The sequence below is a fragment of the Malania oleifera genome, chromosome 10, assembly GCF_029873635.1.
Source record: "Malania oleifera isolate guangnan ecotype guangnan chromosome 10, ASM2987363v1, whole genome shotgun sequence".
NCBI lineage: Eukaryota > Viridiplantae > Streptophyta > Magnoliopsida > Santalales > Ximeniaceae > Malania > Malania oleifera.
Window position 1 is genome coordinate 55,330,516 of NC_080426.1, and position 72,089 is coordinate 55,402,604.

Here is a 72,089-nt window from a genome sequence, read left to right on the forward strand (position 1 = left end):
TCTACAAGTTTCACAATGATCCATCTTGAAAATAGGGCAGAAAAGAAATAAGAATTCCATATCATAACTCCAACACATAATTATACAATTTAAATCCAATATACATCCAAGTTTCCCATATAAGAACCAGTCTCACAATTCAAAAATGAAATCATCTAAGATTTACGATGACTTTTTTGAGGTCGTCGACTGCTTTAGAAAAATTATAAGAAATTGTCGACGTACTTCCGCCTCTAAATTACAAAACAAAATCCTATACTTACCTACACCAAACCTACTTCTCAACGCCTAACCTATTCATCTAGTATCCTTATCCTAACTAATTCCTATACTCTAGTATAAATAATCCCTAAGTTAGCAAAGTCCAAAATTTATTGCTTTGATACCAAAATGTAACGCTCTGGACCCTTAAACCCGGTCTGGTGTGTTATACCTGATTAAATTTTGATAATCCATAAATAAATACCATGAACGCAACGGAAAATATAACTATAATCCTCAATCATAATAATACCAGAGTTTACTATGTCTATCCATAATCTAAAATAACTATTCATCACATGTATTCCCGTATATATACATATCTCCAAAAACAACCAGTATTCACAAACATCCGTATATTCCACAACCTTCCATATTCCAGAAGACTTTAAAACATAAGACATAAAACATAAATATACACATCCCAAAGTATCATCAAAATGTTTATACCCTTTCTCTATCTATAACCCCAAAAATGTTATACCCTACTCGAGCTCTTTAAGCTCGATCTTGTGGTGGTCTTGAAAAAGATAAATTCGTATTCAGGTGAGACACATCTCAGTAAGGGAAGAGACAATATATATTAAAGAACCGTGTGGTCAATAGGAGATTCATAAATAACATATTAATATCATTTGCAACCATTAACATAGATTCTTGGAAACATTTCCTAATCCTATACAAACACATCCAAAGTATTTACCCATGAGATTACCTAAGGATAGGGGTGATTACTCGCACATACAAGTAGCACTCATCTGCTCTGATACATTAGGCAACCCAAAGGTCACAACTGAAGCATACCAAAGCACTCACCTTTCTCAGTAAGCTCTCAAGTAATAAATTAATCCCGTACTCACACAGTTCATACAAAAGTTTACCAGCGAAGGCTCCCGATAATAGAGAAATCTACCCGCCCATATAAGTAGCTTCCCTTTGCCCTAGTACGTTATGCAGCCTACTGCTACATCTGATACTACTAGTACACTCGCCTTTCTCAACAAGTCTTCAAGCGAAGAGTTTGCCCCGCCCTAACGTGACATGTTCTACTAGCATAAATACTGATAATACTCTAGTACATTATTCCGTTTATCGTTATTCAACCATCGATAACTGTTCATATTCATAACTTTAGAATTTCATAACATTTCATTTTACGTAACCTTTCACATTTTATATCGTTCACATTTCACATTGCATATACATTTCATTCACATTTCCATTTCATTTCATTTTCATTTTATTCATACGTACTACAACTCTTTTTAGCTATACATCAGTTAGTCTACATAGATATGCGCTAGAATCTACTAACACAACTCCTTTTAGCTGTCATTGTATACATGGTTGCATTATCAAACATAAAGAACATAGTCTTTATAGCATTTCATTATCAATGCATTTCTTACATAGCCTACATCTCATACATATAACATATGTTTACACTATAAGGACTCGACCCCGAGCTGGTTATTATATATAAATTTTTTCAGCGTACGCAAATAAATCTAAATTATTTTTATTAACAGAGCACTAATTAGCTTTATTACAAATATATGTCTCAACTATTAAAATACAAATTTTTAAAATTCTAAAATACAAAAAAATATTCTAAATTGTATTATACTAAATTTTTATTCTATTCTGCTATTTTTATTCCTACTCATGCACTTGTTACGCCAAATTTCTGGTACACTCTTCAAAATGATTTGAAATGTAAAATAAAGATTGGGGTGAGACGACGCTCAATAAGTAAATAAGATTATTATTAGTGTGTGGTCAAAATGAGCTTTCATAATATTTTTATTTCGTAAAATAATAATTAATACTATAACTTCAAAACTGTTTTAAAAATAAATATAAATTAAAAATTTTTGTATAGAACTTTTACAATCATCTATAACAGTAAAATTTTATAATCATATACTATAACTGTTAAATTGAACTTTTTAACTTTTAAAACTATAACTATAATATTCAATGATGCATATATAAAAATATATTTTTTGTTATTAAATCATTATCTAGGCACAAAAATGTCCCCGTTAACATAAATATATACTTTTCTTTCAATTCATCAATAGTTCTGTATACGTAATTAAATATGTATATACACGTACTATAAAAGTCACCCTTAGGTCTGTTAATCGTAAGTCATGTTTACCCCCATGACTGAGTTGTGTGATCCGAAAACTGAATTTAGTTGACTGGTCGGTCAAACTAAATCAACGTATATCATCATCAAATGAGATTTTCCCTATTAAGTCTTGACCCGGAACCAGGTGTGCACTCAGGAGAAATTCACTACTCTATATAACCACTTTGTAAACAGTGTAAGTGCACTCTGATCCGTTTAAACTTTAAGTTGCGGTACCGAATATTCGTAATTTCTATATCGTCTAAGTTATAAGGGATTTTTAAAACATCTTATTATGTAATTTATACAAATAAAATAATATTATGAAAGTCTCATTTTTATTCATATTTTCGTGAAATATGTAACATAAAAATAAACTCATATCATCTTTACTCATATTTTTATAAAATATGCAACGTAAGAATAAACTCATGTCACACGATTTTCGTATTAAAAATATTTTCTTAAATAGAAATTAATATTGTAAAATACCTGAGAGGTTTAGAACATTTCTTAACTAAAAAATAAGTACAAGTATATTAAAAATAAAATTGGTATAATTAAATATGCGTAAAAATAAACTCAAATGATTTTTTATGAAACTAACTAAAATAATTGAAATTTACTTACAAATAAACTCGGGTATAGATTTTAAATAAAAATTTAATATAATCAAATTTACTTACAAATAAATTTGAGTATGAATTTTAATAAAAGTCTAACATAATCAAATTTACTTACAAATAAATTTGGAAAAAAATTATAAATAAAAATCTAACATAATCGAATTTACTTATCTCTTACTTAATCTTATGCTACAATCACAGCGAATATCTTTGAAAAATGAGATTGGAAAGAATGGGTGAGTGAGAATTTTAATTATAACAAAAATTCTCCCTCCACCACTAATTCTTTCACTCACTAATCATTTTCTTCCTTTGAAAATTTTTTTTGTGAAAAATGAATATTGAAAACTTCCTATTTATAAGAAAATTTTGGGGAAAAAAATTAAATTTATAAAAGTGTGGGGAGAGGAGTGAAATTATAATTTTTAAAAATTAAGGAATGAACATGAATGACTTAGACATGAGTTAGGTATGTGATGGGGATGAGGATCATGTGAGAGAAATGGGAGTGCTTGCCGACACTCCCATTTGATTAATTTTTAATTAATTTACTTAATTATTTATTTATTTTTTGAAATCATTATTATTATTATCATTGTTTTTATTTTTAAACTATGTTTTGATATTTTTTTATGAAAAATAATTAAGTTCAAATTTCAAAAACTTATGTGGACCCCACATGGTCTTGTGGGCCCCACACCATTTCGAGACCTAAGTGAGTCCTACGTAATTTCAATAGTTTTCACACAATTTTATGGGCCCTACACAGTTTCGGGATTCATGTGAACCCCACACGGCCTCGAGACTCATGTGGGCCACATACGGTCTTATGGCCCCACATAGAATACCTATATTATTATTATTATTATTATTATTATAATTTTATCATATATTTCTATAAATTATGTCAATCAAAATATTATTTTATATATATGGACTTCTTTACATATACAAACAGTGTCTATCTTATTTATTTTATGAAATTTCATTTTGACCAAACCAACCTCCAGAGAGCGACTGAGCCGCAATGGTCTCTGAGCACTCGTTAAGATAAAGTCATTCTTAGGCATCAAATATGAAATCAATGATCCTACAAAAAAGTACTTTTGTATTAATATTAACTTAATGACCATTATTATTATTATTATTATTATTATTATTATTATTATTATTATTATTATACTTTAATCGTATCTATATTTTTGGGTAATCACATTCTCCCCTCCTTATAAAATTGAAAGAGTAAATTGATGAACGATTTGACTAAATCTTAGAATAGATTGAGGGTCAATTTGGCTAAATATTTTATTTTGGGAACTGAAGTGTGAATTGTTGGTCTACTAAGGGTTGAAATGGAAAAAAAATTCATAAGATGTGGAAAAGGATAGTTTATATATATATATATATATATATATATATATATATATATATATAGATTATCCATATCCTATAAATTAAAAATATATATATAAACAAAATGAAATGAAATCTGGCTTTTAGAGCCTTAGCTCAACGTCAACATCTATCGAAGTGCTAGCAGTGTCACAGCTAACTGCCTAGGTTCTTTTTTGGCGGAGTTGACCTCTTGTAATGTCGCCGGGTTGGATCGAAAAAAGGGAGAGAATGCCCGTTTGTTTGGTAAGGGAGGAAGAGCTACCCTCTTCCCCTTGTGACCTTTGGTGGGGATGCTCATAACAAACTATCGGTGGCCTGTACATGAGTCTCAATGCGTTTTAGATCTTTTGGCAATGGTGGAGTAAGCCAACATTATCACAAACCATTAGTGTGGTGACTGCGATACTGCCATTGTAAGGGGTATGACTCATTGGTGTGATGTTAATTGTAAGTTTCATAGACGAAATATTGTTGATAAGGATGAGGGTACAAGCCATTGAGAAAATGGCAGGAGCATTGCTTGGGGCGGTAGTAGCGGATGAGGTAAGATGGATAATTGATGGGGCAGTAGTTGAAATAGTGGTTTCTTCAACTAATTCCCGCTTACGCCTATGGTTCTTAAACCAACAACGTACATTTTTCGGCTCGATTGGACCATATCATCGGAGTCATGCTGCAAGCAAGATAGCCTGCTCCACAGAAGAGAGTTCCCCTTGACTATTACGGAATGCCGCCTCTAAAATCTCCAGTTGTGCCTTTTCAGATTTCCATCTTTGGATTGACAATCTAGTACTGCTCTCAACAACTTGGGGAGTTGGGTGATTTGACAACATTTTCAGTTAAATAAAACGAGTAATGAGACAACCAAGAGAAAAGTTAGGAAGAGTTAATCTCTACAAACCGAAATGTGGTTGTTCAAGATGGTAGAAAGTTGTGATGTTTAGGGTTCGAAGAGGTCAGACCCTTTTTATAGGGGAATAACCGCGTGTTGTGGAAATCGAGAGAAAACGACGTGTACTATGAGAATCGAGAGAGAGCAATGTGTATCGCGAATATCAAGCACGTGACGCGTTTTTCCAAAATCAAGGGAGAGCGACGTGTGTCACGAGATTTGAGGAAAGGTGACGCATTTTATAAAAATCGAGGGAGAATGATGTATATCATGAAAATCGAGAGAGAGTGACGCATGCCTCGAGTGACACATTTGGAAAATATCAAGGGAGAGCAATATGTGTTGCGGAAATCGAGAGAGAGTGACGTGTGCTGCAAAAATTAAGCGAGTGATGCGTATTGCAAAATTCGCGGACTCAAGGTTTTGTTTATGTTTCTACATATTTATTAATATTTTAACTATAATTAATCCTATCCTTAAGTCACCACTTGAGTGAGTGGCCTAGTGGTAAGGAACCGGTCATGCATCCATGTGATCGCGGGTTCGAGTCCTCACTATGCCCAAGTGGTCTCATGCCCTGACCTTATTTTGGGGATAAATGAGTTATGATCGATGATTTCCACCTATGAGACTATTTTTATTTATTTTTTAATTCGAGAGTACCCTTTATATATATATATATATATTCCAATATTATTATTATTATTATTATATTAGATCAAATATATGTTGGGTATGTTAGACTGATCAATGGTTTGACATTTGTTAGTTATTTGAAAAAGATTAGTTAATTTTTATATTGCTTTCATTAATGGAAACTTTTTTTTTACTATTTAAAATTTTTTTATATATAATAAAGTAAAATTTAAGTTGTATTAACTTTTATAAATTTATACAAAATAAAAATTAAATATTCGGTCCAAATTTTTACTCCTAAATCAAATTTGGATATTTGATGGGAATTGAATATGAAATGAAATATATATATATATATATATATATATATATATATTCATATTTAACTTGCACATGCTAAGAGATTTTTTTTTGAATTTAAATATAATATAGTAACATTTAAGTTGTATTTAATTTCTTATAAACTAATATAAAATTAAAATTAAAGATTTCGTCAAAATATATATTCCTAATTTAAGCTTGAATGTTTTGATGAGAACTCAATATGCAATGTAAAAATACATATTCATATCCAACTTGCACATGCAAAGAAATTTTGGGTAAGTCCAGATTTCAGAATAAACTGTTTGTTTATATATATTTGTATGTGTAGCACCTCCAAACCCAGTAGGGTCTAATGTACTACTTCTTATATTTTTAGTGAAAATAATAATAGCGAAAATAAATAAATCTCGGATATTATTATATTATTATATTATTATATATTAAAATTTTAAATTATTAATGCATCCGACCTAGTAATTAATTATGAATCATTAATATGGGCATGTGTTTCATAAATAACATATTTAAATTAATTAATGTGTCTTCAATAATACTACAATTTTTTTTACAGAATATAAGATTGTTACCTGTCATTGGGAGTCTTCACGTTAATCTCATTTTCTTCAATGTTACTATCTTTAGGATCCATTCTTAAACAATGATCAAATGTTATTTTAAAATTATAAATCTATTATTAACATATAATAATATAATAAACTAAAAGAAATATTTTAAACTACTCAATCCTACCCAAATCATGTTTTATGCCTAAACTCTAGTAAAATCTATATGTAGTATGCAAAACTTATATTCTATTCTCTGATACCAATTGTAAGAACCCGAACTCAAGTGGATTCTTACACATAAATTTTTCAGTAGATGCAAATACATCTAAATTATTTTTATTAACGGAGCACTAATTAGCATTATTACAAATATATGACTCAACTATTAAAATGCAAAGTTCTAAAATACACAAACATATTCTAAATTGTATTATGTTAAATTTTTATTCTACTTTATTTTTTTTATTCTCGCCCATACACTTGTTATGCCAAATTTCAGGTACACTCTTCAAAGTGATCTAAAATGTAAAATAACGATTGGTGTGAGACAACGCTCAGTAAGTAAATAAGATTATTATTAGTGTGTGGACAAAATGAGCTTTCATAGTATTTTAATTTCGTAAAATAATATTTAATATTATAATTTCAAAACTGTTTTAAAAATAAATGTAAATTTAAAAATTTCTATATAGAACTTTTACTATCATTTATAGCAATAAAATTTTACAATCATATACTATAATTGTTAAACTGAACTTTTTAACTTTTAAAACTATATTAACTATAATACTCAATCATGTATATATATATATATACTTTTCCTTATTAAATCATTATCTAGGCGTAAAAATGTCCCTATTCACATAAACATATAATTTTTCTTCAATTCATCAATAGTTCTGTATATGTAATTAAATATGTATATACACCTACTGTAAAAATCACCTTTGGGTAGGGGTGAGCAAAATTCGGTGAAAACCGAATTAACCAAATTAACCGGCCGAAATTGGTCGGTTCGGTTCAGGTAAAAATCCCGGTTCGGTCGGTTCGGTTATAATTCCACAAAATTTCGGTTAATCGGTTTCGGTTCGGTTAAGGGTAAAAAAATTTCGGTTAACCGAATTAACCGAATTACTAATTAATTAGATTTTAAATATAATTTATGAATATAAATTTTGCTTATGCAAGTGCATGAAGGAGTTTAATTAACATATTTCGATTCTTTGTTTTACGGTAAAATATTATTTTCATTAATAAAATTAATAAAAAAGGTATTTAATTAAGTTAGATTTGGTTTTAAAAAAAATTTATAATTGTATTATATTTCTAACAATTAATTTTAAATGATTTCGGTTAAAATCGGTTAACCGAATTACCCGAATGGGCAATTCGGTCGGGGTCGGTTCGGTTTCCATCGACAATTAGGTCGATTCGGTTAATGGTTTTATTTAACCGAATTTTTCGATTAATTCGGTTAATTACCCGAATTTAACCGAACCGACCGTTTGCTCACCCCTACCTTTAGGTCTGTTAATCATAAGTCATATTTACTCCCATGACTGAATTGTGCGGTCTGAAAACTAAATTTAGTTGGCTGGCCGATCGGCCAAACTAAATCAACGTACATCATCATCAAGTGAGATTTTCTCTATTAAGTTTTGATCCCGAATCAGGTGTGCACTAAGGAGAAATTCACTGCTCTATATAACTGTAAACAGTGTGAGTGTACTTTGATTCATTTAAACTTTAAGTTGCGATACCAAACATTCGTAATTTTTGTATCGTCCAAGTCATAAGGGGTTTTGAAAACATCTTATTATGTAATTTATACAAATAAAATAATATCATAAAAGTCTCATTTTTATTCATATTTTTATGAAATATGCAACGTAAAAATAAATTCATGTCATCTTTACCCATATTTTCATAAAATATATAACGTAAAAATAAATTCATGCCACACGATTTCGTGTTAAAATATTTTCTTAAATAAAAATTAATGCTATAAAATACCTAAGGCCTAAGGGGTTTAAAACATTTCTTAACTCAAAAATAAGTGTAAATATATTAAAGACAAAATTTGTATAATTAAATATGCATAAAAATAAACTTTCGAGAATTTTATGAAACTATATAACATAATCGAAATTTACTTACAAATAAATTCGGATATAAATTTTAAATAAAATCCAATATAATCAAATTTACTTACAAATAAATTCGGGTATGAATTTTAATAAAAATTTAACATAATCAAATTTACTTATAAATACATTTGGGTAAAAATTTTAAATAAAAATATAACATAATCAAATTTACTTACAAATAAATTTGGGTATGAATTTTAATAAAAGTCTAATATAATCAAATTTACTTACAAATAAATTCGGATAAAAATTTTACATAAAAATCTAACATAATCGAATTTACTTACCTCTTATTTAATCTTGTACTACGATCACAACGAATATCTTTAAAAAATGAAATCGAAAAGAGTGAGTGAGTGAGAATTTTAATTATAACAAAAATTCTCCCACCACCACTAATTCTTTCACTCACTAATCCTTTTTTTCCTTTAGAATATTTGTTGTGAAAATGGAATGTTGAGTGCTTCCTATTTATAAGAAAATTTTTAGGAAGAAAATTGAATTTGTAAAAGTATGGGGAGAGAGGTGAAATTATAATTTTTTAAAATTAAAAAATGGGTATGGATGAGTTAGGCATGAGTTAGGTATATGATGGGGATGGGGATCATGTGGGAGAAATGAGAGTGCTTGCCGACACTACCATTTGATTAATTTTTTATTAATTTACTTAATTAATTAATTAATTAATTATTTTTTTTGAAATCATTATTGTTATCATTGTTATTATTTTTAAGTTATGTTTTAGTATTTTTTTTTTTATAAAAACTAATTAAGTTCAAATTTTGAAAACTCATGCGAGTCTCACACCATTCGAGACCTAAGTGGGTCCTACGTAACTCCAATAGTTTTCACACAATTTTATGTGCCCTACACAGTTTTGGGATTCATGTGGACCCCACACGGCCTTGGGACTCATGTGAGCTCCACACAGTCTTGTGGCCTCACATAGAATACCTATATTATTATTATTATTATTATTATTATTATTATTATTATTATTATATATTTTTACAAATTATGTCAGTTAAAATAATATTTTATGTATATGTACTTATTTACGTATATAAATAGTATTTACCTTATTTATCCTATAAAATTTCATTTTGACCAGGCCAATCTCCAGGGAACGACTGAGCCGCAATGGTTTCTGAGCACTCGTTAGGATAAGATCTTTCTTAGACATTAAATATGGAATTAAGGATCTTACAAAAAAGCACTTCTGTTTGATATTAACTTAATGACTATTTTTATTATTTTATTATTATTATTATTATTATTATTATTATTATTATTATTATAATATTTTAATCGTATATATATTTTTGGGTCATCACATACCATGCAGTACTATCTATTCATGCCACACAATTTTGCAGTAAAATTCATACATTGCCTATAAAATAAACCAACCAACATTTAACGTTTATAACTGAAAATATAGCTTCATTTTTTACATAATTATCCTAAAAATATTTTCAACTTTCATCAATTCATTTTCACATATACATAGCTAAATAAGCAGCCCTAAGCTCCGAAAACATAATTTACATGGTTGATATTTTATTACCATGAGAAAACATATATTCATATATATACATATATATATATATATATATATAATATAATATAATATAATCCATTTTCATTTAATTTATGAATACCTGATTTAATATATAATTTTCCCTTACCTGAATCCTTAAACTACACCAATAGGTATCCTAAACTGATGTCTGTGATACTCACCCAGACTCTGGTTCAAAAACTATAATTTAATTAAATAAACCCCAAATAAGCTATTATTTCTGCATTTTCTCAACTTATAAACTTCAAATAAACTTATATAAACCCAAAAATACAAATCTTAATCTTTACCTTAACTTATAAGCTTTTCTCGAAAAACCCAGTTTAGAAAACTGATATGCTAGATGTGTAGAGAATCTTCTCTCGAACACCGTAGCGACCTCCGATCGTCGATTCGGGCAAAATTTGGGACGAATTCTTAGAAAAAAGGGAGAGAGACGAGTTTAGAGAGAAAAAAAATGAAAGAAAAATAATTTCCTTCGCAGAGAAGCTACCTTAGATCTTTATATACTCGTCTTTGACACGTGGACTCGTCAACGAGAAAATAGGACTCGTCGACGAACCATTGAAGAACACTCGTCGACAAGGTCGTGAGCTCGTCAATGGGTTTCAGAACATCTCAAAACCTCTCGATTAATCCTCGTTGACGAGACATGCATACTCGGCGACGAGGCTCACAAGATCTCTTATTGACGAGAAAATCCTGCTCGTCGACGAGCACCTGCTTGTTACACTTTCACAATTTTTTTCCCTTTTTTATATTTTTCCTTTTTCCTTTTTATTATCTTTCTTATTATTTTAAATAGTTAAAATTCTTCGGGTTGTTACACACTTACTTTCTTTTCCTCTATTTCCTCTAAAAGGACAAGTGTAGTGAACATGACCTTTTCTCTCACAGTATAAACAAGTTTTATTTACACGTAAAGGGTTTGGTTTGGGTGCTGTGTTTTTACTTGGTAAAGAACTTTTTTTGCCACAAAGGTTAGCAAAGCCAATAGATTTAAATGAGGATAAACCATAACCTAAACCTTCTTTGTGAATCCCAATTCTTTTAGCTCCTAGTAGTTTGTTAAAGTTTTTTTTTTTTTTTTCCATTAGTGAACTTATAAATGATGTTACATTGATCCTCAATTTTCTTTTTCAAAGAGATATTTTCTTCTAAACTCTTATCAAGTTGATTTCTCATGTTTTCAATTTTCTTTTGAAAGAGTTCATGATCTTCTTGAGAACTTTTAACAAGTTCTTCATTTTTTATTTTAAACGATGCATTTTCTTCCTTTAAAGTGGAACAAAGACATATTTCCTTTTGCTTGCACTTTGAGTGCTGTTGATTTTTTGAGTTTGATATCTGTTTTGATGCTGACGAAACAGAGTGAACTTATGTGTGTATTTAGCATATGCACAGGTCTACAATTGAGATCACACATAAGGCTCAAGGAGCATAGAGGCCAAGATGGATAATGCACATACACCTGGCATACTCTTTTGAGTGAAGAGCATGAAGACCGAAGACATTTTTGTTTTTATTGTAACTATATTTAGTTTTCGGGTCTGTAATAATGGACTATAATGTTTGCATGTCATGCATGATAGGGTATATGCTGTTGACCTTATAGGTCATACCCGATTTTGATTATAACAAATACTCAAGTATTTAATATCTATCAAGTTTGTGTGCAGGTTCATATTTGTAAGATCACTTGATGGCATGAGAGAACTTAAAGTCTAAAGACCTAGAAGATTCATTCTTGTTGTAATTTATTTTATACTCATTCGGGTCTGTAATAGTAATATAGGAAAATGTCTCTAATAATCACTACATATCATGCATGTAGGTGCAATAAGCTCAAAGGCCTTAGAACAACCCTAGGTCCCTGCACATCACTTGAAAATCAAGAGACCTTAGACAAGACTTCGGTCGACCGACGACAGGTTTTTTAGGTTAAGTTAAAATGCCTAAAACCTTAGAAGGACCTTGAGTCCTTGCACTTACACGTAAGATTGTTCCCAATATCACATATATTATCAGGAGAATTGATTGAAGTAAAATAGGACTTAGAGGGATAGATTAGTAAGGCTTCGAGAGATCAAACCATTGACTAGTCAAAGTGTTGACTTAGTTTCGGGCGACTGAACTAAAAGGAATGTATCGTCCTCGATCAACCGAACCACAATTATGACTTTTCCCATCAACTCGATAGCCTGAACTTCAAGTTCAAAAAAGCCTCGGGCTACCAAACACATAAGTTCGTTAAATCAAACTCAGGACTAGGCGACCGAACCTCAGACAGAATGGAAATCGCCTTTGGTTAGCAAACCGAACCATGACTCAGGCACTTAAATTTCAAAAATCAACTTTTTTTGTTGTGTCTGTTCGGGCGACCAAACCATGGGTTACTCACTCAAAACTCTCAAGTTGTTTTAATTTTTACCACAGGTTTAATTTTCTTAAATGATTTTTAAATAAATTCAATAATATCCTACATATCCCCAACGATTATAATTTTAACATTCTCTATATATAGGGGTTCATTTGCTTGGATTAGCAAGCAATTAGCACATTGATTAGGAAAAAAATCCTCTAAAATTTCCTAAGCCTTATTTCTTAATACAAGCCCTATACACTCATATAATACCATTCCTTTGAGAAATCTAGCTTTGTGAGTGTGTTATCCATTGTGTGCTATTGCTAGAAACCTTCATTTGTTCATTACTTTGTTGATTTTTTAATTGAGAGTTGAGCTTTGTTTTCCCTCCATATTTAATCTAATAAATATTTTGAGTGGGAAAACTTATAGCTTGTGAGTCTTTGCACTCATATTGCAAGACACCTTAGCTCATATTTTTAGATGTGAAAAATATTTTTACAAGCCTATTGTTGAATATCTCTTTGTGCTTTGATATTGATAAAATATTTTTGAGATATTCTAATTATTCTTGGTATAAATCTTTGAAACCCTAAACTATGATTGAGATTTTAATCTTTACATAGTTTCAAATAGTAGCTTGTTGATACACTATTGGGCTTGTATTGTGATAGTCATTACTTAGAGTGTTGATTGCACATATACAACATTAAGCTTATTATTCTTACATTATTGGTGTGTTTTGATTATTACTGGTACATATCTGCTTAATTAAAAGCACTTTACTTGTGCGTTAAATTTATATTGATTATTGTATTCCAGGCATGGGCCTGAAGAGGGAGACTAACCTTGCTGAATAGTCCCGGATTGACTTAGACCCGTTTAGGAAAGTTAGGTGCACCATCCTAGTAAGGTGTAGTTGTAGGTTGAGGTCAGCCCCGTTAATTGACCTAGTTGTAATCGGTGTCGCTCCACCCATTAAGTGAGCCGTAGTAGAATCCTTGTGCTTGTGAGTTAAGGTGGAGACATAGGCAGTATTGGCCAAACCCCGATATCATATCTGGTGTCAGCTTTATTTATTTGCAATTTTGTTTTAGCACCTGTATGATATTTTACATTACTCTAATTATACTGTTTATATATTGATTTGGTATATGCTTAAAAAGACCCTATGTTGTGTAACACTGATATCTGGTTTAACCTAGGTTAAAATTCCAATTCACCTCCCTCTCAGGAATACACCAAAGTCAACATATGCTCAAGAGGCCTTAGAATGACCATAGGTGTCATCACCCATATAGCCTAAAATGCCTTATACTTAATTACTCTGGGTTGATAAAACATTGAGACCAAAATAGGACTTAAATGAACATTTTTAGTGGTTTCGATCCACCGAACCTAAAGCTATATAAAAGCTTCGGTTAACCGAACTGAAGTCAACATTTTGACTTTGCTTGGTCAACCATTCTTAAATGAACTGGACACTTTCGGTCGACCGAATTGACACGTGGGTGGTTCCCAAAGCCCTATCAACCTAACTCTTAGTTAATGACCTAGTCGACCGAACCTCAAAATATGGTCAACCGAACTTATCTTGTCGCCTTAACATGGTCAAGCAAAACCTTAGTTAAAAAATACCTTAGTCAACCGAACCTAAAATTTGATCAACCAAACCTCTCGAGTTGGCAAATTTTTACCGTAGTAAATCAAGGTTAATTTTCATTAAACTCAATTAATCTTTTTAAAAAATACCCAGTGTGTCCCCAACTGTTATAATTTTTCCTAACTCTATATATACCTCCTCATTTGTCATAATTAACATAAGATTAGGGTTTTAGATTAGCCAATTTTCTTTGAAAATCTTATTGAGCTAAATCATTCATACTCCCATACACACATTGACATACATACTGTTGAGAGTTAACACATTAGTTAACAAAATCTCACTTGAACTTCATATCCTATCATTTGTGAGTGCATTGATTACATCGTGCATATTGGTACATATCTGCTTGTATTAGAAGCATATTTGTTTGTACACAAATTTTAATTATCTATTGTATTCCAAGCGTGACTTGAGGAGGTTTGATCTAGCCCAGAATGATCAGTTGTTAGGGTCTTCTCTGCCCCACAAGGAGAGTGTGTAAAGGTTAAGGTTAGCCCTACTTTAATTTGACCTGGTTGTATTAGGTGCCGCTCCACTCGTTAAGTGAGCTTTAGTGGAATCCTCTTGCTTGAGATCTTGAGGCGAGGATGTAGGCATTGTTGGTTGAACCCCGATAACATTTCTTGTGCCGACTTTTAATTTCCACATTTAAATATCAGCACTTGAATGTTTGCGTTTGATTGTTTTAATATTTGATTCAGTTTATGATCATATAGAAAGACCATATGTTTGTGTAATATTGCTGCTAGAATTTGAGTTGACCTAGGAAGAAAATTTTAAATACCTAATTTACTCCCCCTCTTGGGAATACACCAATTCCAACAAGTTTTTTTCTTCAAGATGTTTATTTTTTCTTTTAATTACTACTAACGCATCATATAGTTTTCTACAGTTATCTCTCAATTCATCATAGGAAGGAAAATACTCATCATCAGAACTGACCTTATCTTGGTCCTTCACCATGAAACAAAACTTTGCCACTTTCTCTTTGTTTTCTTCATCTGTTGAAAGTTCGTTCAGTTCATCCCATCCGGTTGCATTCATGGCTTTGTACTTCTTATTGTCTCCTTGCTGATAATTACCTTTATTTTTGAATTGTGGGCAATCGACCATTCTGTGTCTAGCTTTCTTGCAGTTGTAGCATTTCATGCTAGCTTCCCCTTTTTCTTTTTGCTTTCTAGCCCCTTTGTTCAATGAGAATCTTTTAAATCTTTTTGTGAGTAGAGCCACTTCATCTTCATTTTCGCTTTCTGCTACCTCAACTATTTCTTTTTGGCTTGTTGATTTTAAGGCGATGCCCATTGCCTTTTTGGGCTTTTCTAGTTCAAGTGTTGTATTTTTCTTTTTGATTTCATAAGTCATGAGAGATTCGATCAATTCATCAAGGGTGACCTTGGAGAGATCCTTTACTTCTTCAATGACTGTTGATTTTGCATGCCATGACTTCGGTAATGATCGAAAAACTTTCTGCACATTATTTTCCATGGAATAGTCCCTACCAAGTGCTTTCAATCCATTTGTTATATGTGTGAAACGAGTAAACATGGAAGTAATTGATTCACCTTTCTCCATTTTAAACATTTCATATTCTTTTACTAACATATAAATTTTAGATTTTTTAACTTGAGGCGTACCTTCATACGTTACCTTGAGCTTTTCCCAAATTTCCTTTGCGGTATCGCATCCACAAATGCGATTATATTCTTTATCACTCACAACACAATAAAAAATGTTCTTAGTCTTAAAATTTAGTTGAACTAACCTCATTTTGGTGGGTGTCATCTCCTTAATTTGTTTAGGTTCACCCTTGTCATTTTTGAAGCTATAATCTCTCGTTGTGATGACTCTCCACATTTTAAGATTAAGTGATTGGATGAAGATAGTTATTCGATTTTTCCATGTCGGATAGTTACTTTCGCTGAATTTTGGAGGTTAATCAATAGATTGTCCCTTGTTGAGCAGTGCCTCAATCGTATCCACCATTTGATCTTTAAGCTCTGGAATTTACTTCGATAAGTCAAGCGACTAGCTCTGATACCACTTGTCAGCCCAAGAGTTGTGTCTTGAGGGGGGTGAATAGACTCTTTTCGCGAATTAAATATTGTTCTACAAAATAATAAAACTTTGCAAGATGCAAGTAATTTAAATCACAAAAATTGAAAATTAAATAACACAAATAAATAAGGGAGAAAAAAAAGAGAAAAGCTTGATAGCATGATTTTAACATGGTTCGACACTGTTGATTCTAATAGGCACCCAGCCTACGTCCACATTGTAGTAACCTAGACAATTATGGGAATTAAATAATAAAGAGATGAGAGGAAAAAGGAAATTTTAAAGGGGACCACAGCAAGACTTCATCGACGAACAGTCTTCTTGGGCTCGTCGACGTGGACACATGTCTTGTTGATGAGAGTTTACCGAGGGGCTATTTTCGGGGCCTAAAACTCGTCGACGAGGGTTAGGTGCTTATTGAAAAACCCCCTTATTGGACTTGTCGACGAGGTGGCGTGACTCGTCGACGAAGCCATGTGACAAAATGTCTATAAATAGCAGAAAACGACGGTTCAGCGAGGAAATTTGTTTTCTCCCAGTTCTCTCTCTCTCTCTTTCTCTCTTCTGCTCGGCCCTTTCTCCTTCTCTCTATGTTTATGGCTCCATTTCTCCCCGTTTCGACGATCAGAAGCTGCCACGTTGATCGTGGGGAGATTCTCTATAAGTCTGTTAGAGTAGATTGTTAGTTTGAGCAATTTGGGCACCATCCCAAAATCAGGGTAAGAAGGTTGTTTGGGTATTTTTAGTATTACCATGTTTTTTTAAGCTTGGATTCGGTATTGTATGAGAATATATTGGTGTTTTGTGAAGTAAAATTAGGATGTTATATTTTCAAAGTTAGGGTGTTTTTGGGACCATGCAGGCATGAGTTGAGGACCCTAGTAGATTTTTATAAGAGTTCAAGGTATATTATAATTTAGAAAATTGTGAATAGGAAGGTTCAGGAAATATAAGTGAGATAATTTTTTGGGAAAATTCAGTGATTTACTGAGGAATTTGTATAAATGTATTATTGCAGGATTTTGAGATTGGTACGCCGAGGGTGTGAGGGTAGAGTTGGAGGTGAGTCTCCTAGTCAGTTAGGTAAGGGAAATATGCTATGCTAGGAATGTTAGTAAATATTTATTAATAAATTATATGTTTTCCAGATTAGTATTTCAGCTTAGAAATTATTTGTATATCAGAAAATACAGTAGCAGTATATGAGATATTTATTTATGCAGTCGTGTGGCATGAGACAGTATTAGATAAGTATATGAAATATACAGTTTCCAGATAATTATGTTTATAGTACCTAAGTAGAAATATGTGTTACAAGACTTTAACAGATCAGTACAAAAATAATATAGTTTTCAGATTGATATGATTTATATTATTATGCAAAGATATGCTTTATCAGATTTTACAAGAGTATGAATTACAATGTTTATAGAAATAGATATTTTACAGCATATGTAGATTACCATGATTTTCCAAAATTCTAAAACCATAACACTATGTTATTACAGTTTATACAACTCAAATGATACAACGTTTTCATATCAGTTTCCGGTGTTATGGTTATTTTCCATAACACTATGGTATTACAGTTTACACAATATAGATATTACAGTATATTCAGGATTAACTTTCAGTGTTATGGTTATTTTGGAATCATGATGAAACAGTAAGATAAGTATATCAGTATTATATAGTATCAGACAGTAATGAATTAGTTCAGTAAATATTCAGCTATCAGAGTGCGATACCGTTGCTATTACAAGATCAGAGTGTAACCACACATCTTAGATAGTGCGTGGAAGGTTTCCGTCAACCGTGCCTGGAGGGATTGTAGACTCCCTAGAAGACTGGGTTGAGGTGGTCGGTTTGATGAGGTAGTTACCAGTTTTGTACCTAGGAGAGGTTGCAGTTTGGCCGGGCTGAGGATTGGTAGAGTTCTAGTTGACTTACCTGGTAGGCCAACTAGGATTAAGTCCCGCCTATGGGCCGCACAACCCTGTCATGAGGGGTTAAATCATGACGTACAATTTTCTAGGGTAAACATCTCAGTTATGTATATGTATACAGATTTACAGAATATCAGCAGATATAGTATGATACTAGAATTATGAAAAAGTAGAAAACTTAGATAATAGAGTTATATCTTAAACTATGATAGACGCAAGTTATATTGTATATTGTTTTACTAGTTTTTACAGTTTCAAATATTGTCAGTATAGTATTTATGAAACTCAATTGCCACACACTAGTAATAACATATTTCCTCTTACTGAGCGTTGTCTCATCCAAGTGATTTAATATTTTTCAGGTGATCCAGTTAGGCGAGCGAATCAGACTCACAGATAGAAAAGGCGAGTACACTACCCTATTTGCTGGGTGAGTGTATACAGGAGACATTATTTTTGAGAGAAAGATATTGGGGTGATGTGTATATATGCGTGTACGGTTGGAGATGAGTTACCAAAATTATGGTATTGTTTATATGGATAGACAATTTTATGTTTTTCTACTGCATAGGTATGTAATATAATCAGGTTTCCTCAGTGCTCACCTAGGGCCTGATGTAATAACCTGAGAAAAAAAATTTTAAAAAAATTAATTAATTAAAATTATTAATGAATTAATTAGTTAAACATTATTAAATTAATGTATTAAATAAACAGGTAAAAAGAAATAGTATGAAAAAAATTTTATTAAGACTAATTAATTAATTAAACATTATTGAATTACATAAATAAATAAATAAATAGAAATAGTAAAAAAAAATTGAAATAAAGATATATATATATATATAAATAATATAATATTAAAATAATATATATTAAATGTAATAAGATGGATTGGATTTCAATTTGAAATCCAATCCATCTCATCTTCTTCAGTGCGTCTGCAACTCTTTCTGTTCTCTCTCTGTCTCCGTTTCACTCTTCCGTCCTCCTCATCTCTCTCCTCAATTTCGTCGGCCTAACGATCGCCGATCGGGAAACAGAATGTGCCATTGGATTCGTAACTCCGCCACCGACATTTCTACTAGAGTGAATTTGTTGTGAGAGCGGCATAGGCACAATCCTGGGAAAAGGTATATTTTCCCTAATTTCTCAATTTTTCGTTAAATCTGCTGTCAAATTGATGATCAGGTACCACCACAGGGTCCTAGTTGTCGTCGTTATTATTTTGACGTAGGTAATTTTTCAATTGGAGTTTTTTAGGCCCTACTCCAAAGCGAAAGTGGGATTTGAAAATTTTGGTAATTTGACTAAATTTAAGGGTATATTTATTTATTTAGAATTTATGACCCTAAAAAATATTAAAATAATATTTTATTTAGGGTTAATTTAATGGAATTAAAAAATTTTGATTCAGGGTCCGGGTGAGCGCCGTAGGTATTTTTCGGGATCCCTGTTGGCGTAGTTCAAGAAATCAGGTAAGGGGGAAATTTATATATTAAATCAGGTTTTTCATGAATTAAAAATGAATATGTGTTATTTATGGATATATGTTTTTATGTGGGTTTACAATGCTAGCCATGAAATTTATGTTTTTTGAGCCTAGGATTGTCGATATAGTTATGTATATGTGAAAGTGAACGAATGAAAGTGAAAATAATTTTCTGATGAATTAAATGAGAAATGAAATGTATTTTGAGCAAATAAATGTTAAATGTAGGTTGACTTATTTTATGAGAAATATGTATGAATTTTACTACTAAATTGGGTGGCATAAGAATCTGTGTAAATTATATGTTAAATGTATGAGATGCAGGCTAAGTAAGTAAAGTAATGAGAATAAAATATGATATGGACAATGTTGCCTGTGTATTTTAAATGCAACCATGTAAAGGTACGACAGCTAAAAGCCGGGTTAGCAGATTCTAGCATGTGGACTAACTGTAGCAGATTCTAGTGCATTTCTATGTGGACTAACAAATGACAGCTAAAGAGCGGCTGTTGTACAAAGGAATGAAATGAAAATGTTATGAAATGAAATGACAAGGAATGACAATGTAATGAAATGAAACGTGAAATGTGAATGATACAAATGGGAAAGAGTCACTTAAAGTGAAACACAAGGAAATGTTAAGTTATGAACGTGAAAGAATGTGAATGATTGAATAACGATGGAAAGAATGATGTATTATGATATTAGAAGTATCTATGTATGTAAAACATATTACGATTGGGCGAGGCATACTCTTCGCCTGAGGGCTTGCTGAGTAAGGCGAGTGCACTAGTAGCTTCAGATGTGGCGATAGCTGCATAACGCACTAGGGCAGAGGGAACCTACTTGTATGGGCGGGTAAAATTCCCTATCCTTAGGGCCTTTGCCGGTAAACTATTGTTGAATGCGTGAGTACGAAATCAATTTAACACTTGAGGGCTTACTGAGTAAGGTGAGTGCCCTGGTATGCTTAAATCGTGACCTTCGGGTTGTTAAATGTATCAGAGCAGAGAGGTGCTACTTGTATGGGCGGGTAATCTCGTGGGTAAACCATTGCATGTGATTGTTAGGTTCAGAAAATGACTTTCAGTGTTATGTTAATGATTTGCAAATATTATAAAATGATATGTATAATCTCATGATGGCCACACGCTGAGTTTAATATATTGTTTCTTCCCTTACTGAGATGTGTCTCACCCGAATATGAATTCATCTTTTTCAGGATTTCTTCGAGATCGAGCTTAGAGAGCTCGAGATTTTTATAGCATTATTGGGAGATATAAGAAAAAAGGTATAAACATTTTAATGATGTTTTTGGAGAATGTAAATATTTAAGTTTTATGTCTTTATGTTTTAAGGCTATTGAGTAAGGAATGATTGTGAAAATACTGAATTGTTTTTGGAGTTAAGTAGATTTATGGAAGTGCAGGTGATGGATAATTTATTATGGTTGGTGGTTAGAATTAGTAAACTCTAATATTATGTTATATGGAGATTATGGTTATGTTTCCCGCTGCGTATATTATGGATTATGGATTATCAGGGATTTTATCAAGTATAACGTGCTGGACCCGGGTTTAAAAGAGTCGGGGCGTTACACCTGAGATGTTATAGCAGGTATTATCAAAAGTATCAGAGTATAATATTTTGTAGTTTATTTTTAAGGAAAAGAAAAGAAAAAAAATGGTATGAAATTTCAGATCATTACACATGCCCTGAGACACACTCAAGCATTGCAAAATCCACTATTCAATCTCCTTTCAAGAGGGATAAGCTTTTACAAACCGAGAACCAATCCTTGATGCTCACTAAGAGCCAATACGCGATGTTCACCAAGAACATCCTTTGATACGGTTCACCAAGAACTTTTGGTTCACCAAGAGCCTTCGGTTCACAAAGAACCAATTTATAATCACAAGAATGTAGATGATGCAAAGAGTGCTCCTTCTTGAGCTCATATTACAATAGAAAACCCCACACTACTCTCTTGAGTAAATAATAATTCACAAGAATAAAAGGCAAAAGAGTTTTGAGCAATGAATGACCTAGAATGTTGGCAACAACCAATTGATCACTAATTAACATGTTTAATAAATGCAAGTAGCTTGTATTTATGGGCAAAGGGACGAGCTAGCCGTTATCTGGTCGTTGGGCATTTAATGTGATAGGACAAGTAAAAAACTAGCTGTCTTAAGCTCGTTGTTTCAGGTTTCTTGATGCAAATCGTCGACTATGTGACCTAAATCGTCGACGAATTGCGCCCCAATTGGTTGGCAATTTACCCCAATTCGTCAATGATTTCCTAGGCAGAAAAACACATTAAGCTATTGGAAAAATTCATCGACGAGTTGCCATAATTCGTCGATGAGTCATACCATTCGTCGACGGTTTGAGTGGGCTGAAAACTCCATTTAGCTACTGGTTTAATTGGTCGATGAGTAGGGTCAATTAGTCGACTAATTGCCTTGTTTTTCATTATAATATGCTTTTTAATGAATTGAACCAATTTAGAACAAGTGTTTATGAAAGATATTGATACTTATGATAATTAAAGCTTGTCCCATTAGATTATAAGACATCTTGTGTGTGATATTATATTTGAAAGCTCATTTTGATATCTTATATGCTAGAATGAATTAGTATGCATATGAAAACTCATTTTGATATTCTATACACTTAGTATGAACTAATATGCATATGCATTTGCTCAATTCTTGCTAGATATTCTAACAAGCATCATAACCACAAGTGTAACGCCCCAACCCTCTAGGTGGGTCCGAAGTGCTACTATTCATACAAAACCTGCATATATCTGATAACATACATAAACTACCCGCCCTAAACAGGGACATACAGGTGTATCATACTGATCTGTATTCTCATGTACAATGGAAAACATAAACATTCATATATCTTCTAATAGATTTACCAGAGTTTGTGACTGTATCTTATATACTTCCATACATACTCAAAACATAATTTGTCCTTATATTCCCAAAAGACATTTTGAACCAAGTCCAGTACATATACAAAACTTACATAAACTAATAACAAACTATGCTCCAAATCCCTCTAGAAGACCAGGATCGGTTTTCCTATAGAACCTGAAACAAAGGTTGTATGTTGGGATGAGACACTTCTCAGTAAGGTGGATATTATTACATCAGTGTGTGACAACATAAGTTTATTTCAGTAGAAGCAGTTAAACATTTAAAACATTTTAAAAATTGTGATATAGAAGATATAAATATAATTCCTGCAATAGATAATTCAACATCATTACAAGCGAGAGTTCCCGAGGTTAGGGTAGGATACATGTGCATACACAATACAGTCCCTCCGCTTGGTACTCAACCCTGTGACTTTGTCAATTTTAGTTTTTAAATCATGTATATGTATATAGAACTCAACCCAACTTTGAAACATGAAACTATGCCATTTACTTCCCCCATGGCACAGGTTGTGCGTCATAAAGCTTTGATCTAGACCTGGTTATTACATGCTTGTCAGGCATTGTATTCTCCAGTCCGATTTGGCCATCACCGCCCTGGTCCATGATCAACCAGTGGCCCTTCATACTAAATCGACTACTAGATACCCACACTCCAATCTAGTATGTGGTTGCACTGTATCTTTTTGTTCTAGCAACGGTACCTCGCTTACCGATAATGAGCTTTTTGAGGCTCTCCGATAATAATAAGCTTTTTAAGGTTCTCTGATAATAATAAGCTTTTTAAGGCTTTCTTAGTAACAAGCTGTCCAAGGCGGTTCCAACATCATATATACAATTTATAATAAAAACATATTAACTTGTTTTCATTTCATAAATCATCTATGCAATTCTAGTATCTTTCACAATCTCATTCATTCATTCTTTCATACTTTCATTCTTTCTTTCATACATTCATTCTTTCTTTCATACATTCATTCTTCCTGTGGTATAAACCGACACACACTCTCTCGGTTTAACCCTTACATACAGAATGCTCGGTATCTAACTGACATCTCTTTTCTGCATTTCCTGATAATCATTTGAAACTTCAGTTCCCATATCTCATAAACATATTTTTCATTTCAGTATAATACCATTTCATATCACATGGCACACTCATTTGATCAAAATATGTTATACATAGTATATGGCTCGTAAAATATCATTTAATATAGGAAACAAGGATTTTAAGCATCTCCTACTTAAGTTTAAAGCAAATAAAGAAGTTTTGAGAAGTTTGGAGATCATATGCCAAAACCCTAGTTTTTACCAAAATCGTATAACCGACAATTTTAACCAGTAGAATTTTCCAAATAGACAGTTATAACGTACATATAAACATAAGCTACAATTCTACCTGTTTAGTTTTCTAAAATAACTTATGTAAACAAATCCCCTTACCTTTATCCTGAAAACAACCCGAGAAGCTCGAAAATCCAACCCCAGCTTTTTCTAGAGATCTAGAATCTGCTCTGCTAGACTAGTAGATGTTCGTTCCTTGATCGTCACGGTAACTTCCGATCGTTGAACGGCCAACGAATGGCGAATGATCGAAGAGAGAGTTCACGCTGGTTCTAGAGGGAGGGAGAGAGAGAGATAGAGAGAATTTTGCTTTCTTAATGAAGAAGCAAACAAAATATCCTATTTATAGACCCTTGACTCGGTCCAATTCGTCGACAAATTGGCGCCTTCGTCAACGAACCACAGAAGGCTCTTCGTCAATGAACCTCTTCTTTCGTCGACGAACCCTAGTTTGATATTTTCTTTATGTCGGTCAGGATCTCTTCATTGACGAGGCTATGAATTTCGGTGACAAAGCATAGAAGGGCCTTTGTCGACGAGAACCTGGATTTCGTCGACGAAGCCTGCAAAAATTTCCTTTTTACTCTTTTCTTATTTTACGGATTCGAGTCTCTACAACAAGAGTTACAAGAAATCCTACCTCACACACACAACCCATTTTACATATAAGACTTATTATGACTTTAGTTGGTTGTGCTTGGGTATTTCTTGTGTAAGCTTTGATCATTGCTTCATTGAAATTCACCTTATCCTTGTGCTTGCTCTAGTATTGTCCTATTGACTTGTGCTACACTTGATGTTCAAAGATTAGATAACTTGAGGATCACAAATGGGTTGTTATCATCAAAACCTACTAGATTGGAATACTTTAGTCACTAAGGCTAACATTTACAAATATTGAAGAGTTTAATTATTACAAATGACAAATCCTCATGTTATAGGTTATGCACGTGTGTGATAAGTAGTCATATTTGGTGCTTGTTTGGAAGATCTCTATTGCTAGGGGATTACTCAATTGCTTTACTTGGGCGATCTTTTTATTGTGCCTTGTCTTTGGCTTACTTTGGAGTACCTTGGACGATTGGGCAATAAGTGGTTCGCCTTGCCTGCGCGGCTACCTTATGCCCCTGGATGATGTTTGTCTTGTGACTCGCTTGGGCAACTTCTCTTGTAATTCCTTAGATGGTCAAGCAATAGATGATTTACCATGATTATGCATCTGCCGTAAGTCCTAGTCAATGTTTGTTTTGGCTTATCTAACTGTCATTATACTTTTAGGGTATGATCGAGTAATTCATCTTTTGATAAATATGTTATCCTAATTTTTTTTTTCTCTTCCACATGCCCAATGGTTGGGTCCTTATCACTACATTCCAAGGGGGTGCACAAAAATTGCACAAATATAATGTGATCGAAAAATAAAACATTAAAACCAGTTTTAATAAAAGAACTTACGACATTTTCTTAACGAGGGTTAGAAATAGCACTATAATTCTAGTCAAGATGAATGACCTTTGCATGTAGATTTCCAGCATATTAACATGTCTGACACCCACAACTTGGCCCCAAAGTGTCTTAAAAGAACTTCCATCCCAAGCCTCCATGAAAACAACACAAGGAAAAATCCAATAGTTAGCCTAGATTTGACAAAAACGGTGATTTAGATGGACCTTTGAGAAGAAAATTTTGATCATGACACAATTTTGGATATCATCCTTAATTTGGAATATCACAAAGAAAAAAGAAACTATTTTAGGTCAATAATGAATTAGATTGGTTGTCGGATTTCATGTCAAATTTACCTTTACTTTAGAAGCAAGTTGCAATGTTTCGAGTAAAACCCAAAGAGAGCCTTAATTAAGAAGCCATAAAAAAGTACCTTGAATAAATGATTCTACATTACAATTTTTTTTCCATAAACACTTATTCTAGTTTAAACCAAAAATCATCTTTTTAAAGTAATTTTTAATTGTGATAAGTGTTATAAGCACTTTTATTTTTAAGTATTCTCAAGCTAGAATTGCTTCCCATGATCCCATAGATTGTTAAAGACTTCAATTGCATTCTAAGAAATGGAAATACCGGCAAGTTAGGTGTTGCTTGAATGGCTAACAAAGCCAAAAAGAGCACTAATGTTGTAGCATCAAAGGACAAATTAACCCAATTAGATCAAAAAGTGAAATTAACAAGAAACCATAAGAACAACGCTTGATGGAGGATCGTTAGAGGTTGAATTCTAAATTATAGCCAATAAAAAATGGTGGAAAAGATTGTGACAAAGTAGTTGTTCCTAACTAAAGAGAGGGAAGGGGAAGCGAGGGGCAAGATAATCACCAAATAACATGAATTGTCTCACAAGGTTATAGTCATTATAAAGTTTATCATAAAAGACTACCATCAAATATGATTTGGCTTTTTACAACTAGTTTAATTACAAAAAAAAAAAGGGATACTCAATTTTTAAAAATTTCAAAATTTGTATTAGAAACTTGAAAAAACATTTTATTTTTTTCTTTCAATTTTGATATATAAAAATGTTGAAAATTGAATAATAATAAGACATTCATTTTTTATGAATTTGGAACTAAAGGATAAAAAATTATTCTCATACAACATAATTTTTTTTGTTCTAAAATTATTGTATTGATGTGGTGTTTTTATCTTTTTAAAACAACATTGCAATATAACTATATAAGCAACCACTGTATGATATTGATTGCTGTCAACTTGTAAACTTCTTGTCATCTCTCTCTCTCTCTCTCTGTCTCTCTCTCTCTCCCTTTCTTATATATTACTTTTCATTTTACATGAACTTTATTTTTTGTTTTTTGAATTATTACTTAGTTTTTGTGATTCACTCTCAAATTCTAAACTATTTTAGAAATTAGTGAATATTGTATGCAATACAAACATAACTAAAATACCCCAAATTTTAAATGAATATGAGACCATGCATGCTTTTTGACATGTCTATTGGCAACCATTTTCTTTGTTGCTCCCACTCATCAATACGCAAGTTTTTAACATGTCAATTTCCTTTCACGGGTTTTGGCATATCTATTTTTTAAATATTTTTTTAGTAGTGTTGAGTAGATAGTCTAAATTTACAAATAAAAGCATGAAGTTAGAAAAATGGAGTCAAGAAATGAAATATTATAATATGACAGTATGACATTTTCCCATTATTCAATAGAATTGAAGTTATGCTTAAATGTTTTTTACTCCAATTTCAATACTCAAAACCTTTTTCTTATATAGCATTCCCGTAGTGGTAAATTAAATAGTGATTTGACTAAAATTTAATATAAGTAAGTTAAGTTTGAAATAAACATTGGCTCCTCAACTTGACAAATTCAAACATTATTATAATAACACGGCAAATGATTGTAGCGGTGTGTTATAATATTTTGGTAACGGTAAAAGTTGTGTTGGCCTTAAAGACAAGTATAATAGTGTTAAGTTTTTAATGCATCACACAAAATGTTAAAAATCAGTTGAGCAGATCAATAATTCGAGTATGAAAAGTATTGATGGACTAACAAATCATGCAAATAGTCATCACGATTATAAAATTATATTGTATAAAAGAGAATGATTAGAATTGCTGAAACTTCAATAATTTAAGTTTAAATAAGATTGATTTACATAAGGTTCCATGTCAATTGGCTCATAGAGAGAACCATGTACCTTACCAACCAGCAAATCTCCATAAGATTTAATTTGTCAATTCGTGGAAAAACAATTTAGTTATTACAATTAATGCTATTTTTTTTAAATAAATTGTTTATATATTTATAATTTGTTATTTATTATTTATTATTTGTTATTTTTTATTTTTATTTCCAGATTCTCTCCTCCACCCTTCCTTACCCAATATTGCCATTTGAAAAACCCCTGAAATGCAGAAATCCCCACCAACGTCAACCCTTCTCTCGCCTGAAATCTCTTACTCTCGCACAATCCCCTCCATTTTCCCTACCCCTACGGTTCCTCCGATGCCCATTGCCTTCGCACGATCGCCATCCACTTTTCCCACCACTCCCTAACCTCTTAATTTCTGCCACTTTCTTTGTTATTGATTTTGATTCGCCGACATTTCGCCGTCGCCGAGAACGATCACTCCTCCGGTAGCCTACTGCCTTGGCCGCACCTCCTCCGCAGTTCCAGTTGGGGTTTGCGTATCTTGAGACCGCGAGATTGTTCCCAAATTTTCCACTTCTAGGGTTTGTGTCTTGATTCCTAGGGCTTCTCTTTTGTTCGTTTGGGCTAGATATTGAAGTCCTTACAATAACATAACTGTTTTGCCTTCTTATTTGTGGAAGAAAGTGCCCACCTGCAATTCGGTTTGGGTTTTATCTGCCTGCGATCTTCCCAAGTGCCCAAAATTTCGTTCCCATTTGCACTGCTTACCATTTGGCTGCGTTAAAACCGTATTATTTTTACGGGGTAGTGTTTTTGATTTTGAACCCCGAGATTGTCAGAAGTTTCTGTCTTGGCATAAGAATTTTTACAGGCTTATTTCTTTGAAGCTCAGTAACCAATTTCCTCCACTTTCTTAATCACGAATTGTTTTGTTTTGCTTTTTATTCTTTGTTTTTGCTTGGGTGCAACAAGATATATAGTACATAGTTGTTATACGGGTTCTTGTTATTGTTGGACGAGGAGGGAAGTGGTGTTTGGGTAAGAAGCACGGGCTAGCAACGGGATAGCCGTGCATGGGCGAGCATGAGGGCTGGGCACAGCCAAGTGGGCTATTGCCGAATGGCCTTTTGCCCAATGAAGGGGCTTCAGTGATTCGAGTCCTTGATTCGGAGAGATGGTTGAAAGCCGAGGAGAGAACTGCAGAGCTCATTGCCTGCATTCAGCCCAACCAGCCCTCCGAAGGGCGCAGAAATGCTGTTGCAGATTATGTGCAGCGACTTATCATGAAGTGCTTTCCCTGTCAGGTGACCTTTCATTTAAAGTTTTCCCTATTCTTCTTGTTTTTATTTTTGTTTCCATTTATTTTTCATGCCTTATGCACATTTACTTTTATTTGCTTAATGTCCCTATAGTGACTTATGGTGGCTGGTTAATATCTTTCCAGTGCCAATGTAATAATTAATGAAGCATGCAAGATTGTTTAATGGTCTAATGCACTATTACCTTCACATTATCCTTGTGGACATGTGATATGTCTGCACTTTACCCCTAATCCCATGATTTTGAAGATATATCTCTCCTTTGAATTGAATTTTGGAGAGATAGTTGACATTGACAGTGGAAAGATGTGCTGAAGCTAAGGCATTTTTTTCTAGCATTTTTGGAAGTACCTTTTCTTGCTTTTTTGGGCTGAAACAACTTCATTTTTTTCGGGTGTGGGAGCAAGGAAAGCTAACTGAATGATGATCCTCCTTTTTTGGGTTCTTTTGCTTTGATTGTTTGAAAGATGAGTTTTTGTGAAGATCAACTACTGCCAATGGATTTTTTTTTATAAGAAAAGTAATCAGAAGACTACTAATGTTAATTTTGGGTTATTTAAAACCACGAGGATTGAATGTGTCCAACTACTATCGGGAAATGTTGAGATAGATGAGCCTTAAGACAAGGAGAACATGCTTGAATGAATATATGGCTGAAAACTTTGACTAATACTAACAGGTGATTGGAATAGGATTGGAGTGTGCTGAGACAATTTCGTCGCAACCAATAGTGATCAGTGAGAGATGGTATGGATTAAGGATTGTTTATTTCAACTTGAAGGCAGTGCAGGGTGAAGGGGCATGGTGAGACCAATTAGGAACCCACAAGTTATTTATTATTTGTGTGTGTTTCTTAGTGTGAGTGTTAGTGTGTGTGTATGAGAGAGAGAGAGGTGAAACCAGGTTTGACCACCCAAGCTCAAATATTTGAGATGAGGCTTACCTAATTTGGGTAATTCTTGGATGCAGTGACGTTTGTTTGATGCTAGCATAGTCTCACAGTAAATCATTGTTTTTTTTCCTAGCTTTTTTTTTTCTTATTGTTTATCCGTGTGCATGCACATGATTATATATGTATATATATATATATATTTAGATATATTTTCCTGTTGATTGTTGTTGTCATTGCTGCTCTGTGACAATCTCTACTTCCTACAGGTTTTCACTTTTGGATCTGTACCCCTCAAGACTTATTTACCTGATGGCGACATTGATTTAACAGCCTTCAGTAATAACCAAAGTCTAAAAGACACATGGGCAAATCAAGTTCGAGATATGCTGGAGAATGAGGAGAAGAATGAGAATGCTGAATTCCATGTTAAGGAGGTTCAGTATATTCAGGCAGAAGTATGTATTTGATGGCCCTTCATATATATATATATATATTTTCCTGTATAGCTTTCTCATATGTTCCAGCCTTTGCTCTTGTTTATTACTCAGCATATTTATTTTCTTTTCAATTGTGACTGGAATTTGCAATATTGACATTTATCTTAAGGGAATGGTAACACAAGAGTTGACATTTATCTTTGTAATGCACAAGTGCATCTGCATATTTTGCCCTATTTTATCTGGAGAGTAAATTGTAATCATTAATGAAATTCTTCTTTAAATTTGGACTGCATCTTTTTACCTTATCCTGATGACTTCTAAGCCTTGTTTATTCAGACGATGACAGATTTTTCATTCAAAACAATCTTCTACCTTGGTCAATGGTATCAATTTTTGCCTTAGAATCTATAGCAAAGAAAAGTGTTAGAGATGATATTTTCCCCCTTATTGGTATATGCATCTAAATATTTTTTTATCATTGACCAAATGGTAAGTGCCCTTGACAATCCAAAATGGTTAACCAACTAATTACAAAATACCAAGCTATGTGGTGACTCATACCACGAGTTGGGATGCACCATGTCCCACTTGACTGGACTCATTTGATATGTTATTTTTGGTCGAATTATGATTGGGCAGAGCTGTGTGTTTGTGTGGGGTCCTGCATCCCTTATGTTTGATTGGGGTATTAACTTTGTGGTTGGGGAGGGGGAAGGGGGGGGGGGGGGGCACTTCTAATATACTTTTGTAGGCAATGTGCTATATTTTGCATTAGCCATTGAGTTTAATGTATTAACAGGATTGGCGTGTGACTGGATGTGGTGAGGATTAGTAATTTCTGTGATGATTTGGGGCATTAACTTTCTGTTTCCGGGGGGATGGGGGGACTCTAATATACTTTTGTAGGCAATGTGCTGTATTTTGCTTTCACCATTGAGCTTGATTTATTAACAGGATTGGCATGTGACCTGAGGAAGTGAGGATGAGTAACTTCTGTGATGGTAGCCATAAGATTGAGTGTTTCTGAATTCAATGAAGCAGGGCAAAGCATGAGATTGGAAATTGAATTGTGTTCTATCTTCCCTTGCATTTGACTACAGTTAACTTACCTCTAGTGCCCTTCAACACCTATTTAGACTCACCTGTCAATAGGGGATGCTGGTTGCCTTTTCACTGTTTTTTGTCATCATATCTTTTTCTATTGTAACTTTCCTCTTTGTTTACTTTGGGGTGGAAATAGGGTTTTGTGAAACTCCAATCCACTTTAATCTTGCGTGTATCTCATTGAGAAGTTTTTTATAGTAAACCATTTGATGTTAAGAAATAAGGAGATTCCAAGACATTATAAGCTGGATGGGGAACCGCTTAATTACCATCTATGAATTTATTCGCCCTTGTTGTCAATCAGTTGGTTGAGATTCTTGATGATGTATGGCTTTTTCAAGGTCATGGATCTTTCAAGGCATTATGGATGCTTAGTTCTGTGCATCTTGAAATTATTAAGACTGCAATATGGAGGTGTATTGAGGCTGGAGGGAAGAAAATGAGACTTTAGAGGTGCAGAAGTGAAACTTGGCTATATAATTATTATTGCATCCATTGGTCCTTTGTTTTCATGGACAATCTTTTGGAGCAATCCATATTGTCAACTTTGATAGTGCGTGGGACAAACTTTTCATGCATTTTGTTTGCCTGTTTTGCATTTTTTTTTTGTGTATTTGTGGAGGCTGAAAATTCAGCACGTTTCCTTTTTTCATGATTCTGCTTCCATTTAGAATGTCCCTGGACAATCTTTTCATGCTATTTGTTTATCTGTTTTGTTTCATTTTGCCTGTGGAAGCTATCTTTGCAGTCAACACTTTATTTTTTTAATTTTATTTTTTGATGAATCTGCATTTCTATTTAGAAGCACACCATATATCTCTTTTTTTATGGGGTTTTTTTACTGCAAATAATGTGAGTCATATGAAATTCTCTTTCCCCCTTTCTCATATATACATGCACCTCCATTTTTTCTATTTAAATTTTTTGAATTGCAAAAGCAGTGCATATTGTTCGTATTAAGTTTATCCATATAGCATTATTTCCTTTGAACAAGCAATTTGCTTGGTCTCTTCATATTTACTTAGTAGTCAGTTGTTGCTGAACTGTCGATGTGTACTTTTTACTTTTAATTATCTGTACCCAAAGTTCTCCAATTTTGGGTGGTGCCGTGGTGGTACAATTTGCACTTGAATTTAGAACTTCTTCCTAAGCTGCAGCTTTAGTTGAAGTTATGGCTGATGAAAATGGGTAACTTGAATGCCTGTTCTGTATGGATAGCATCTTTAACTCTTTTTTTATATTTTTATCTAATGAGCCACAAGTATTGGTGTTTGTGTTTGGTTCTGCCCTTTTGGGTTGATGCTGTAGAAGCACATTGTTGAAGTTTCTTGTCCTTCTGTAAGCATCTGCTATTGCTTAAGAGTTCTCTTTTGGATGAGAGTGGGTAGGGCCTGCGGTTTCATTGATCAATATATGGATGATTATTGTAGGAAACTAAGATGACCAATATAGTTTTTGTGATGGTGTATTGGTAAGGAGATTTTTGGTTTGTAGATGCAGTTATGAGGTACTAATTTTAAAAGTTAGATCCCTGAGAGGTAGCCTCCATAGCTTTGCCCTTTTGATTTTTAAATTTAAAACCTGAAATGGAGATGTCATTATGTATGCTGCATGTAAGGTAAACAATTTTGTTGTGAGCTAAAAAAATACATTTTTGTTGTATAAACCTTGTTACCTACACTTTATTTTATTTAAAAAATATATGGTATCCTTGTTTGGTGACTAATTTGGGGAAAGTTGACAAATCAGTATGAAATTGCCTGTACTGCCCATTAACTGGAAGGTTAATTTGTTGTCTACAGTGATATATTTCTTCATTGTATTTCATATTTTAGGATTGTGGAATGGAAAATATATGTACACAATAATACATAGTTACATAGCAAAGGTTGCTTCTCTTTCTGTAGTTTATCTTTATATTAGCAAAGAGAAACTTTATTAAACAGCAGCATCAAGGGAATGCCACCCAAGTACAGAAGAAACAACAAGAGAAATACATTCCTCGCAGAGGAGTATCAAGGAAATGAAGGATTACAAAGGAGTCCCTCCCAACCAGCCCACTATGCCAGCTAGAGATGATAGCTATCCAACAGTCCATGACAGCCTGGATGGGTGAAAGAGTTCCTTTAAAGCCTATTCTGTTCCTTTCTCTCCACACCAGCCTAAAAAACGCAAGGGGAATGAGGGGGAGAGACTTTCTTCGTTCCTTGTTTGATTGGATCCCTTTCCAAGCTACTTCTGCTTGGCCATGGAGATGGCCAAGTTCCACATTTCCGTGATCCAAGTCAATGTAAAAAGGATGTGATAAGCTGTTTCTGCCTGCCCCAGGCATAAAAAGTATTTTTAATAAGGGATGTGCCCTTTTTCTGAAGATTGTCCATGGTAAGGATCCTCCCAAGAGTTGCTTTCCATGTGAAGAAAACAACCTTTGTAGGGGCTGCAGTTTCCCATGTAAGCTTCCAGGGGAAATTGCTACTGCGCTCAGCCAGAGAGCTAAGGTTCTTATAGAATGATTTGACCATGAAGTTTCCATCCTTGCTCAAAACCCATTTGGGCTCATTGGAAATGGCCTGGCATTGGATTTTAGACTGTTGTAGAAATCTGTTAAGAGTATCAAGCTGCCAATCAAAAGTATTCCTTAGTCCTGGGAATATTCCATACCATCCCTTGATTGGAAAACCCCAGGTTTTGGCTAATGAGGGCATCTTTGTCACAAGCTAGCTAACTAGCCTGAAGATGGAAGGGAAAGTAGTGCTGAGCTAGGCTTTGTCACATCAGATATTATGCTGAAAGGATACATCCTCTCCATTCCCCACATGGAATTAATTGAGAGAGAAGAATTTCTCCCATCCTCGCTTCTCTTTCTGTAGTGATAGTGGCATATCTTATATGTCTCTTGCATGTGTGTGCACACATAAAAGCTTCTAAATTGAGTGCACAAGAAGTTCTGGCCCCAAAATAAAATGATACATATAAAGTTTGTTTGAAAAATGCTTGGCATCTAAAAGAATTAAAAAGGAAAAAAACAATTACAAAGAGATAAGATGATATAAATATATGTATGCACATACACACACAGACACAGCAAAAGATAATAAAATTCATTAAAGGATGCCCAAGGGGGTTCCATCAAAAGGCGATGTCAATATTAGTACTTGACTACTTGTGTAAAAGGATCGCTTTAATTTTAGTACAGCAAGACCTTCATTTATTCTACAATATGAAGATTATGTAAAAAAAGTTTATAGAATCAATTATTTGTAGAATCTTTTTGAACATTTCCTTACATTGCACATTTGTGCATCTGCAAGACTAACAGCCCACTTGAGCTTAATCTTTTTGATAGCGAAAGAAGACGACTTTATTAGATAAAGAAGAATTTACAAGGAGAACAAGAAATCTTCCAAGACAGAAGAAAGGAAAAAGAGAAAATAAAAGTCTAACAAAAATCAAACAATCCGACTAACAAAGCCAACCAACCCCATTTGATATCCAAAAACCTCACTCCTTTAAAACAACTAGCAGAAGTACACCAAAGCGAGGCCAGATATAAATTATTTATCTGTTTCAAATATAAATCTGTAGTTTTAAAATTTAAATTTCCTTTTTTTCTCAAAAAAATTTCCTTATTTTCCTTTAAATACACCCACATTGTAGGTACTAACAGAATGAATTTCTTACCTAATAATACATATATATATATATATATATATAATATTTTTATGAAAGAGAGAAGTGAATTAAAACAGAATCCAAAGTGGTACTTTTTAATCTAATAATGATATTTTCTTATATATACTATTCATGTAGCTTTGCTGATTATGTTTTCTCTTGCTGCCTAAGCACCTGACCTTTAATTGTATCTACGTGGTGCAATGACAACCAACTTCCCCCGAACACACTTCACACACTGATGATAAAAGGTGGCTGCTTGTCAGAACTCATTAACCCTAATCCTCGATGAGTTGTTCTCTTTATTCCAATTTTTACTACTCCTTGTTCATATCATGCATATAACCTCTATTTTCTTTGCACTGCACTTTGCTCCTCTTGTTTGTGATCCTTTAGGTTCACTCTGATATGGTAATGGCCTAATGGGTACAATGGCATTTTTTTTTTGTCGCAAAAGAAGAAGTATATTGATAGAGAAAGAATATTCAATTCAGTAGAAAAAGGAATCTTTCAAAAAAAAAAAAATAAAAAAGAAAAAGAAAAAGCAGAAAAACTGAAGTAGGGAAAAAAAACAATTAATGCAAAACAGCAGGCCATTCGCGATGAACTTCTTCAGGACATAATTCCTTAAAACAACCAGCTGCAACATGCCATAAAGAAGCCAAATGCTGAATCTTATCTCAAATGCAAAACCAAGAAATCTTCAGAAATCTTCTTCCCCTAAAAAATGTGATTGTTCTTTTCCATCCAAATGCCCACAGTGCAGCAAACAAACCACATCTTAATAGAGCAGCCTTGTCTTTACTCCCTTTGAAACGCAAAAAAGAAATGGCCAGCATATCCTCCACAGACTTCGGACAAACACTACTTTCCCCAGTAAGGAAGTGGTGGTTTCTCATCTTCAGCTTGCTGATGGCACCATTTTCTTCCTTGACAATCATAGCCTTTCCTTTAGGAGAATTTTAGGTATTCTTCAGATTTCTGAGAGGGTGTCGGGTCTTAAAATTAATATGGGGAAGAGTGGATTAGCAGCTTTGAATGTGCCTGTGGAGTGAGTGAGGGAAAGGGCCACTGAAGTGGGGTGTGGCATTCTTGATTGGTCCATGACCTACTTAGGGTCCCAAATTGGGGGTAATCCTAGAGCAGTGGTTTTTTGGAATTCGGTAGTGAAAAGGGTGACTAAGAGGTTAGATGGTTGGAAGGGGGCTCTTTTCTCTTTAGGGGGTAGAATAACCTTGATCCAAGCTTGTCTTTTTAGCATTCCCTTTTATTTCTTGTCTGTATTAGTATTTCGATGAGGATTGTTAGCAAGCTTGAGAATCATGAGAGACTTTTTGTGGTCTGGTAGGGGGGGATCGCAGGGACCACTTGGCTAGCTAGAATGAGGTTTATAGGTCAAAAAAGGAAGGAGGGTTGGGTCTAGGGAAATTGGTGTCTAAGACCACATCTCTTTTAATTAAATGGCTATGGTGCTTTCCTCTAGAAGAATTGTCCCTTTGAAGTAAGTTCAGGTTGGGTGAGAATGGGTGTGACACCAATGTATGTTTAAGATGTTCTTTGGGTAGTCTGTGAAGGTCCATTTCTCAGATTTATCCTTCTTTCATCCCTCAAACCAAACTTGAGGCGCGGAGGGGCTTTTTTGTCCATTCTTGGAAAGACCCTTGGCTGGGTAATTTATCCGTATCCACTTCATTCCCTCGTCTTTTTTCACTGCTCCACCAAGCAAAATAGATTTGATTTATCCTTCCTTCATCCCTCAAACCAAACTTGAGGTGGGAAGGGGCTCTCAGATCCATTGTTGGAAAGACCCTTGGCTGGGTAATTCATCCTTATCCACTTCATTCCCTCGTCTTTTTGACTGAGCACCAATAAAAATAGAGCTATATTTTCTTTGTTGGGGATTTGAGTAGCCCGTCAGCTTCCTGGAATCTCCATTTTAAGAGCCTCTTAATGATAGGGAGTTGGTGGAGCCGTCTTCTTTGTTAACTCTGTTGAATGGGACTAATCTTTCTGTGGGGATGGATGTTTGGTCTTGGTCTTTAGGTCGTTCAGGAGTGTTTTCTTGTAAATCTTTTGTTTGTATTCTTGGCCCACTCTAATTCTTCTTTCTCATTCTATTGTTTCATCTAGAAGGCTAAAGCTCTTCCAAAAAATTAAGGCTCTCGCTTCTTTGGTTGTCCCTCATGTAAATTCTCTTCTTTTTAATGAAATATTCTTTTGCTATAAAAAAAATCCTGAAGAGAAAGCAAAGAACACACAGAGATAATGCCTTGGAAGGCATCCTACCTGGCACCCTGCAACAGATTGTTAGTTTTAACTCCATTAAGAACAAAGACCACATAGAAGTCTTAATGTAGAGGGAACTTTGACCTTCCAAATCATAGGAAAGAAAGAAAAGGACATATTCTCATGGGTCAAGATTTCAAAGAATGAATTGCTAGAAAAATCTCTTAAAGAATCTAGCAACCACTGCTTCACACCCTCCATAGTGGAAGGATGGCAGCCCTCCAATAAACTCAGCAGAGTTACAAGCTCCTCCACCTCTTTATCATTCAAATTAAAAAAATCTAAAGAAATGAAAATCCCACTGAAAATTCTCCCCAAGAAAGCATAAAAGAAGAAATAGGGTCATTATGTAATGAAGAAAGACGATACAAGCGAGGAAACAACACGAAAAAAGGCAAATCCTCCACCCAATTGTCGTCCCAAAAATAATGCTCTTCCCATTTTCCACCTCAAATTTGCTATTAGGAATAAAATGTGGGTAATGTTGAGATATAAATCTCCAAGGACTCTCACAAAAAGATCTAAAACATACATTAGTATCCTATCCATTCCTTGTGTGCCAAATTTACTTTTAATTACTTTATGCCAAAGTGAGTTCTTCTCTAAAGGAAACCTCCATTAATAATTACTCATCAAGGCAATGTTTTTAGACACCAAATTCGTGAGACCAAACACGGCTTCTTTTATAGACTACACATCATCTCTCATCTAACCAAATGATCTTTCTTTTTCGCCACCCTAGACCAAAGAAAGTCTCTCATGATTCTCTCAATAGTCCTAGCCACCCCATTCAATAATTTTAAAAATAGACAAAAAATAAAGAGGAATACTAGAAAGACAAGATTGAATAAGTGTTACCTTACCACCTAAAGTAAAAAAAGGCACCCTTCCACTCATGAAGCACTTGGACACCTTCTTTACCATGGGAGCCCTAAAGCCCATGGGCCTAGAATTACCACTTAACAGAACCCCTAAATATCACAAAGTCCAGTCAAAGATAGCACACCTTGCTAAAGTAGCCAACTCCAAAGATCTATGGCCTCCAAGATTAATACCTACAATCCCACTTTTCCCTAAATTCACTTTTAGCCCAGAAACACGCTCCAAAGTTGCAGAACGGCGAGCACATTTAGAAAAGATTCCCTATGATCCCCTGAAAAGTATCATTTACAAACTGAAGATGAGAAACTATGGCCCTGTCATTACCCACTCCAATACCTCTCACAAACCCTCTATCAACTGCCCTATCCATCAATGCACTCAAACAGTCAACAACCAAGACGAACAAAAAAGAGGACAAAGGGTCTTCTTGCCAACACTTCCCGAAGCTGTAAATCACTCAGGTTCCCCATTTATAATAATAGAAAAAGAAGTATTAGACAAACGACCCCTTATCCAAGACCTCCACCTGACCCCAAAACCTCACCTCTCCAAAACTCTATTTAGGAACTTCAAGCTACTCGATCATAAACCTTTTCAAAACATTACACCCCTCCATTTACTCCTAATATCCTCCACAACCACGTTAGCCACTAAAATAGAACCCACAATCTGCCTACCCCCTCCCCCCCAAAAAAAAAAAAACAACAAAAGCACTCTGAGCATGGGAGTTTGTACTTCCTATAACTAAACGCAGCCTATTGGCTAGCACCTTATCAATGATCTGTATACACACTTGGAACCAGACTAATAGGCCGAAATTCAGTAACATGCAAAGATTTACTCTTCTTAGGCACCAAAGTGATGCAGGTAGAATTAATACTCTTGCTCAATTATCATTAAATTCACCCTGATTACATCCCAACAATTGTGGAAGAAAGCCATATTACAAGCATCCGGAGTCCAGACCTCGTATCACCTTATTGGCTTATCCCTATCCATCTCAAACATAACTTGCCTAACCTCACTTTCCTCAAAAGGTCTCTCCAACCAAGACTATTGATCCAAAGAAATGGGATTCCACTAATAACCTTCAATCATTGGCCTATCTGCACCCTCCTTAGAAAAAAAAGATTTGTTTAAAAAGCATTGACTCACTAGCTATCAAATCAGGATAAAAATTAACCTCTCCCTCCCTCACCTCCAACTCCCCAATAACACTTCTCCTCCTACCATTAGCCAAGCTATGAAAGGATTTAGAATTACAATAACCCTCTCTTAGCCACTTGGCCTTTTCTTTCCACTCCGTACTCCCCTAAAATTAGCCTCCTCTTATTCATTAAATCCACCCTCTTAACCTCAACCTTCGAAAGCATCCCTTCTCTTTCTTATCCATCAAATCCAGATCCTGCTAAATACTATTTTTCTTAGTTCTATTGTCTTCAAAAACCTCCACATTCCACCTCTTCAACACAACCTTACGCCTAAATTTAAAACCTTCCCAACCCCCTATCAACCTTCTCATTCCAAGAATCTCTCACCAAAGACATAAAAGACTTATGATCCAGCCACATAGTTTCAAACTCAAGGCATTGGATCCCACCTAACCTTCCTAAACTCTAATAAAATAGGGAAATGATTAGAGACAGCCCTAGACAAATATAATCCAGCCGCATGTTTTCAAACTTAAGGTGTTGGAACCCACCTAACCTTTCTAAACTCTAATAAAATAGGGAAATGATTAGAGACAGACTTAGACAAAACTTATTGAGAAAGATTCAGAAATTCCTCTTCCCACTCACCTCAAAATAAGAACCTATCCATGTGACTAGCAACAACCCACTCCCACTGACTGGCCAGGAAAAATAAGGCATTATGCATTTGGAAACCCCTTAACCCACACTCCCAGATAAACTTATCAAGATTACTCATGCCAAAGGCAGAACTCCCTCTCCTTTTCTTCTCTTTAGGGAACCTAACTGCACTAAAGCCACATAAAGCTCTTTCCAAAAAAATTGGTCAAAGCACTGTCTAAGACCATACGCAGATGAAACCTGCCACTGATCTCTACCTCTATTATCTAACAAAATCTACCAGGAAAAGAAACCCACTAAGCTATCTACCTTACCAATAGAATGAGTATCCTAAATAATCAAAATCCTCCCCCCCCCCCCCCCTTCCCCAAAAAAAAGCACCTTGGTAAGGAAGAAAATATGATTCCTTAAACCCCCCTCCTTCCAAATTCTCTCAATTACCCTCTTTCACCCTTTAATGTTTAGTTTCTTGAATGAAAACAATATCAGGATAACTCATACTCAAAACTTCCTTAATAAGCCCTCTGTTCCTCACATCTCCTTAACCTCTCACATCCATAGTTGACAGAACTGGCCAACTTATTCAACTCCTTTTGCACCTTTTTTTCTTTCCCTCATAGGTCCTAGGAGAAACCACCACTTTCATATCCTTCCTTAAAGGATTCACTACCTTAACCCCCATCCCCTCAAGGAGTTTTTGCGGGTCAAGGTTGTCTCTCTCATTCTACAATGAATTAAGGGTCTAGACATGCCCCTTATTGGAATCCTCCTTTTTGATGGTTTAGAAACCTTATGCTTTCTTCATAATGGGTTTAATGGCGTTAATTTCCATTAATGAGCCAATTAGAACTCCTTATAATTATGTTGAATTAGAGCACCTTCTTGTTCTCCCCCCATGTGTTGTCAACAGTATGTCTAGGTAATCCAAATGAAACTGAATTGTGAGAGAACCTATTTGATAAATCCCTATATTAACCAATATGCCTCAAATAATTTAATAAGGGCATGTAATTATTGCCAACCCCTAATTCATTCTTATGTGCTACTGCAGTATGAGTACATATATATGGGATTAGGAACCCTTTCTCTGAGTTGTACTTGATCCTCATTGCAAATCATACCCCATCACACCTCTCGTCATTAATTCTGGTGAACAGCAGGAGCTCCCTATACCCACGCCATCCCATCATTGATTCCGGCAAAGAAAGCACAACTGCTCCAAGCGATTAATCATATCTATGGATGTTAATTAGGCGATTTTTCAATTAATGATTATTACTTTGTATCAAATTTTCTGTTTTTGATTCCATCCTCAATTTGATTTGTAATTACACATCTCTGGTCTTATTCTTATGCATGCCAGTGGTTTCCATCATTGAGTTTGCTGCAGACGGGAAGGACAGGGCAGCAACCATGGAGCGACTGCAGGAAGGGCTAGGTTTGATGGAGGGCACATTTGGAAAGTGCTGTAAAGGGAAGGCTGCAAGTAATGAATCCATCATGGATTCAGGCTTTGGCCTGAGTAGGGTATGAACTTATCTGCTGTAGATGGGGCAGACAAAATTGGAGAGTGGGAGAATGAGAAGGGAAGTGGGTCTGGTTGGAATAAGTTGGATGGTGGTGTGTGTATGTGAAGACAACGAACGGTTAGATCATGTTTTTAAATCACGGCTGCGGGTAGCGTAACGTAACGTAACGGTAACGGGTGTAACAGGAAGCGGGAGTAGCGGATGTTACATAACGGGAAGCGGGTGTAACAGCCGTGAATTTTTTTGAAGCAGCACAACCTTGTGCATCTTAGCGTATTTGCATGTTTTAAGCTTTTAGCCCTTCTTAGAAATAGTTTGTGTATTTTGGATCATTTAGTTAGAGTAACTAAGTTCTTTGGTAAGGGCAACAAGTTTACATTTGTTTTAAACCGCCATTGATAGAAAAATTACATGTGTGTGTGTGTGCATTTATACTTCTCATTGTTCTTATCTGTAATAAATTCTTATGTGTGCTAAATTAATTAATAGAACAAAATACATTATACACTCCATTAATCTATGAGACACATAAGACATACAAATAATACAAATATAAAATAGCTAGAAAAGAAAGATGGTTGAAGTTGAAAAATATAGAACATAAATATCGCAGTACTAATATTATCAAAATAAAATATTTTTCTAATTAGTATTTTCAAATTGTTAATTAATGCATCTATTGTGAGTATTTAAAGAAATAATAAACTTTGTATCATTGTGATCCTCATTATAATCTTTTCCCCCTCTCGCCACATGATATATTGAGAATGATTTATGAGAGGGAAAAAGTGAGAAGAAAAAGTAAAAAATAAAATAAATTTTTTGGTGTAACAGTCTTGTAGCGGTTACATAATGGCTGTAGCGGCCTTTACGTAATGGTCGTGGTCCGTAACGGCCGCTACGGCTGTGATTTTTCTTCACACCAATTTCGTGGTGTGTAACGGTATCGGCAACCCAAAAAACCGTTACGTAACGGCATTACGTAATGGTCGTGGCCTTTATTTAAAACCATGGGTTAGATTGATAAAGAAATGGAAGGTGGAGGATGATGCACACAGAATTAAGGGAACAAGCATCTTGTTCCTGATAGCTGTTGTATATATATAGTGCAAAATGCTTATCCCTCTTTGTTGCAATTGATAGTTATGTCTTTATACCTGAATTATGTTTAATCCTTCTTCCTGATCTTTTTAATACTGATCTTGAAATTTATTTTTTTACTGTCTTGCTAGTATACTAACTGTCCAGCAGTTTGTCATCTCTTGATTATTTGAAAAGTGTCTTGATGAAACTTTCTATTTTGGTTCAATTTATTGCATTATTTTCATTTTTGGATGGTGCTCTATGACCTAGTGCATACCCAGTGCATGGCCAGTACATGGCCGAGTGCATGGCCTAGTGCGTACCCAGTGCATGGCCCAATGCATGCCCAGTCCATGGCCCAGTGCATGGCCTAGTGCATGCCCAGTCCATGGTTCAATTTATTGCATTATTTTCATTTTTGGATGGTGCTCTATGGCCTAGTGCATACCCAGTGCATGTCCAGTACGTGGCCTAGTGCATGCCCTAGTGCATACCCAGTGCATGGCCCAATGCATGCCCAGTCCATGGCCCAGTGCATGGCCTAGTGCATGCCAGTGCATGACCCAGTGCATGGCCTAGTGCATGCCCAGTCCATGGCCTAGTGCATGGTTAATACATTGCCTAATGCATGGTTACTGCATGGCGCCTAGTGCATGATGTCATTGCAACTTATTGCCCATTGGCCTTGGATGATACTTGGTGCAAATTTTACTTGTAAAGTCAACAGAAATTATTTATTCAAAGGTTACTTGAACATTTTTCTTTGTTGCAAAATATAAGGTTCTAATTTTTTGTTCCAATCCATTGAAGGTTAAGATTATAAAATGTCTTGTGGAGAACATTGTAGTCGACATTTCTTTCAACCAGCTTGGTGGGCTGTGCACCCTTTGTTTCCTTGAGGAGGTATGTCATGTATGCTTGAACTCCTTGCTCTGTATTTTTCTGTATGGAAGAGTTAGTTAATAGTTTTTGTAATTATACATTCAAAGATGCTTCTATTTTGTGTAGGTTGATCATTTGATTAATCAAAATCATCTATTCAAGCGTAGCATTATATTGATTAAGGCTTGGTGTTATTATGAGAGTCGTATATTGGGTGCTCACCATGGACTTATTTCAACATATGCCCTAGAGACCTTGGTTCTCTACATATTTCATGTTTTCAACAATTCCTTTGCTGGACCACTTGAGGTGACCTCATTTATCTTGCTTTCTTCATCTTGCAGAGTTTCTCTGTCATTTGATATGAAGGCCTCTTTCTTTGCACTTGCAGGTCCTTTATCGTTTTCTGGAGTTTTTTAGTAGCTTTGATTGGGACAATTTTTGTGTTAGTCTATGGGGTCCTGTGCTCATTAATTCACTTCCAGACGTAACTGGTATTTGTGGATGATTGAATATATTTATTTGACTTTCTGATTGTATGTCCTAGATAATTTATTTATTTTTTTATTGCAATCCTTTTTCAGCGGAACCTCCCCGAAAGGACAGTGGAGAGCTGCTACTTAGCAAATTGTTTCTTGATGCTTGTAGTTCGGTATATGCTGTTTTCCCTGCTGGCCAAGATAATCAGGGACAGCCCTTTGTTTCCAAACATTTCAATGTTATTGATCCATTACGTGTAAACAACAACCTTGGACGTAGTGTCAGTAAAGGTATTTTGAATTTTTGGATAAGACTATAGAATAGTTATATTACATATCTTTGCAGAGGTGTGTTTTGCATATTCTCTCATGCTATATGTTTAGTACAATGGAATGGAATACAATTGGGCACTCAATTTCTCCATGTTCTTCATTCAGTTCTCTATTCCATTCCGTTCTCTCCCACTCCAATTCGCTAACCAAATGTGACAATCAATTGAGTTTTTCCTGAATGTTTGTGATCAAAATTTGTTTATTTTTGTCAGATTTGTAAATGGTTGGTGAGTAAAAATGTTGAATGTTGCTATTACCATAATTGAAAACTATTGTGTATTTTTTTAATTGCTGCTGTGGCTGCCTGTTTAGAACAACTTCGTTGTTGTTTCTATTTCAAACGTGGTGCTTAAATGATTGGACTGCTTTCCCACTAGATTTATACTTCTACTAGCGTAAGTAGTTTTCAAAGAACAATAGCAACAAGCTTTTAGTCCCTGTAGGTAGGGTCGGCTACATGAATCCTTTTCTGTCATTCACTCAATCGAGAGTGCAATTAAATCCTTTCTCACTACCTCATTTCAAATTATTTTAAGCCTACCCTTATCCTTTTCATGCCAGAAATAATAACTAACTCCTCCTCATAGGTGCTCTACTAGGCCTGTGTTTCAAATGCCCAAACCATCTAAGTTACCGCTCCCTCATCTTGTCTTCGATCGGTTCTATGCTTAAATTATTGCGTATATGTTTATTTTTTACTCTATCTTTTAATGTTATACTACTCATCCACCTTAACATTCACATTTCATAAACTTTTATTTTTTGTACATGTTGTTTCTTAGTTGCCCAACATTTTGAACCATATTGCATAGCCGGTCTTATAACCGTCTTATAAAACTTCCCTTTTAATTTTAAGGGTATTCTACGATCACACGACACACTCCCCCATTTAACCCAACCTGTTTTAATTCTATGTACTATATCTTCTTCAATTTTCCCTTCTGTTTGCATAATAGATCTGAGATATCTAAATTTATTAGTGTTATTAATCCCTTGATTATCAAGTTTAATCTTCTCTCCACTACTACTTTTTATATTATTGAAATTATATTTCATATATTCTGCCTTATTACTACTTATCCTAAACTCTTTAGACTCTAATGTGGCTCTCCAAAGTTCTAGCTTAGATTCCACTTTGCTCCTACTATCATCAATCAGCATGATCATTTGCAAATAACATGCACCAAGGGATCACATTTTGAAATTCCTAGTAAGTTCATCAATCACTAAAGTAAAAAGATAAGGATTCAAAGTAGAACCTTGATGTATGCTTATTGCGACTGGAAAAACTCTAGATTCCCCTCCTATAGTCCTAACGCTAGTCACTGCTCTATCAAACATATCTTTAATGACGACATTATATCTATTGTGAACCCCCTTCATTTCTAAGACCCACCGAACAACTTCCCTTGGTTCTCTATCATAAGCTTTCTCTAGGTCAATAAAAACCATATGTAAGTAACTTTTCTTTTTCCTAAACTTTCCATTAAGCTTCTTAAAAGATAAATAATTTCTGTTGTTGATCTCCCATAGTAGTTTTATTTATTAGAATTACAGAAGATTCCATATCTATCATAAACATATTATCATTAGGTTAAATTTTTACTTATTTATTTATTTTTATATCCATATAGAAAATGGGAGGAAGTGAACTTGTGACAGTTATAGAAACGATTTTTTGGAATTCTTTGTAAAAATATGTGTACTGGACAGTGAATAAGAACTAGCGTGTACAATTTATTTACAAAAGATTTGCATTGAGCCCTTGTGTTCCTGGTAACATTAATAATGGGTCCCTCTTTGCGTGTGTGAAAAAAACCACTAAAACTAAAAATAAGTGTGTGGCTGAAATGGTGGAAGCCTGGGATTTGAATGAATATTTTATTTTATTAATTTGTTATGATTATTGTGATTTTTTCATATTGTCCACTACATTCTGCATATGAATGCAGATGGCAGTGGACTGATTCAATTTCAGTGGGAAACCAAAACACCTCTGAATCTGGAATCTGAAGTCTGGGTGCTGCTAGTGCTGCATTATAATTTTTCCAGTCACTAATTTGAAGAAATTCCTCTTGAAGTCACTTACTAATGCCAGTGAATTTCAATTAATTAACAGCAATTGCTAAATGAACATGAATTAAGTTGAGGTAAATCTTGCAGGCTTGCAGCTTGCTCAAGTAGATGACAAGCATGACAATCTTATTGTTTCTGCCACTCAAGGAATTTCATGGGCTTAGGACTTAAAATGCTGCAACTCTTGCTTCATTATTAAGGTTGATACAAGCGATTCTAATAAATATGCAACCTCAATAGAAACCATTCTGATAGTCGAGTTTATGCAAACCATGAAGCCATTTCAATAATTATGAAACGAGGACTGTGGTGCTGAGTTCATAAGAGAAGTCGATTATATGATAATTATTAACAGTGAAGTTAAGGGACTATCTTACTCAAAAGAAAAAAAGGTTCTATGAACTGTGGAATTGTTTTGTGTTTGTGCTTCTATGTATTTTATGCATGAAGAAAGATCTCAAATAAATTTACACACACATCCCCATGCATTTTGTTGTAGTTGGTAATTTCTTAATGTTTAAATGCTCACACCCATCTGTTACTCTTTTTGAATGTGTCTCCTGTGGCATTGTTTCAATGCATAACTATTGAATCGTCTAGTGAGTATTATTAATAACCTCTGTTTTGTACTTGCTCCAGGAAATTTTTTTAGGATACGCAGTGCATTTGCATTTGGGGCTAAAAGGTTGGCACGGTTACTTGATTGCCCCAAAGAGAACATAAATTTTGAAGTTAATCAGTTCTTTATGAACACATGGGACAGACATGGTAGTGGCCATCGTCCTGATGCTCCAAAGACTGATTTGCGGCACTTGAGATTGTCGAACCTGGATCAACAACAAGTTTCAGATAATATCAGGAACAATTTAAGTAGCAGAAAAATGAACCTGAATTTTGGTTGTGAAACCGAGACTGAGGAGAGTCGTGCATTGCATAATGTTTCCTCCCAGTATGGTAATTTACCCTTGGAGAGTACATCTAGAGGTGATGTTTCTGCCGTTTCTCGTGCTCAAACTCAAAAGAGTTATGGCAACATGAACAATCTAAGGCCCTCTGACCCGATCATGCGGGAAATCAGTTCTAGTCAGGGTGTTCATTCTGGAAAAGTTCCAAGAGTGGCTAAACCTGAACACTTGGGGAATGATCTTCAGGGCAGGTATCTTTTTGCAAGGACCCGTTCAAGTCCAGAGCTAACTGATGCATATGGTGAAATTTCTTCTCGAGGAAGGCATACTAGAGCACCAGAAACTGCAAAAAACCAAAATTCTTCTGCAAGACTGGATAATGGCAGAAGGAAGAACCTGGGAATGGAAGTTTCAGCTAGCCATAGCAGCCAATCGACAACTGATGATCCTTCATCTGTCAGGCAGGCCTCATCCCATCAAAGCCTTGATACTGCCGCTGATTTGAGCAGTTCTTTAAATAGTTATCAAGATGATTCAGGTTTGGGTGCCATGGCTGAGGAACTTGCATCAAATGTGGGGGCACCAGGGATGCGTCAGGAAGAGCAAGATCTTGTGAACATGTTAGCATCTTCAACGGTTCCTGGTTTCAATGGACAGGTTCAAATGCCTCTGAATTTAGCTTCCACTCATTTACCTTTTCCAATTTCGCCCTCCATTCTAGCATCGATGGGGTATGGTCAGAGGAATATGGCTGGTATGGTTCCCGCTAACATTCCTTTGATTGAGCCGTCTTGGGGTTCCAATATGCAATTTCCTCCAGGATTAGTTTCTTCACCGCTAACCCATTACTTCCCTGGTATCGGATTGACCTCAAATCCAGAAGATTTGATCGAACCAGGTAATGAAAATTTTGGTTCCAGGGAAATGAATCCAAGAGTGGCTGATCATGATTTCTGGCAGGAGCAGGATGGGGGCTCAGCTAGAGGATTTGATCCTGATAATGGAAGTATTGAAATGCTTCAGTCGGATGATAAGCAGCAAACAATATCTGCAGGTATAAACTCTGCTTCCCTATCTCGCGTGGGCAGCTCTGGAAGTTCTACAAGAGCCCAACAGAAGTTTGTGAAAGAAAACCGAGGATCAATTAGGGATAATCATGTAGATTCTTTCCAGTATCAAGATGACAGAGGAAATGATGTTTACTTTGATGATGGAAGTTCAAGTTCTAGGTTCTTGCCTACTGCGCAAACTAGTTCCGTGAGAAGCAAAACCTCTTCTGAAAGTTCCTGGGATGGATCATCAGCAAAGGTTTCAAAGTCGACGAGAGAAAAGCGAGGAAGAAAAACAGCCCCTTCTGCAGCACCAGCCGCTGTGTATGCAAGAGGTAAAAGTGTTTCTGAACATGGTTCCTCTCAAGCTGATGATGACAACATTGACTGGAATCCATTGTCAACTAGAGCCAATGAAATGGCAGACAGAAGTCCAGGATCCCAATCAGCTCCTCTTCATGTTCCAAGGCATCAAATTCCGGGCTTGGAACCTGCTCAGACGAGTGGATCAGATTCACTGATTAACGTTGCTCCTGTCCTCTTGGGTCCTGGTACACGGCAAAGGGCAGTGGATAATTCTGGGGTTGTACCCTTTGCGTTTTATCCAACAGGGCCACCGGTTCCATTTCTTACAATGCTTCCCGTGTACAATTTTCCAACTGATCCCGAAACTGTTGACCCATCGACCAGTCATTTTAGTGAGGATGGACAGGATAACAGTGATTCTGGCCAGAATTTTGATGCATCTGATGGACTTGATCATCCTGAAGATTTAAATGCTTCCAGTTCAATAAGAAGGGATGCTTCTGTTGAGCCAAATGAGGAGCACAAGTCTGATATTCTCAATAGTGACTTTGCTAGCCATTGGCAAAATTTGCAGTATGGGCGGTATTGCCAGAACCCACGGTTCCATGGGCCTCTGTTATATCCTTCGCCTGTTATGGTACCTCCTATGTATTTGCAGGGCCGCATCCCATGGGATGGTCCTGGAAGACCTCTTTCAGCCAACATGAACTTCTTAACACAGCTTATGGGTTATGGCCCTCGTTTTGTTCCTGTTGCTCCTCTCCAGTCTGTTCCTAATAGACCTACTGGTGTTTATCAACGCTATGTTGATGATATGCCAAGATATCGTAGTGGGACTGGGACTTACCTGCCAAATCCTGTAAGATATTGTTCACAAGAACATATACCTTTGTTTACAGTAACATATAACTTTGTCTATTAGCTTCATTTATTTCTGTTGCCATTGAAAATTTTCATTTGCAGTTTTATGCCATTAGAGAGACCAAATACCTATTATTGGGAAATGATATAATTTCTATTCTGAAGATGCATGTTTCCTTCATACCATTCTTGTCTGCTGATATTCTGATGTTTGAATCCATGGGTTTGCTTGATCTAGGTCTATCTGTCAAAATATTTGTTTGGAAAACTGTTAGATTAATGCTTTGCTTACTTCTCTGGGAAACTCTGATCTCAGCACAGCCTCAACTTGCATGAGTTTCCCAGGGAAGTTCCTTGTATCTCTGCCTTTCCAGTTTAGTTTTCCCTGTTTTTCTGTTGCTTTTCTGGTCTAGTGAAAAAAAAAAAGTGGCTTTGTTTACTTCAATGATTAAAACTAGTGTTCTATTGAAAACTTCTAGATAGTGGGATGCAGACTATAGGCATGCAGAAAAGTTCTCCTATTTGGTGATTCCTATTGAATGAATTAATGAATAATATACAGTTTTAGCTAGTTGAATTTCTATGCTTAATTGGCACACCAGGAATAATGCATGCAATCTGGTCTGGATCAAGTGCAGGAAAAGTGTTCCGGCTTTATCAGCTATTTTTTTTTATTTTTTATTTTTATTTATAAATATATAATATAGTTACTATATGGTTTAGTCGTCTTTTTTTTTTCCTTTCCCATTGGAAAAAGTCCAGGGGTTGGCCGTCCTTTTTGACCTCAATTAATGGAATTGTCATGAAGGATGAGCAGCTGAAGTGCTGGTGTGCCAGCAGCATTGTATTTAATGCATGCTGTTAACTTGAAAAAAAAAGAATTAATAATTTAATGGACTTTTTCTGTTCCTTTAAATGGCAAGTTGTCTATTTATACTGAGATGCCATCATGCAAGGACTTTTAAGAGTTCAATTCTGTGGCATTTCTAGACTTGTGTTGTAGAAGAACCAATTATATGCAATTTATTTGTTGCAACATTTATAAAATTATGTATTGTAAAAGAACCTGCTTATCTATTTTATTTATTTTTAATAAAATACTTGAGATGTATGATGGAACTTTCCACTTGTTTAATTTGGTTGATGCTTTGATCTTTCTGTATACTGGACTTGCTAGGAGATCTTCATTAGCAATTAGTGTCAGAGTGCATGATTAGGTCTGAACCACTTTCCTGTTGCATACGCTTTGAGCATACAAAACATGTTCTGTTCCATCCCCATGCTTGACATGTTTTGCAATGCCTGCCCCTTTCCAATAATAAGTAGAACCAAATAAGAGCAAAAATGAAAAAGAAAAAATTGCGGGATTCTTCGAGAAAAATTACACAGAGAAAGAAGGTTGTCGTATTCAAGTATTACAAATTAGTGATTATAAGAATATAGAATTACTTACAATTCTTTTTAGTTTTTGTTTTTTTTTTTCAGTTCTATAATTTTTTATGCTGCAAATTTGATATTTTATTTTTATTTTCTTCAGAAGGCTTCTGTTAGGGATCGTCATTCTTCTGGCAGAAGGGGAAGTTACAACTACGATAGAAGTGACCACCATGGTGACAGAGAAGGCAACTGGAATATAAATGCGAAGTCTCGAGCTGCTGGGCGCAGCCATAGTCGCAACCAAGCCGAGAAGCAAAGTGCAAGGATGGATCGATTAGCTGCAAGTGAGAGCCGAGCTGATAGGCCGTGGGGATCATATAGACATGACTCTTTTCCTTCATATCAGTCTCAGAATGGTCCATTACGCTCAAATTCTACTCAAAGCAGTTCTGCTATGGCATATGGCATGTATCCAATGCCAGCCCTGGACACTGGTGGAGTGTCATCAAATGGACCTACTGTTCCATCTGTAGTCATGCTTTATCCATATGATCATAATGCTGGGTATGGTGCACCTGCTGAGCAGCTGGAGTTTGGGTCTCTTGGGCCAGTAGGTATTTCAGGTATGAATGAAACTTCTCAGCTGAATGATGGAAGTCGAATGAGGGGCCTATTTGATGAGCAACGGTTTCATGCAAGTTCTGCTCAACAGTCACCAGATCAGCCCTCTTCACCTCATATCCAAAGGTACTGGTCCATGTTTAAGTTGAAAAATCACTAATTCCTCATACAAAACACTAATTATTATCCCAAATTTTCAGATGAAAGTTACTGGTTTAGGTTGTTAACTGGCAGCTTTCTGCAATTCATTGTGATGTTTGTAGTTCTTGTTTACAATTTATTGTAGCCTACATAGTACGGCTGGTTTGGCAATGTGTCACAGGCTGGCAGGCTGCACCTCATTTAATAGCATTAATCTGCTACTGGAAAATTGTATGGTTTTTACCTACAAAAGAGCAAGCAAGCACCAAGAACGATAGAAAGCATGATCATAATGCTGTGAACTCACTTTGATGTAATAAGCATACATATTTAAAATTATTGGTGATTTGGTGTTAGGAGCAACATTAACCAAAAATAAATGTTAGGAGCTGCACAGGATTTGAATGTAGGCTTGACTGTTGGTGAGCTTCTACCTCAGTGGGATGTCATTATTGCCCATGCAACTGTTCTACCTTTGGTTTAGATTTTCTCCTGCGTACCTCGTAAAACCTTTGACCGACATGGTGGCAGATCCAGACAAAAGAATTATTTTGAACAATTGGACTGGGGCCCTGTAACTGTAAGTAACTTTCTTTAGTAATGCTAATTCTGCTAAAGTCACTACATATTTACAGCACTTGAAGCATCACAAATTTAGAGACTCCCAGGAGCTTTAACCATCTTGTGAGGTGTCCATTGAGAAGCCTCATGTCCTTTTGGTCCTTCAGATGAAATTGGCGCCTGTTGCGCCACCCGCCACCTGCCACCTGCCACCCCCCACCTACAAAAAAATAAAAATAATTAATTTCAAATGATAGATGGCTTTGTACTCTGTAATATTTGAGGGATATTGCCAACTTAGCACTGATACCAAGCTACATGAAAATCTAGAACTAATCTCATAATCCCCACAGAAAATTGTTTTTTCTTTTGATTTTGCAGCCCTTTAAATATTTCCCATGTATTTCTTCAGTAGCATCCCAATGAAATTAGAATAGTAATAATAATAATAATAATAATAATAATAATAATAATTTCCTGTTGCTGCTGCTAGTAATGTCACTCAGGTTGAATAATAAAATTAGAATAATACTACTGGAAGCAACACTCCTCAATCCCAACCCTGGGTAAACAACGTATTTGAAAATTATAAGTTTCCGAAATGAGAATTTTAAGGTGGATGAGTGGTATAACTCGAAAAGATACATTAAGGAATGAACATATTTGTGGTAAGTTAGGCTAGCGCTTGTAGAAGATAATAAGTGAGGGGTTGCTAAGATGGTTTGGGCACTAGTAACGTAGGCCAAATAACACACTATCGGGGTGGGGAGGGGGGGACCGGGGGAGTGATATATTGTTAGTGACAGTTGGAGGGGAGAGGTAGACCTTGAAGAACTTGAACTGGGATAGCAAGGATTTAATCTTCTTCCTTTTGTCAAAAGATATTGCCAAGATCATGCACAGAAAAGGATTCATGCAACTGAACCCACATAGTGGGATGTAAGACTTGATGTTGTTTTGCTGGTGGTAATGTTGCTCTTTCTGTGTAGTTCATGGTGCAATCAAAGCACCATGTTGAAGTGCTGCTGAAGTCACTAACTGCAGCCATTGATGATGGATCTTAGTTTAAATTCAAGAATTTAATTCTTTCTAGGGATAATGGGACTTGCCTTTCTTGGATAATAAGTGTATAATAAGTGTATAATATAATTCTGAAAAGTTCTTCACATAGTGCCTAATAATCATTATTTTTCTGTGCTTAAGGGATTGAGGCTTATGCCAAGTGATGAGGTCGTGCATAGGTACTGTGTTACTTTGTGTCACGGGGCTGGGCGTCAACCTGGAAAGACCAGCTTGTTAGTTGGAACCATGGAGGTACCACCTCTTATGAGGTGTACATTCTCCAATGTGAGACCTTGTGATTTTCATCTTTACTTCGATCCCTGACCCCGTGTAGTTGGACCATCTTGCCTACTTGTCCACCTTGCTCTTTCACCATTTTGAATCCCCAGTGTGGATCACCCATGGATGCTTGGCATGGCTAGATAAAGGATTGGAATTGTTTTAATATGTCTATTTTAATGGCTTGTCTCCAACCAAAACAGGTACTACCTCATGGTATAACTCCTTGGGATTCAGTGTGCAACTACAAAACACATGGACACTTTCAAAGTGCACGTGCACTTAATTGCTTGTTACATGGTTTTTGGTGCTTGATTGATTGTCACGTTTGGCGTCTTCAAGTTGGTCAAAATTGTCCAGAAATATGGCTCCATGAACAGATAGGTTTTCAATTCCTTCTGCATCTTGTGAATCATCGTGGGCTTGTGGATGAGGGACTTCCACCTTTTTTTTGGGGTATTGAGAGATCTTAATCTTTTACCGTGTTGTAACAACAAAGCAAATGTCATGTTCTAATGTGGTGTTTGGTCCGCAGTGCCTAAGATGCCCTCCAGCATTGTGATTCACAAGAATATTAATACTCGGATATAGTATTCTCAAGAATATAGGATTCCCACATTTGGGGTCTAGAAGCATATTACTGATAGATTTCTGGGCATGGGTATTCTCATATTTGATTTATTTATTAGGAATGATGATAAAATAACTTTCTGTTCCCAAAATATCCTTAAGTTGAACAAGTGACAATAAAAAAAATGCTTGTAATTGGTATTTTAGCATGGAAGTTAATGGATAAAATAAAATACTTAGCCAACTCATTAAAAACACAATATTGAAAGCAATAATTAGAAGAAGATTATAAGTTACTACACAATTCAAAGGCTAATTCATTAGTGCAACCATATTAAAATTATTATATTAACAATAATAATGATGATAATAATAATAAGAAATATGCAATTCATCCATATGAATGTCAACCAATGCTATTTGGTCATGTGCCATTACTCCATAACCCGGGTATACTTGGATTTGTAAAATATAAATAGGTATTTTTTGTCACTTCATAATTTGTGGCGCTTCCTCAGGTTGGGAACCTAGATAACAACATTTAAAATGGGAAGAGGGATGCTGGTTTTGAAGATCTTTGTGGGAATATGTATATTTCTGGGAACAGGATTCCTGATTATAGAATGTTCGTCAAATGTGGGAATACTCGTGAATCAACGAGGATTCCAAAAATCCTTGGTTGACTCTGCATACCAAATGCCGCGTAACAGGGTTTTTTTTTGGTAGCTTGCTGTGCGCAGTCCTCACTGTAGTTATTTTGGCCCTTGGACAGGTCAACTATTGGGCAGACAAGAAGATGTGGCTAAGTTATTTCCACACCCTTACTGTTGGGTCTTTCAGTGTTATCCACCTATTTGTGTTGTATGCAATTGAGTTTATTGAATGTATCCTGGTATGTTCGGAGTAGCCGGCACTGTAATTTTATTCTTTCACATCAATAATCATGATGGGTATTCTTTGTTTAAGCACAAATGGGCACGTTTGAAGGCCTGTTTAAAGCAACATCAGAATAGGGCCACAATTAGTGTGGGAAGCCTGATGCTAGTTGCTAAGATCTTATCAGCATTCAGGATGTTGCAGGTGGGTACATACGCTGATAGTAGGCACATTCTAATTCCTCTTTGTTTTGCCAGGCGTGTATTTCTGTGTGCTTTTTTGTTACTAAATGCTCAAAACACTTAGGTTCAATAGAAAAATTAACTGTGCACCTGCAGTTCCATCTTAATCTGGGGCATTGTTAATGGACAACTTATTTTGGCTTGATGGCCGACAGCAGAACAAAGCGGTTGGACAAGAAAGTCAATGGGTCAAAGGTGATGGATACAATACTTTATAGTCAAACTTGAGCATGATGCCCCTGTCTGCAAACAGGGTTTGCGCTTCGCTTCCTACATTTTTTTGTAACTTCTCATTTTAAAGAAGAGGTGGGCTTAGTCTGAATTGAACAGAGGAAAAGGATTTATGTTTTTTACCACAAGTGCTCAAGATAAACCTTTTGAGCTGAATTTGGCTAGGGTTTCTGTAGCTTGGTGATTGGCTCATTCAAATTTGCCCAGATCCAATTATGGTTTTTCATTAATGCTTATGAGATGTTGCAAATTGTTTCCTATTTATATTTTCAGCAATTAGTTTTGTATCACTGGGACCATTTTGTGATGCTCTAATTGTATTTATCTTAACAGGGGGGTTTGATTATTTTGCCAGATCAGTGGCCCAGAAAAATTATCGATTGAAAGAAGAGGATTTCCCGCCACTTGTGTTTCCAAATCAGGACAGGAATTATGGCGGGAGAAACTAAAATGAGAAACCATCCCATTACCAGGCCCTCTTGTTCTGACCTCTCTTAGAAGATTTGGCCTTCCATTGGGATGGTTCCTTAATATTGGGTTAATGAATCGCCACCTCTTCATGATGGCTTGGTGTTTCTGTGTACACTACAGCTTCGTTTTAGTACACAATCTTCACGAATATAAGACTGGCGGCGAAGGGAAAAGCAGGACTCCCCAGTCGGGCATTTTCCTTTTTCCTGCCCCTTTTTTTGGGGGTTTGACACATTGTAACTCCAAAGTAGATACTGTCAGGATCAGCAGTTAGGGTTTTATAAAAGTGTTATATCAGGATTTTCTCACACATTGTATTAGGGTTTTTGATTCATAAAGTTCATTGTGTACTAGCCTTCTTTTACAGAATTTGTTTGAGACGTTAGCAATGTAGCAATGTCACTGCCAAATATAAAAGTAAGATGTGGAAGATTTCTGCAACATATGAGAGTGGCTGTGATGCTTTTGCTGTTTGATAGGCATAGGCTACTACACTACACTATTTTGGTAGGTAATGAACGCAGGTTTGATTAGGATCGAACAACATTTCTTTGAAGGCACTGATTGTACAACCCCACCCCCCCAATCCCCTTTTAAGGCACATATTCAATGAGGTCAGTTTCTTGGGCAAGTTTCCCAGCGTTTTGTGTGTTGGTTGGTATTGTGATGCAAGGTAATGAAATGGCTGAGCCTCCAACCGCACTATATATACCAAATTATAGTCATGTTTGGCTGCTTCTTCAAATATTGCCATATATATATATATATTATATCGTCTTTTATATTTTTTTAATGAACTCTTTTCTAATACTTAATACTTTTCTTGCCAAATCATAAGTTTGGAGGCATTTGAGGAAATAAAAATATGTTTCTTTTCCTATGTTTATTATCATTACTTTAATCACCATTGGAGATTCACACTTAAGGCAGGATGGAATATATAGATATTTTGATTTCTTTTCTGATGTTTGCTTTGCCCAGGAGAAAGGGAATGATAGTAAGCCTCTTACCAGTTGAAATTATAATTTTATTTTTGACTTTTTATTTTTTCCGTTTTTGAAGGATAATTATGATTGTTAATAATATTTCAGAAAAAGAATGTAGTCAACAATAATAATAAACAAATAACAATAAAAATAAACAAATAACAATAAAAAAACTAATATCAAATTAGCAATAATAATAATAATAATAACAAATTATCAAGGGAGGTTGGTGCTTTTGTCTTCGGTCCTAAATCTTTATTATTGTTATTGTTATTGTTATAAAAATTCAACTTTATATTTCATTCCATCGAAAAATACTAACATAAAATAGGAATCAAATTTGCAATTTTGATAGTCATTCTGTGCAATGAAGTGATGGCAATTTGATTCTTATTTCAGGATGTATCCTTCAAGATTTTTGCATGGTTAATCATTCTGCGACATTAAGATGCCTTATAACATCGTTGAGAATGAAGGATTCTCATAAAGTACAAAGCATCTCATTCCCAACATCTTCTCTCATAGCTAAGTTTTATGGGAATCACATTTAATTCACGAGGGAATTATACTTTTTAGGGTCAAGATATTATTTTTGTCGGTTGGACATCAATGCCCAATAATATAGCATAATTGCATGCAATTATTAATAAAAATATTAGTTAAATTTTGTATACAATTATTGCCTCTCTCTCTCTCTCTCTCTCTCTCTCTCTCTCTCTCTCTCTCTCTCTATATATATATATATATATATATATTTGCATAATTAAATGTTGATTTTTTTTATTAAAAAAATTATGATTGTCAAAAATTTCAAAACATGGATTTAATTAGATATAATTCTAAATAGATTTTTGTGTTGAAAATATATTAATTCTTCTTAAAGGCCTATCAAGGTTTTCATGTTCAACCAAGTAAAGATATGACCTGAGAATCTTAAATGTGAATAAAATAAAAACATTTCCATGAGTGAGGCATCTCATTCCAAGAAATGATATTTCTTAAATTGTCATTTTATAAAATATTTTTTGATTCTTCCAACCAAATGCTTCCCCAGTTTATTCTATCTTCTTGTGTGACAAAACATTACAAGTACAAAGCTTACATTGTTAAGTTAACTTTACTTGAGCCTTTAACAATTTTCATAACACATTGATTTTGAATTTGAAAACCTCTTTTACAAGAAAGGTTGATGCTTCCTTCAAAACCAATTTTATGTTGACTATCGTTTTTCAATTAAATTGTTGCTTGCAAACACTTTAGACTACAAAATCACCTATATGATATTATTAAGCAAATGAAAAATACACAATGAAGGATCAGAAGTCCACTCAAAACCAAAAACTTACAAACATGAGTTAAAAAAATAAAATATAATATAATAAATAAGGAAAATTCTTATGAAAGAACTACCCACTAATGCCTAAAGAAGCAAGAAACTCGCCCTAATCTAGGCAAATGAATGTGCTAAAAGATGCTAGAATTCCTCTAACTAAATCCTACAATCTTTATTTTCTCCCAAAACCATAAAATATAGTGAGATATAGCTCCTTCCCACTACTCATAAACACACAACTCATCAACATTAAAAAGAAGACACTTTAATCTCCTAGAATAATAGTATAGAAAGACAAGTGAATAAATTTGTATTAGACTTGTTTTTTTGCATACATTCATTGGTTTCTTCTCAAGTTAGGAGTTCGCTTGAGAAGGCTAGAGGCCCCTTGCCTTTTTTGTGGAGGCCTCTCTCCTGCTTAATGAAGCTAAGACCATTGTTGACACGAGAGACCTTTCCTCGAAGGAGCGTGAGGGCCCTTTATTTGAATTGAGCTCTTTGATCTTGAAGGATCTTTGTTGCCTCATTCACACTTTCTATATTTCTCTAATTTTCCCTTTAAAGGTGTGTTAGTTCACAAACTAGGTAAAGTTAGGCTAGGCTAAGGATCCTTAACTAATGTTTGACGTGACAAACAAATAGAATTGTATTGACCAAGGAATAGAGCCTTAATCTTTTCATGCTGGTTAAGGCTGGTCGATCCCTCACATCAGCTAGCACCGACTAACAAAAGAAGGATGAGGATCACCCCCCAACCCTTGACTGGATTTGGAGTTTGAAGAAGGAGAAGAAGCCTTTGGTGGCTAAAGGTTTCATTTGTTGAGTGCAAACCCAAACAATATACCAATACTGACAACAACTTCCCTCCTACCCAATCCAATTTGTAAACCCTCTTTGTGATTCACAACAAAGTTTAATACATGAGACTGTAATGGAGTGGAGTAGTTGCAACATTTCTTTCCTTAATTGGATCTTGTTGGTGCCACCTAAACGATAGGTAGATGGTAGATGTGTGACATTTGGAGTTGTTGTTTGTGTAGTTGTCCCCAATGGAAAGCATGTGTCATGAATCCTTCTTCACTCTTTTGCTATTACCTGTAGGCAAGGTCTTAAATTTCGATTTCGAAACCCCAAAAGTATGAAAATTTTGATTTCGATGTCAATTTCAATTTCGATTTGAAAAAAATAATGGAAATCAATAGTAAAGCATATAATTCTTTGTGAAACTTTTGAAATGGTTAACAAACATAATAATGTTAGTTTTAGGACTAATATATTACAAGTTAAATACATCTATGTTGTGTATGAGGTAGAAACGTTGTAATATAGTATGCGTATCAAACATATTTGTAAGATAATGTATAGTAAAACATATTTTGCTAATACAAATGAAATTCATAAATCATTTAAATATTATTTATTATACAAAAAATGATAACTTAGACATAAATGGTTGAATAAAATGCTGCTATAAGTTTATTTTTTCATATAATTTTAAAAGCATTTGTAATAATACTTTGTTTTGATAAAATAAATAAAATAAACTAAGAGAAATTTCACTTCACTCCAAAATCTCTTCTTTGAATTCTGAGGAAATTACATTGTATAGTTAAAATTTCGACAAGTTTCGCTGAAATTTTGAGATTTCGATAAATTTCAGGATGATTCGTTGAAATTTTTAAGGAAATTATGCAAGAAAAAAAATCGACTACCATTTCAATTTTGAGGGTGATGGAAATCGGAAATTTTGACAAAAATTTCAACAATTTTGTGGAAATTTAAGACCATGCCTGTAGGGAGCATAACAACCAAGGTGCATATTATCAGAAATAAACAAGCAAAGCATAGTGATTCGTACAACCGAAAAAGTTTCGATAAGGCAATAAAGTTCCCAGATTGGCACAAGCAAGCGTAGTAAATCACATAGAAAAGACCCTACCTGCTAATGCTTGGATAAATAAAGCCAATGAAGGGGATAGGTTTGAGTGGTTGAAAGAGCTTGAAAAAACCCCAATTTTTTTTATATAGGGGAAAAAAAAAAAAAAGGCTTTATATCCCCATTTAGAACATGAATCTCCCCATCTAGATTATTGAATGCTAGATTTTTCTCAGAAAAATGAGGAATGAAATCACTCTTAAATAGGAATGACCAAACACATTAATTGCTTTGCGGCCACTTCTTGGCCTCGAGACAACTACTGAAAAAGCTAACTTGATTGGCTATGTTCCCTAGACCCATCAATGTTACACTTCCATAGTTACGCCTATTGCGCTTCAAAGCTACAACCACTACCTATGTTCCTACTCTCAAATTACATGAGAAAGAATCTTTTGGCGGAGTCTAGTCCTCTAAAGGGCATAAGAGCATTACTTAGTGAATAGGTGAGAAGAGCCTGTTGCTAGTTGTTTTTGTTTGATCAGCCTATCTTAATTATATAAGAAAATCCCTCTAGTTGGCATGTGCACCTCTAGACGGGAAGAGGGTCCCCCCCCGCCCACCCTCTTATGCAGCATTTATTAGCATTAGTTCAGTGGGTGGATTGTGCAATAAGCCTATCTTGACCCCCCTTGTTTCTTATGTGTTTTTCTAAAAGCCTCTCGCTGAGATTAGGTCCATTATCAACTAGGTCAAATCTTTTTGTTTGCCTTCTTTGATTAGACTTCCTTTAATGATTTGATGAGAACAAATTCTTGCCTACAACCCCCCTGAGTAGGTAGATCATATTTGGATGCAGCTATTGCTCCACAAAACATAAACTTAACCCTCTCCTACTCACCTTGAGGCACCATAGCATGTCAAGAATAAGGGGGACATACTATACACAAAAACTCCTTAGTTGGGGGTTGTGCATCCAAGATAAATTCCTCCATTGATTTATACAATATGCGTCCTTCCTCTTGTGTATTAATCCAATTGCATTACCTATTTCCTAGTCTCTTCGTGATGTTGTGAAAGGAACGATAATAGAAGGAACTTTATATTTATTCACGTTGACTCTATGAGTCTAATCCCTTTTTGATAATGACAAATCATATAGTATCTTACATGTGCATTGAGATTGTAAACATGATCATTACTTAGCATACACGGAAGGTAAGGAAGTCATGGAAGCCATGAGAAAATTAAAGCATATACAGCTTGGCACACTCCATGGAATTAGAAGAGTGAAATGATGAAGAAGTTTCGAGTTTTCAATTGTAATGGGTATTTAGTATTGCTTGTACTTATATATCTCATATGATATAGTTGGCAGCTCAAAATAATGAATAGATGGACCTTAGGATATATGCATTTTATGAAACTTTACATTCACTTATCCAAGGTTGAATCGGGCTGAAAATAAGGCAGCTCATCGATGAATCCTTGGCCTCATCGATGAACGCGCCTCGTCGACGAATGCATAAAGGTCACTCGGCGACGAACGTTTTGTTCTCGTCAACGAGAAAATACTGAGACCTCTAAAATTTCAAATAGGCCACTCGATGAAGAACCTATGTTCCCATCGACGAATGAGTGTAGAACACTCATTGAAGAATGTGTGCACTCGTTGACGAGTCCGTCGGGCAGAACAACGCTCCAGTGCGCAACGGGCAAAATTTTTCTTAACAAATATATACCTAAATTGATCCAATGATCAAGATGCGCCCATCTGCCAACCATGCATATATATATATATATATATATTTCAACCTAAAACCCTAGTTTTTGCAACAAGATCAAAAAGAAGAACAACAAGAGCTAGAAGAGAACAAGAACGAAAGATTTTTGCTGTGCTTGAACCTCTTGCCTATGTACTATTGTATACATATTTTTGGGCATTTGTTACTATTATGATCAAAGGTCTTTCACTCATATTTTAGTAAGCAAAATCGTGTCTTTGAGGATTGGTAAACTGAATATTATTTTTGATATATAGATCTTTATTTTCAAAGTACTTATACTCTCACAATCATATTGTTATATATTTTAAAAGCAAGAACGTGAGTTGTTCATATATATAAAGATATTTTTAAAGGGTTTATTAAAGCTTAAATCTTTGAAAACATTCAAGTTTATATTTTATTCAAAGATTTTATCTCAAGTTCATTATTGTAAAATTGATTTGATTTAGATCTTTGGAGCAAAACTATTTTACATGTACTTTTATAAAGATCATATAGTTGGATTTGATCTTTGGAACATATTTATTATACATATTTTCTTATACAAAGATCATTCAATTGTTATTACTAAAGATTTCATCGAACACATTACATACATTCAACTGAGCTTCGAGTTATATCATTTGAGTATGTATTAGGATTTCAATTGTACTCATTAGTTTGTTAAGAGGCATTTGAGTTTTGTAGAAAATTGTAATCTTATTATTGTATTGACGGTTCGGGTTGTGAACCGGGATGAGGTGGAAGCTACGCCTCTTGTAAGCAGCGAACTGTAACTGGAAGTTTTGTCCTAGTTAAAGGAGCGGGATTAGTGGAATCCTTGAGTGGGTTGCTCAAGGTGAGGACGTAGGTCGGGCTGACTGAAACTTGTAAAAACTGTGTTTGCATCTCTTTCCCTTAACTCTTTTAATTTTTGCTAGCACTTACTTATGTGGTTGTTGTGTATGTGTTATATGTTTTAGTACATCTGTAAAGTAATTAGGTAAGATTGATTGATTAATACAATCACACATTCAAAAGTAGAACTTGAGTGACATAAATTTTAAAATACCCAATTCACCCCCCTCTTGGGATTACACATAAATTCATATTTGGTATCAGAGCCTAGTACACTAGACTTAAATGTTTTTTGTGTAAAAGATCACAATGACACACATCGGTATAACCCTATTCGGTGAGGGACACTCATCCACACGACCACCCATCTTTTGTGGTGTTAACTACAAATATTGGAAACAAAGAATGAAAATCTTTCTTTAAAATGATGATGAAAAGTATGGAAAGTTGTCTCTAGAGAAAATCATATTCCTATGAAAATTGTAGATAAAGAAAATATACCTAAGACTGAAGATGAGTACACAGATTAAGACATGAAAGCTCTTCAGACAAATGCTACTGCAATGAATCTGCTTTATTGTGCTTTAAACGTAAATGAATTTAATAAGGTCATGGCATGTACAACTTCTAAAGAAATATGGGATAAATTAGAAGTCATATATGAAGACACTAAAGATGTAAAAGATAGTAGAATAGACATGCTTACAAGTGAGTACAGAGCCTTTAAAATGTCTTCTAGTGAATCAATCCAATCCATGTACACCAGGTTCACTCATATCATGAATTCACTGTATGCTCTTGGTAAAACTTACCCCACTTATGAAATGATCAGGAAATTGTTAAGGGATTATCACTAGTCTGGGAGGTAAAGGCTACAACCATAGCAGAAGGATGAAATTTGAATGCAATGTCTCTAGATGAATTGATCGGGTCGCTCATCACATACGGGCTAACAATAAATGAAAGACTGAGTGAACAGAATAAAACTAAGAAAGTAACAGCCCTCAAAGCTTCATCCAACAATTTTCGTGAAGAGAGCTGTTCAGAATCAGAAGATAACATGACTATTCTAACTAAGAAGTTTGGAAAGTTTCTGAAAAAGAACATAAAGTATACTAGAACATTCCAAAACTCAAAAATAGAAAAGGGAGAGTCAAGTAGAAGGAAGCAAAAGGATGATCCTCCTATGTGCTATAACTATACCGAAGTTGGGCATATCAAGCTAGAAAGTCCACAGCTAAACAAAAAAAAGAAGAAGACACTAAAGGTCGGTTGGGACACTCACAGTAGTAGTAGTTCATACACTGAATCTAGTGATGACCATATTGCAAATCTATGTCTGATGGCTCACGAAGACCACGAGGTACAATATTTTTGTTTAGCTTCTTCATATTATTCTAGTGATTCTGATAATGATGATAGCATGATGTTGTATGATGAATTGCAACAGGAATATTTGTATACTTTTAAAATGCTTGAGAAAATGACAAAGAAAAATTTTGATTTGAAATTAAAGCTAAAGTTATGTTCAAAGTTGTTGGAAAGACAAAGTGAATCTCATACATCATTAATAAAAAACAAAGATTTGAAAATTGAGAAGTTAGAAAGAAATTTGGAAGATAAATCTAAAATTATTTATAAATTCATAGAGGGTCAAAATAATTTTGAAAGATTCCTTGGATCTCAAAGAAATTCCCTAGATAAGGAAGGTCTTGGTTTTAATGGAAAAGAAAACCTTAAATAGAAACACCTTTACATGGGTCACTTTGTAAGAGAGTCAAAATTTTATGTTCCAACTAAAGAGTCTTATAGATACATTACATGTTTCAAATGTAAGAGATTAGGGCACATAAAATTTGATTGTCCATTTAAAAACAAAGATGTTAAAATTAAAAAGGTCTGGAAAGTCAAAGGGGAGTCTAGCACTAACCCCCATGGACCCAAGAAAATATGGGTGCCAAAATTAGTCAATTGAGTGTCCATTGCAGGTGTGCTTGAGATCATCCTCTTCAAAGGATAGATGGTATATGGATAGTGGATGTTCTTGACATATGATCGGAGATAAAACCAAGTTTGCATCCATCACTCCTAAGGATGGAGGATTTGTTACCTTCAGCGACAATGCAAAAGGTAGAATTATTGGAGTTGGTAAGGTTGGTAAGGAACCTTCCCTTGTGATTGATAATGTGTTTTTAGTTGATGGTCTAAAACATAACTTGTTGAGTATAAATCAATTGTGTGATAAAGGTTTTAAAGTTTCATTTGAACATGCATATGCACTGTAGAGGATAAATTTGAAAACAAAATATTGTTTACTGCTGATTGTAATGAAAATGTCTACACCACTAGCTTTGATAATCTTGCTTCTCAACATGTAACTTGCTTTTCTTTTATAAATGAAGTTAGTTGGATATGGCATAGGAGATTAGGACATGCAAACATGGACTTATTATTCAAACTAGTTAAAGGAGAATTAGTTAAGGGATTACCTAAGACAAAATTTGCAAAAGATAAAATATGTGATAAAATCTAGCTTTAAGAAGAAGAAAGCTATCTCCACCACTAGGCCACTTCAAATGTTGCACTTAGATTTATTTGGTCCTAATCCAACTCAAAGTTTAAGTGGTAAATTATATGCTTTCACCATGGTTGACGACTATTCTAGGTTCACATGGGGTACTATTTCTTACACATAAAGATGAAACTTGTCAACTGTTGACTTTGGTGTGATCCCAAGAGGGGGGAGGGTGAATTGGACATTTAAAACTTTTCGGCTAATTTAAAATATTTCTCTGATTCACTGTAGTTCATATCCCATTCAATATCAAAAGTGTGTATATAAAAAATTAAGTTATTAGTGCAGACATACACACGTATCTCATTTAAAATCAATGTGCATGCAAATGATTATAGTTGTAAATGAAAAAACACATACACATATGGAAATTAAAGTGCGGAGATTAAATGTGAGAGAGAGAGAGAGAGAGAGAGAGAGAGAGAGAGAGAGAGAGAGAGAGAGAGAGAGAGAGAGAGAGAGAGAGAGAGAGAGACGATATTGGTTATCGAGGTTCAGCCAAACCAGCCTACGTCCTCGCCTTGGGCATATCCCTCAAGGATTCCACTAAACCTACTCACTTAACCGAGCGGAGCAAAAGCCATTCACATCCTCTCCTTATGGGCGTGAAAAACTCCAACTCAATTACTAGGCCAAGCCGAACTAGTTTCACTTACAAGGTTGAGACTCCCCAGTTCAATTTTCAGACTGAACTGAATCGGTCTCCTTTACGGGGTTGAGACTCCTCAATTCAATTAATGAGCTGAACCCAATCAGTACAATAAAATATATTTTTGTACATGAAAATGCTTCTGAAAAAATGTAAGTAAAAATGTACACAATAAAGCTCAAACAAATGCACTCTCTAATGATATGATTTATGCTCAGTAGAGTAATGATGCTTAAATATATTTAAACCATAATAAGAGATTTTCTTCAAAAATATATTTCAATAATAATATGGGAGAACCTAGGGTTTTTGGTCTTAATAATATTTTTGCAAAAACAAAGATGTGTGGTCTTTGATGTTGAGAGAAATATCCACATGCTTCAAAGATCAAAATAAAATAAGTATTTCTCCAACAAAGATTAGTAATAAAACATGTTTGGAGAAATTAAAAGTTATGCTCAAAAATTGTTTTTGCAATAAGCTCAATCAAAATAGATGCCCAAACACAATAAACACTCTCTTACAAAATATTTTCTAAATAGCACTAAAGATAGTAGGAGAGTGATAAATTTGACCCCAAAATGATTTTTCAAGTAAAATAGTATGTGAGGGAACTTTGATTAGGAAAAAGATTTGAGAGAGAAATTAGTTAATCAAAGTTGCTAATCTGAGTTATGAAGGGGGTATTTATAAATTTTCAAGAAAATATGACCGTTGTGGACTTAATGGGTATTATTAGAAGATATTTAAAACAAGTTTAAAGTTTTAACCCATTTTTAACCCCTAATTACCTCGGTAAAAATAAACAACCCGAGAGTTTTCAGGTGTTTGACCCAAGGTTCGGGTGCCCGAACAGACATGGTGCAAAATGTGTTGTTCGAGGTTCGAGTGCCAAAAAATGGGCTCGGTTAGCTGAATGAGGCGATTCCTCAAAAATTCCGCAGTTCGGTCACCCGGTCCAACATTCAGTTAACCGAACTCATGTGTTTGATTGCTCGAGGCTCAATTTGAACGTAAATGTTCGGTTGGCTGAGTTGGTGGAAAAATTCAGTTTAGGGGTTCGGTCGCTCGTAGACGGTACATTCATATTTGGTTCGGTCGCCCGAAACCAAGTCAACCCGTTAACTTCTTAGCCATTCGGGCACCCAAAGTGTTTTGAACACAACGGGTTCGGTCGCTCAACCTCTCACATTTTTTCTTATTAAGTCCATTTACACTTCAATTTGTTCCCCTGATATTATAAGTGATTATAAGGACTATTTTGTGCATTTGTGTAAGGACCTAAGGTCTTTCTAGGGTCTATGAGGACATCGAAAAAATTTGGCGTCGGTCGACTAAGTCTGTGTATGGTCATTTGTCTTCCCTACGGTCAATCTATGGTCCTGTCTGAGCATTCAATTCATATCATGTAGATGCATGCACTATTACAAGCCAAATAATAAAAATAAATGCAATACAAATTGAAATCAAAATGTCTTTCTCTTTTGCTCTTCATTTTTTATGGAATTTGCTAGGAGTGTGTGAGCTTTATGTCCCTACTGGCTTCTATTTTGCAGTATCTTATGTTCGTGTTGAAATGATAACTTGTTCATACACTAAATGCACACATAAGATACTAGGTGTTTGTCAGCATCAAAATAGAAATCGGACTCAAAAAGCTAGCATGAACAATTTACTAGACTTTGTAGAAAAATCCAAAATGAAAAGGGATACAAAATTACCCACATTACAAGTGATAGGGGGATATAATTTAAAAATGATGGTATAGAGAACTACTGTAACATAGAGGGTATATTTCATAACTTCTCAGCACCCAGGACTTCACAACAAAACGGGGTGGTTGAGCGAGAGAATAAATCTTTGCAGGAAATGGTTAGAACCATGCTTAACGAACATAAGCTACCTAAGTACTTTTGGGCTGAGGTAGTGAACACTGCCTGCTATGTATTGAATAGAGTTCTGATTAGACCCACTCTGAATAAAACTCCCTATGAACTGTGGAATGGCCATAAACCAAATATTTCATATTTTCATGTCTTTGGCTGCAAATGTTTTGTTCTTTAGAGATAATGAACACCTAGGAAAATTTGATGTGAAATTTGATAAAGGTATCTTTCTAGGTTATGCCTTAGATAATAAAGCCTACATGGTGTATTAAAAAAGAACATTGACTGTAATTGAATCCATCCATGTAGTGTTTGATGAGTCCAATCCCTTCTCCAAAAAAGACTGATGAGGATGAGGTTGAGATAAGTAAGAGATTGGAAAAACTATCTACGGAAAATGACTCAGATAAGAATGTTGAAGTTAAGGAAACAACTTCTGAAAATAATCAAGTAGAAAGAGAGGTTAATGAGCTACCTAGGGAATGGAAATATGTAAGGAATCACCCCATTGATCTAATCATAGGTGAACCATCACATGGAGTAGCTACACGATCCTCACTTAGAAATATGGTTAGTAACTTTGCATTCTTATCAAAGGAAGAGCTTAAGAATGTGAATGAGACAATTGAGGATGAATCATGGGTAATATCTATGCAATAAGAATTAAATCAATTTGAGACAAATAAAGTCTAAGCATTAGTTCCTAGACCTGATGACCATATAGTTATTGGAACAAAATGGATATATAAGAACAAGAAAGATGAAAATGAAATTATAGTTAGAAACAAAGCTAGACTAGTAGCTTAAGGATATAACTAGGAGGAATGTATAGATTTTGAGGAAACATTTACTCCTGTAGTTAGTATGGAAGCCATTCGGATGTTATTGACATATGCTGCTTTTAAGAATTTTAAATTATATCAAATGGATGTGAAAAATGCATTCTTAAATGACTATATTAATGAGAAAGTCTATGTTGAACAACCTTTAGGGTTTGAAAATCACAAATTTCCAAATCATGTCTATAAATTGACTAAAACCTTGTATGGATTGAAGCAAGATCCTAGAGCTTGGTATGAAAGGCTTAGTGGTTTTCTTCTAGATAATGAGTTCACTAGAGGGAAGAATGACACAACACTTTTCATAAAAACTAAAAATAATAACTTGCTCCTAGTACAAGTATACGTAGATGATATCATTTATGGGGCAACTAACGAAGAGTTGTGTAATGAGTTTGCCAGCTGCATGCAAACTGAATTTGAATTGAGCATGATGGGTGACCTTAGTATCTTTCTAAGACTTCAGATCAAATAGGCAACACATGAGATTTTTATAAACCAATCGAAATACATTAGAGACTTGCTCAAAAGGTTTAACATGGAAGATGGTAAAACTTTAAGAGCACCTATGAGTTCTTCCACAAAATTGGATAAAAATGAGCAGAGTATACTGGTGGATGTTAAGCTCTACCGTGGAATGATTGGTAGTCTGTTATACCTAACTGCTAGCAGGCTTGATATTCTATTTAGCGTATGCTTGTGTACAAGATTTCAGACTGCACCTAAAAAGTCACATCTATTAGCAGTTAAAAGAATACTTAGATACCTTATAGGAACTATTGAACTTGGATTATGGTATCCAAAGTAGACTTCCCTTGAGATTGTCAGTTATTCTAATGCTGACTTTTCCGGTAGTAAAGTAGATAGAAAAAGCACTAGCAGCATTTGTCACTTTTTAAGACAATCCTTAATTTCTTGGTTTTTCAAGAAACATAATTCAGCTGCACTGTCCACAGCCAAGGCTGAATACATAGCGGCTAGAAGTTGTTGTGCTCAAACGCTATACATGAAGCAACTAATGGACTATGGCTTGCACTATGAAACTGTTCCTATAAAGTGTGACATTACAAGTGCAATAAATATCTCAAAGAACCCCATATCACATTCACGAACTAAGCACATAGAAATTAGACATCATTTTCTACGTGACCATATGCAAAAGGGGGATATGGAACTTGAGTTTGTGTGCACATATGAACAATGGGTAGATATATTCACGAAACCACTGAGGATAAGTTTATCCAAATTAGACGTGAATTAGGCTTGATGCATAGTAGAGAAGTTGCCTAGAGATATATTAGAATACATAACTGAGGGGGAGCAACTTAAATTAAAAGTAAGTAATGACTATTGCATATTAAATATTTTATGGATCTGTAATACATGTTGATGCGCACATGAATTTTAAAATTTAATGAAATGAATTGCTTATCTATATCAATGTCGATTGGAATGATCTTGTATGTTAAACATGAAATTTGATTTCACAAAATAGTTATATTTTTTAGAAAGGGGGAGAGATAAATTGCTTAACACAATGGGAGAAATAAATTTTTTTTTACAAAGGGCGAAGTATTTAACTTTTTATATTTTTGTATACTTTTTTGATTGATGTCAAAAGGGGGAGAGAATATTTATTAGAGCAAAATTTTCTTTGTAATATTTTTTGGATTACATTGCCATGTTATTAGGAAAGGAGGAAAGAATATTTATTTTTGCTCGTGTATTTGTTATCATCAAAAAAGGGGAAATTGTTGACTCTATGAGTCTAATCCCATTTTGATAATGACAAATCACATAATATCTTACCTGTGCATTAAGATTGTGAACAAGATCATTACTTAACATGCACAGAAGGTAAGGAAGTCATGGAAGCCATGAGGAACTTAAAGCATATACAACCTGATACACTCCATGGAATAACGAATGCTATCTCATATAATATAGTTAGAAGCTTAAAATAACGAATAGATGGACCTTAGGATACATGCATTTTATGAAAATTTACATTCACTTATCCAAGGTTGAATCAGGTTGAAAATAAGGCAGCTTATCTACGAATCCTTGGCCTCATCGACGAACGCACGAAGGTCACTCGGCGACGAACGTTTTGTTCTCGTTGACGAGAAAATACAGAGACCTCTAAAATTTCAGACTGGCCACTCAGCGACGAACCCATGCTCTCGTCGATGAATGAGTGTAGAACACTTGTCGACGAATATGTGCACTTGTTGACGAGTCCGTTGGGTAGAACGACGCTCTAGTGCACAACGGGCAAAATTTTTCTTAACAAAAATATACCTAAATTGATCCAATGATCAAGATGCACCAATCTGCCAACCATTCATATATAACTAGGGTTTTATGTTGTTATATATATATATATATATATATATATATATATATATATATATATATTCCAACCTAAAACCCTAGTTTTTACAACAAGATCAAAAAGAAGAACAACAAGAGCTAGAAGAGAACAAGAACGAAAGATTTTTCACTACAAAAAAATAGGTTTTTAGTGACGAAAGTATTAGTGCCGGTTTTAAAACTGTCATTAATAGTGTTGTATTAGTCACGATTCTTCAAAACCGTCACTAACACTTTCGTCACTAAAAACTGCGCGGTAAACAATTTTCAAGCAAATTTTTTTTTGAGAAAATATTAGCAACTATTTTATGGTATTAGTGACGGATTAAATTCGCCACTAAAAGTCACTTATTAGTTACGATTAACCAACCGTCACTACTAATACTTATGAATATATAAAAAAATTTAGTTAAGGGTATTAGGTTAGAGAATTAGTGACGAATTACAAAATTCGTCGCTATTAGTCATTATTAGTGACGGATTTGAGAACCGTCACTAATACTTCCTGTTTTTAAAAAAATTAAAAATTTTAAGTTCAGAGTATTAGTGGCGAATAAATGAATTCGTCACTATTAGTCTCTT

At 34.8% G+C, this 72,089-nt stretch overlaps 1 protein-coding gene across 4 annotated transcripts; it reads left to right on the forward strand.

Moving 5' to 3' along the window:
* The first annotated feature begins 28,199 nt into the window (after nucleotides 1–28,199).
* On the forward strand, nucleotides 28,200–56,809 carry LOC131166845 (uncharacterized). Of its 4 annotated transcripts, none has more exons than XM_058125438.1 (9): nucleotides 28,200–29,330; nucleotides 30,504–30,692; nucleotides 43,855–43,956; nucleotides 44,053–44,235; nucleotides 44,318–44,420; nucleotides 44,511–44,696; nucleotides 47,454–49,933; nucleotides 51,473–52,059; nucleotides 56,251–56,809. In XM_058125438.1, exons 1-9 carry the CDS (start codon nucleotides 29,100–29,102, stop codon nucleotides 56,342–56,344), a joined length of 4,155 nt encoding a protein of 1,384 aa, XP_057981421.1. In that variant the 5' UTR covers nucleotides 28,200–29,099; the 3' UTR covers nucleotides 56,345–56,809. The 4 variants fall into 4 exon arrangements, with proteins under 4 accessions (XP_057981421.1, XP_057981425.1, XP_057981422.1 ...); XM_058125442.1 differs by having other exon boundaries at nucleotides 43,855–43,947; nucleotides 56,229–56,809; XM_058125439.1 differs by having other exon boundaries at nucleotides 43,855–43,947.
* The last annotated feature ends 15,280 nt before the right edge of the window (nucleotides 56,810–72,089 follow it).

Excerpts from the sequence above, each read along its gene's own strand:
- LOC131166845 (XM_058125438.1), top strand. The coding sequence starts at position 29,100 with ATGGGCGAGCATGAGGGCTGGGCACAGCCAAGTGGGCTATTGCCGAAT. Across the intron at positions 30,693-43,854 it reads TTCAGTATATTCAGGCAGAA|GTTAAGATTATAAAATGTCT; the intron begins GTATGTATTTGA and ends AATCCATTGAAG. Across the intron at positions 44,236-44,317 it reads CCTTTGCTGGACCACTTGAG|GTCCTTTATCGTTTTCTGGA; the intron begins GTGACCTCATTT and ends TTGCACTTGCAG.